The sequence below is a fragment of the Lycium barbarum genome, chromosome 10 (genome assembly GCF_019175385.1).
Source record: "Lycium barbarum isolate Lr01 chromosome 10, ASM1917538v2, whole genome shotgun sequence".
Lineage (NCBI taxonomy): Eukaryota > Viridiplantae > Streptophyta > Magnoliopsida > Solanales > Solanaceae > Lycium > Lycium barbarum.
In genome coordinates, this window is record NC_083346.1 from 37,371,947 (window position 1) to 37,444,035 (window position 72,089).

The 72,089-nt window shown below is 39.9% G+C and overlaps 1 protein-coding gene across 3 annotated transcripts; it reads right to left on the reverse strand.

Moving 5' to 3' along the window:
* Window positions 1-12,077: 12,077 nt before the first annotated feature.
* On the reverse strand, window positions 12,078-26,510 carry LOC132615650 (U11/U12 small nuclear ribonucleoprotein 48 kDa protein). Of its 3 annotated transcripts, XM_060330267.1 has the most exons (6): window positions 24,732-26,510; window positions 23,921-24,038; window positions 16,373-16,480; window positions 15,331-16,079; window positions 12,443-15,224; window positions 12,078-12,357 (listed from the first exon to the last, which is right to left on the reverse strand). In XM_060330267.1, exons 1-4 carry the CDS (start codon window positions 26,096-26,098, stop codon window positions 15,474-15,476), a joined length of 2,199 nt encoding a protein of 732 aa, XP_060186250.1. In that variant the 5' UTR covers window positions 26,099-26,510; the 3' UTR covers window positions 12,078-12,357; window positions 12,443-15,224; window positions 15,331-15,473. The 3 variants fall into 3 exon arrangements, with proteins under 3 accessions (XP_060186250.1, XP_060186251.1, XP_060186249.1); XM_060330268.1 differs by lacking the exon at window positions 12,443-15,224; XM_060330266.1 differs by having other exon boundaries at window positions 12,078-15,224.
* Between the last annotated feature and the right edge of the window lie 45,579 nt (window positions 26,511-72,089).

A 72,089-nucleotide genomic window follows, 5' to 3' on the forward strand; every position in this document is an offset into this window, starting at 1 on the left:
ACCTCACTCGAGGGTCCTTAAGCGATGCTTGCCCCCGAAGAACCACCTCATTCCTTATTTTGCCTAACTAAAACACCTCCATCAATCGTGCGATTATCCCTCTCATTTTGTTAACTCCGCAGAGTCACCTCACCAGTAAATGCAGAAACTTGACTAGTCTTAAATAATAGATACAATGCCCATCGCTAGAGTCATTTCCATTAATAAATCATTGTCCTCCAGTATCCTACGATGTATTCAATCATACCAACTAATTCATGTTCCATTACCTCCACTTCATGAATAGACTAGTCTTATTCCATGACCTCATAATGGATTCATCCCCAATTCAAACACCATGACCTTTGAGGACTCCTAGCTAGTGTCTCTCATCATCCCTCCGCATCAAACAACTGCATGCAATCCATCTCACACGATTAACAAGTTCTGGTCCAAAAATGGTCCCCTTTATCACTAACCCTGAAACATCAAACGACTCTACAAACACTCTCATTACTGAAGAATCACAGCCGCCTATTCCCTTAAGATTTCCTCACCAAGGGTAACCTTTCCCCACTTGACCTAAGGACAATAGCCATTCTCTCAAGGACACTAGTTCTTACTCCATCACTACGATTCTATCATGCCAAAGCTCAACTACCTTTCCATAACCTTATCCAACAACCACCTTCGCCCATTCTTGAAACCTTATCCTGACGAGCACATCAGATACTAATCTTTCTCTTCATATAATAAGGACTGATCCATTTTCAATTCTCTTCCTTACTTTCCCATTCCATAGAACAACTTAAAACTCCATATAATCTTCCCTAAGAAGCCTTACTTCCTCACACCGTATCGCAAAAGGTCGCCTTTCATGTCCTTATCCTCGACTTATCTCACTGTCTTAACATGGTCATTATTTTCTTGTCACATCAGACGATCCTTCCTAAGCTTACACTCTCACCTCCAGATATCGACACCTATACTCTGCCATGATGAATTGATGAATTGCCATTGGTACCCCATTCTACAAAACTATCATGATAAACTTGGATGATGCTGAAACTGTCCCACTCCAATCACACCTCGAGCCATCATTCTTGTTAAGCCATAAATGCACTTCCTTGACTTATGAGCAACTAATCGTTGAAGACATGGTGATCATGCAGTCCTCCATATTATCTCTTCCATCTCCCATGGATATCACCAAACTTAAGAGTCTTAATGACAACCCACTCAACTAAGTCTTCTAGTCACAGCTGAAAACTGAACTTGGTCACGCGTTTGTATCACGGTGACACATCTCGTACCATACCACACAACATCATATCAAGCCACTCGCGTGCGAATTCAAGAACGTGTTCCCACCATAAATGAGAGAATAATAACAACAAAGTTCAGATACCAATTTGAACAAACTCGCAAAATAAGAATGAAAGAATGGAAATTTCCTAAATGTCATATAGCTTCTGGAGGATGGGTAATGACGTCTACGTACCAATCCACAAAACTCTACTAGACATTGCTCTTGCACTCGTGAGATTGGTGAACCTAGGGATCTGATACTAATTTGTCACGACCCATTTCATGAATCATGATGACACCTATATTATCCTCCAGTAGGCGAACCATCCCCAATTTATCAATCATTTATAAGACAAGATAATAAGTAAATTAAGTACATTGATACTACTTAACAGGCTTGATAGTATACATAAGTGCGGAAAGGATAACTTAGTCTTTACAATCCCCAAAACATGGTCTAGCTCGTACAAGAGCTTCTAAATACATTGCAAGTCTTAAATACAGGATAGAAAACTATATGAAAATCTAAATAGACGGAAACATAAGATAGGAGGAGATCCAAGGCTGCTGGAGTGTCTTATGGCTCACCCTGAAACCTCAAAATAGACCACCTCAGGATAAGCCATGAGGCCTAGTGCTGGAACAAGGATCAGTATTTGCACCCAAAAGAAAGTGCAGCAAGTGTAGTATGAGTACAACCACTAGTACTCGTAGGTATCATAGGCTGATAACGAAGGGAAACACGTATACAGAATATAAAGGTTGAATTCCAACACTCAAAACGTCAATTCATCTTAGCTTTACCAACTATGCCCTTTAGATCATGTTCCACACCAAGACATGTAAGCATTGTCACATAAGGAAAATAAGAGACAAATGGATATATGAATGCGTGAATGCAATGCATTGTCCAATATTAAACTTGGTACACACACGCTAGTAGTCATTTTGTCTAGTCATGACCCATGAGGGACTGCGAGGTCCATATACCGTATTGCGGCAGGCAACCCGATCCCATGTTGTGGCATGCAATCCGATCCATAGATTATATGTTGCGTCATGTAACCCGATCACCATGTTGTGGCGTGCAACACGATCCAATATATCATCACAATTAGGAAACTTCATTGTAACTTCTACCACAACTTATCCATCAATATGTATGAATGAATGCATTTATGCAGAATATCAAATGTCATATGTCATATATGTAGGAATGGATAAGCATATGTATATCATGGACTCTCAATATTTCAACTCAAGCACCAACATAGATCATCCTTTCACAATTCATAGAGTGATGAGGTAAAAGACATCAAATAATTGCAAGTATTTATCAACATGGCTCTCATGGCCCACATAAACAACAATCATACCAACCTAGTGGATTTATCACTACAACCATGGGCGAAGGCCCCAATATATATTCCACATCTCAAATCACTATTCATAATAACGACCCATGCAGTTACACCGGTACCCACTCAAATGTTCATCACATTCACTATGGTGGGACCCCTTCTTCATGCCCAATACCCCTCAACATTTATAAACTATATGTGCCCTCCAATTGAAATCTAAAGAAATAAACTATCACCTACCTCGAGGCCGAACAGGAGCCACGAGCCCTCAAGCGAATGTTTTTCCTTCCGGAATACTTCTGAACAGTCAAAGTCTATCAAATGTGAAGTCTACGTTAAAATACGATTCTACGGATATCCAAATTGTAATTTTACTGTGAAATCAAGTTCAACATGGTCACAATAGTGTTCGACGAGACCACATGAATCCAACAGTACCCATAGTGCAATACTTTTGTACGGAACCTAAAAATGAACCCAAAATTATCAAACCAGAACCCAAGGGGAAAACTAGAATTTTTTTGCGAAAATAGATTACGCATAGTCCAAATAGTCATAATCCTGAAATTCATGAGAATCTAACCGCATTTAAGTCTTCAATTCCACTATTTACTCAAAATCCCAATTCATGGAAAACCCTTATTCTCATACCTAGAATCATGGATTGAATTCAAAATTAATGGGTGAAATCATGAATTAAAGCCTAGATGAAAGTTAGAAACTTACCCCAATGAAGAATCTTGAAACCAGAACTTGAAATCACTAAAAACTGAGCTCTAGAAATCCTAATATTTGAAAATGAAGTTTCACCATCGATTTTTGGAATTTAACACTGTTCAGTGAAATTTCCCTTCATCGCGATCGCGGAAGCACCTCGTGATCGCGACGACACGCGACCCCGCCCAAGAATTTGTCCTTCGCGAATGCGACCGGAGACTCGCAAATCCGGGGCTTTTCGCCTGGGCTGGCCTAAACCATTTCCTCTTCACGAACACGAACCTTGATATTATGGTACCTCCATCACGAACGTGAAGAAGAAAATCAAAACTGAACACCAGCCCCGAACTCGGAAGTGATACCCGAAACTCACCCGGAATCTCCCGGACATAAACCAAATATGCAAACTAAGTATAAATGATGCCACGAACTTGATCGTGCACTGAAAATTCTCAAAAGAGGTTTCCTTAACCCGATGTTGACCAAGGTCAACTCCACAATATCCAAAACCCATAATTCTAACCAATGACTCAAATTCCACCCGAGCACCTCGAAAGCCAAACCAAGAACTCCACTAAGTCAAAAATGATGTTCCAGACCTAGTGGAATTGATGAAACTTCATAAATGATGAAATACCCTCGTCATTGACTTTGGTCAACCCTTTTCATTCCTTTAAATTAGAACCTCTAAAAACCACCAAAACCAATCAAAACTCGCCCGACTGCCTCGGGAACTGTACCACCTATCCACGCAAATCTTAAACACTGATACAAGCTACAGTAAGGGTATTTTGGGGAAAAGAAGTCTATAAGCTCAAAACGTCAAACCAATCCTTACATTTTCCTTCAAGAGTACTTTTTTTTCTAGACAAATACTCATCATATCTTATATCTATACCCTTTTTACCTAAATCAACCCCTCCAGCTCTCTTACCCTTTTCTTTTCTCTTCATTATTTTTTTTTTTTGGTAGCCACTTTTTCTTGCCTAAGAATCCTATCCTCCTCATGTTCATCACTACCATATTCTTTTTCTTCACCTTCCTCTATCACTACATTGTCTGACTTTTCACTAGCTTCAGCTTCACTTTCTCAATCAGACCCCATTAATGGAACATCAGCTGCAGCAGTTGAAGTAGTAGTAGCAGCAGTAACAACAACAGTAGCTGAAGTCCCACCCAACTCCTCACCAACACCAGCCTCTTCAAATCCTAAACCTTCAGTACCCTTAAAAGTTTGGCTACACTCTTTATCAAACACCTTCCCAATACCAGCAATCCCTCCCAGAGCCTCCTTAACACAATTCTGAGTTTGTGTAGCCTCTTCAAACCCTAAACCTGCACTACCTCCAAAGGTTTGACTAGACTCTTTATCAAAAAAGCACTGGATTTTCCACCCACATAGTCTAGCTATGGAAAAGCAAGGGGGACCAATAGGTTCTTCAATTAAGTGGGTCACAGAGAGTTCAACAATATCCCCATTTTTTAATTGAGGTATAATATCAATAATGCCCCTATCACTTTTAACTTCGACTAAATGCCGACATTAGGTTACATACAATGCAAGATGAACAGTTGTAGCCAATTTCTTTAACATAGTCCACAAGCTCAAAATATGAAGATTTATCAATATCAACACAAAAACAATCAGTAACAATACCTCCAAGGTGCTTTATACGAGGGGTTTATTGTAATTTCCCTCCATGGTGAAACTTTAAAGTCACGTACACGTCTATCATCCTCAAACTGAAAACTACAAAAAAAGTACAAGCTTAGTAATTCACCATTTTCACAAACAAAAGGAAATAGAAGTTGAAGATCGAGTTTTTTTCTAACTAAAACACTAAACCCAATTTCTACACTAACCTTAACTGCAAAATTCTAACATGGCTCTGGTAATCCCTCCAAATTGCAAAGTAATCAAGTGAGATTTGTGTTAGTTTGGGATATTGGGTGTGCGATTAGGTTTGATCGGGTGCGATTTTGTGTTTGATTTGACGATTTGTTTAGGTTTAGGGTATTTGTTTGGGAATGGGTCAGGTTTTTTAGTTCGGGCTGGTTGAAATTTATTTAATTATTTGTTAGTTAGTTTCGACAAATTTATAAAAAAAAATCATTAAATGAGGTGGATCTATCACAAAGCAAGTGGTGAAACAACACCCAACTCTCAACTGGTATGGGCAAAGTAAGGTTGAACATAATTCACGTATAGTTGTTTAGGGGGGTAAAGTATTGCCAATAAAATTTAATTGCTAAAGTAACTTTTCAGTGCAAGTTTAGGGGTGATTTTATGTATTTTCTCTTTATAATTTATACCCATGATTTAGGTTAAGTTTCGAGGAGTCAGACAGATTTTGAACAAAATTTAAGTTCAAAGTCTGTGCTGGTGCACAATTACTGGTGCCACCGCATTTGCGGAGAAGATCCAGCAATCGTGAACAGTGATAGACCCTTTGACATTTTTTGGACAATGACTCAAAATTGAAGGGTGATTGTCCTAAACAGGCTAAACTGATGAGGTGATGATCTTAAACTAATTTTTGGATTATTTAAATTATGCTATGTGAATTTAGACTTCTAGATTATGAGGATTAATTAATGGGAAAAGATGTGATTTTAAGGTTTTGAACACTTAAATGGACTTCATTAGAAAGCTAATCATAGTTTTTGACTACTCCGATTTTGAGTAATCTTTAATGGTATCGGATCTCGAATTTTGAATAATCACTTGAATAAATAATTCGTAATAGAATAGTTTGGTCAATTAATAACAAATTCTCGTGAAAATATACTTTACTTTTCACTATATTGACCGCATATACGTGTGTGTATGTTTTGGACCCAACACATATGAAATGAAACAAAGTACAACTTTGGACAAATTCACCATTCATCAAGATTTTCAAACCACTAAACAATCTCAAATAGGAGTCACAATTATTTGATTCGCAGAATACATCAATAATCTCTTAAACTGGTCAGTATTTCATTCAGAAACTCAAATTACAATCTGTTCCAATGAGCACCTGAACACGCGCATAAGCTTTTCTAAAATTTGGACCAAAAGTATATAATATGAAATATTTTATATCATATGTTCATGTGCTTAACGAAATAGGTCATAGTTTTGTCTATATAAAATTTACTGATTTTCGATATATTTTAAGTGTGCACGATCAAGGTGCTATTGCGTTATATATAATTACTTTGATTAGAGTAAATTTCAAAGTAGATTCGCAAATCAAAGTTGACTTGAGCAGTTTGAAAAACTATCAGTAAAGAAAGCAAAATTGTTAACGGCATGAACCATATAAAATTTGCATAATGAAATCAAGAAGCTAGATGCCCGGCCCCCAAAGAATTAACTACTCATGACAAAGCAAGTTTTGACACCTAAAAGAGATACAAGACACTTTCCATTCCCTTTTACTTTCTTGGAAAAACTTTTTAGGATGTGTATTCCATTATGCTGGAGTATTTGTCGTTATGTAGATTAAATAACTTTTATTTCTAAATAATACTGGCAAAATAAAATACAAAAAGATAATTTATTAAAGCCGCAACGCCATGGAACAAAACCAATAGACGTGTCACTCGTTAAATTCCTTATCAAAAATATATTTTGATGACAGTCTTGTGGGTTCTATATAGCTAGAACGAGAACACCGACTGTCAGCCAACTAACCAACCTGTATGATATAAACCAATTAATATCTTTATCAAAACTTATAGCAATGAATTTTCAATTTTGTTTTTTTTGGATATGTAAAATTCTAATATGTTGGAATGCTTGTTGTTAGGTAGATCAGATAAGTTGATTTTCTGCATATTCAAATTTCAAACTGCTATATATGCACAAAAAGAGGTGATCATTGACTCGAATAGTTTCAAAGAGTAGCAAATAAATTAGAAAAATTTACTTATCATAGCTACCTCTAAGACCTATTTATGAATAATAATTAGCTTTTATTTTATTTATTTTTCCTAGCTAAAATATTTTCTTAAATTACACATCATAACTATGAGCCCGTTTGGATTGGCTTATAAGTTGCTTATAAACCGTTTTGAGCTTTTTTGAGTGTTTGATTGGCCAGCTTAAAGTCATTTAGTACTTAAAATAAGCTCAAAAAAATAATTGGGCCCGTTTGACTTAACTTATCTAAAGCAGCTTATAAGCTGAAAACAGCTTATAAGCCAAAAACAAATAAGTTGGGCTACCCCAACTTATTTTTCATTTTTTTGCGCGGATTGCCCTTCTTTTGGGGTGGTCTTTAAATTGCCCTTCAAATTTGTGGTCTTTAAATTTTGCCCCTCATATTTGTGGTCTTTAAGTTTTGCCCTTTGCTTGGAAAGGTGGGCGAATACATGAAGTTCTGGGTTCGAATTCCCGCTCAGGCATAAAATAAAAAAATAATTTCGCAAGGCAGGACTGGGTGAGTGTATGCCGGATCCAGCATACAATCTTTAAGGAAAAGCTAAAGTTATGCCGGATCCGGCATAACTAAAAGTCTGCCCCATAAGGCAGAATTTTTCCTAAGACATAATTTAGTTATGCCTTATGGGGCAGAATTTTAGTTAAGGCATAACAAAATTATGCCCCATAAGGCAAGAACTTTTCTTAAGGCATAGACTTTGCCTTATAAGGCAAAGTTTAAGTTATGCCTTAAGGAAAAGTTCCGCCTTATGGGCATACTTTTAGTTGTCTTTGGGGCACACTTTTTAGTTAAGGCATAACTAAAAGTTTACCTTGAAAAGTAAAACAATATATATATGCTTCAAGGCAAAGTCCGCCGGAGGGGGCAGACTTTTAGTTAAACACAACTAAAAGTCTGCCCCCTCCGGCAGACTTCTAGTTAAACACAACTAAAAGTCTGCCGGAGGGGACATAGCAAAATTTAAACTTTGCCTTATAAGACAAACTTTTAGTTATGCTTTAATGAAAACTTACGCCTTATGGGGCATACTTTTAGTTATGTTTTATGGGGCACACTTTTAGTTAAGGCATTATTAAAAGTTTACCTTGAAAAGTTAAAAAAAAAATACATATATATACTTCAAGGCAAAGTCTGCCCCCTCCGGCACACTTTTAGTACAACATGACTAAAAGTCTGCCGGAGGGGGCATAACGAAATTTAAACTCTGCTTTGCAAATATTTTTAAAAATTTTGACTGAGCGGGGGTTCGAACCCGGAACCTATGGGTTTTAGCCGAAGGACAAAATTTAAAGACCACAAATATGAGGGACAAAATTTAAATACCACCCCAAAAAAAGGGCAATTCTACGAATTGCCCTTTATTTTTTTAAGCTTAGCCCAAATTATTTTTTTTCCAAACAAGCTTTATGTCTTGTATTTCACAAGTTCCTCTTTTAAATTGATTTTCTCTCACCTACCAAATCTATATTCTCCCTCACTCCTCTCTTTCTCTCTCTCTGTTCCCTCTCCTCACCCCCATATCTGTGAGATCTCACCCCTCTCTTTCTCTCTCTCTGATCTCACCCCTCATAGGATGAGATTTGTAGACCTCTGATCTCGAGAAAACTGAAGCTTTTCCGTCGACGTTCACTTTCCATATAAAATCCCCATCGGAATTGGTGATATAAGCGTTGCCGGAGAAATCAACGGCGACATCATTCGCCACGGCTGGGCGAGTTGTTTTTGTCACGGTGGCATCAGATTTTGATCCTCGTTGTCGAGTAGCGGCGTGAGGAAAATGCAGCAGCGCATGTGGAGGTCATAGGCGGTGAGTGCGTTGAAAGGGGAAGGGAAAGCAGTGGTAGGGACACGGTGAATGCAAGCAAGGAGAAAATATATTTTAATGTACATAGAGTGTATGTTTTGTATTTTCACTCGGAGATCCGACCGACATGACTGTATTCTCCATTTTTTAGTATACTTAAGAGTGTATTTTTTTTTGTATTAAATTGTTTTCTGTATTTCAAAGGAGAAAATGTGTATTTGAATAATCAAATACACCCGAATACAGTGTATTTCATAAAAGGATTTGAATGTATTAATCTTTTTTTTTTGTCTAAATACAATGGTATTTTATATTTCGCTTGTATTTCTGTATTTCTAAGGAGAAATTGTGTATTTGACACAGTGTATTTTTTTAAAGGATTTGAATGTATTCATCTTTCTTTGGTGTAAATACAGTGGATGTTCCAAATATAGAGCCTATTTTTACTCCATTTTGTTAGCACGAGTTTTGTATTTCGTTGTATTTCAAAACAATGAAATACAACCGAAACCACATAAAAGGTAGCCCCAAATATAGAGCTTATTTTTACTCCACTTTGTTTTCACGTTTTTTGTATTTCACTGTATTTCAAAACAATGAAATACAACCAAAACCACATAAAAGGTAGCTACGGTTTGTAATTTCCAAACTTGTAGCTATATATTGTTAGGAGCTTATAAAAGGTAGTTGTTTATGTAAGTTTCCCAATAAATTACAAAAGCAAAAAGCATGAAAGCTGCTACTCTATGGAATAAGCCAAATATCTATGTTAGTTTATGACCATGTCACCTATCAATTTAATTCCCTAGATGATCACCCAAGTTTGTGGAATTGCCTCCAAATATCATTTTTGTTTCTATTAGGACAATAAAGTCACTCAACTATCACAATTCTTCACAAAATATACTAAACATCTCGAAAGTCTTCTTTTCTCCTAGTTGGCATAACATGTCATTAATTTTTTTTTAATAATAGACCTATTTAACTCATCAAACCCATTTAACCAAACTCATATTTTATACCTAATCGAATATGATCCAGTATTTTTTTTTTTCAATTTTAAAAAGTCATGTGGCTTATTATGATTGGCCACATGTATTATTTAATTTAAAAGTTAAACCCACTCATTTTGTAAATCCAAATTCGCTGACCCGTTTCTTTTTAAGCTAAATTTTAATTATATATAATCTTTTCCTTTGTACTAGATAGTTACTTTGTTTCTTCTTCTTTCGTTTCCAAGCGTACAATAATTATTAGTATAAGATTTTTTGTTCCAATGCGATAGAAGATGTATATACTTATTTATGTGTTTACCCAAATAGTAGTTACTACTTTGTTTCTTCTTTTTTCTTTTTTTCTCTAAATCTATAGGCTACCGTAATAATAGTAAAAGATTTTTTTTTTTCAATGCAATAGAAGATGTACGAAAAAACTGCCAAATTTTGTGTGTAATTTCAACAATCTTTTTAACAAAGATCTATCAGATTAAACGGGTAAGAGAGTTTTGGAAAAAATATGATATTTAAAAATATTTGAATTTAAATAGAAAGATAAAAATATTTACATTCAAATATAAATTTGAAGGTAATATATTTGATTTGAGATACAAGAATCTTAATTTGATGGTGTATTTAAAAGTGGCTTAATAGAAAGTATGGTTTAATTCAAGTGCTTCTTAATCGGGTTATATTTGATTGAGTATTAAATATGAATTAGGTTAAATGAGTTTAATAGGTATGTTTTATTCAAACAATTGGCTTCAATGTCATGTCATGCCAACTAGGAAAGAATGAGACTTTTGAAGTGTTTAGTATATTTATAATAATAATTGAGTGACTTTATTGTTCTAAAAAAAATAAAAGTGATATTTGAAGTCAATTCTCTAAACTTGAGTGATCATTTAGGGAATTATCTCGTCATTTATCAATATATGTTGATGACCAACCACTGTCTTAAACTAGAACTTCAACGCCGACAATCAGCAAGCTAACTTATTTGACACGAACTAGTTAAATATCTGAAGTAGAAATTTATGTACTGGATATTTGGACCAAGCCAAGCATTTTAATTTTAAGACTCGTCTGAGAATATAGCTCCCAATGCATAATTAAGTGATAAATATATGTACAGAAAACACACATTCTCTCTGTCCTAATTTATGTGATACATTTTCCTTTTTAGTCAGTCTCAAAAAGAATGATGCATTTATATATTTAAAAATAATTTAACTTAAACTTTCACTTTTGCTCTTAATGAAATGATTTACAGTCACACAAATACATGTAATTTGTTTTACACCACAAGTTTTAAAAGCCTTCCTTTTTTTCTTAAATTTCATGCCTAATCAAACTATATCACATAATTAAGACAGAGGTAGTAGTATTCATTGATCTGATACCCCAATCGCTCCTTTTATCGCTCGCTAATTCGTTAAAGAAAACAAACTGTCATTTAAGGATTATACTTCCATGGTAAATCTGTTCCTATTCATCTTTACATTTATATACTTATATTTTATTTTGCAGCAAGATGTATATTTAATACACATAACAAGCTACTAAATTATTCTTTTGGCACAGCATATTCCCCGACCTGTCCATTTAGAGTCTGCTGTTCCCATTACTCAATGAAGATTAGGAATGCACCTAGAAAAAGCATTATAGATAAACTCTAGGCATTTTCGAAAGATGCATGACATTGCTTAAAGAATTTTTGGCATCTGGTAATAAGAAATTTAGAATGACTCAATGCGATATACAAAGTAACAAATACAAACATTGTAGATAGATGTCAAAATTGATTGATGCTAACTGGTAGACAAACGTACAAACACGGTGATTAACATTTGTTCATACGTATATCAGAAATGAAATTAAATGGGTACTGTATGACATTTAGTTTTGCAAGGCCAACCCCATAGATGAGGTGAACATAAAATATTGTCCTGCCTGGCAGAGTATCGAGAGACATTAATAATTCCAGAGGGTATTGATAAGGCTCGTCATTCAATAATTCGTAAAAGTCAGTCTCGAGGTGCTTACTATCCAACACTATTCACACGGAGCAGATTCTTTTGAGCAAAAAAAAAAAAATCCTCATATGACAAATAATTCAGGTTATACCTAGGCATTAGAAACAACAAATCTTAGAATTCTCTAAACCCTGTTTTAACTAATTAGCAGATGCTTCAAGCTCCCAAGGCTTCAGTTGGGTATTAGTGTGGCCATCTTTATTGTGACTGCCTCACTTTGTAAGTCTGCAATATAAAGCACAAAAACAGTTAGACTGCAACCTGAAAAATTTACACCCGAAGAAGGAAGCATCAAGCGTACATCTCCTACCTGGAATGTCTTTTGCAATATACCTACTGTAGATGACACTTGCCCGTGTACATTCAGCAAAATATTGCAACCATAAAACTGATGTATCATTCCCGTATTATATCGGATGTCATCCTTAATATACATACGCTTATCCAGATGTGAATCTAGCATGTATACTACGACTAACTTTCTAAAACATAATTGGGTTTATACTTGTATATTGACTCATAATTTTTTCCTTTGATAAGTACATTGATGAACAATTAAACAAAGCAACAAAACATAAAACAAGAGAACATCTATCCACATCTTCATGTCATTCTTGAAATGCTTAGTTTTAGATGCTTTCTCGTCCACAAGGATGCCGGGGCAGTCAACTACAGAAGCTATTGATCTTGTCAAGAGATTATTGGAGCAGTATAAGGACAAAAAGCGAGACTTACACATGGAGTTCATTAACCTGGAGAAGGCATATGATAAAGTCCCTTGGGAGCTCCTTTGGAGATGCTTGGAGTCTAGAGGTGTGCTTGTGGCCTACATCAGGGCAATTAAGGACATGTACGAGGGTGCCAACACCCGAGTTAGGACAGTAGGAGGTGATTCAAAACACTTTTCAATCGTGATAGGGTTGCACCAGGGATCAGCCCTTAACCCGTTTCTATCTGCCTTAGTGATGGAACAATTGACGCAACATATTTAAAAGGAGGTGTTGTGGTGTATGTTATTTGCAGACGACATAATTTTCTTTGAAGAGACGCATAGTGGAGTTAACGATAGGCTGGAAGTTTAGAAATGACCTGAGAATCTAAAGATTTCAAGTTAAGCAGAACTAAGACAGAGTACATGGATATGCAAGTTCAGTGACGCGACGCAAGAGACAGATGTGGAAGTGAAGATCGAGGCTCAAGCTATACCCAAAAAAGGAAGCTTCAAGTATCTTGGGTCCATAATACAAGGGGACAGAGAGATTGACGATGATGTCTCACATAGTATTGGAGCAGGATGGATGAAATGGAGGCTCGCCTCCAGAGTGCTTTGTGATAAGGAGGTGTTGCCTAGGGTGAAAGGTAAGTTCTACAGAGAGGTGATTAGACCAACATTGTTGTATGAGGCAGAATGATGGCAAGTCAAGAACGCTCAGGTAGCGGAGATGAGGACGCTCAGATGGATGTGTGGTCATACTAGGAGAGATGATTGGATATGAAGTTATATGGGACAAGGTCAGAGTGACCTCCATGGCGGACAAGATGAGAGAAGCGAGACTGACATGGTTCGGGCATGTGAAGAGGAGGTGTGAGGATGCGCCAATTAAGAGGTGTGAGAGAGTAGCGATCGCAGGAGTTAGGAGAGGTAGAGGTAGGCCGAAGCAGAACTGAGGAGAGCTGACAGAGGGCATGACCTTATATAGGGAGATTTGGAGATAGAGGATTAGGATTAAGATAGAAAGTTAGTAGGTGGTTGAGTTTTGTCACGCTGTGTGTGAGAGGGGCTAGCCTTTCCATCTCCTCTTCTCTTTTCTTAGTAGTATTATTTAGGTATCATGTAGATTATTATCCTTATGTGTGTGTTACTATGTGTTGCTCCATTTGTTTTATATCTTGATATATTGTTGTCTTCTTTTCTTGCAATCCTGCATTGACTACGTTTCTTTTGAGCCAAGAGTATCGGAAACAGCCTCTCTACCCACAAAGGTAGAGGTAAGGTCTACGTACATCCTACCTCCCCCCCCCCCCCCCACCCCCAACCCCCCCAGATCCCACTTGTGGGATTACACTGGGTATGTTGTTGTTGTTCTCGTCCACAGGAAGCAATTCCTATTATAGTAAAAGACAAGTTTATTCTAACTCACAGAATCTCTTTTTTTTTTTTTGGGTAAAGCTAACTCACAGAATTCAGGTACCACAACTCCACAAGGCATCAAGGTTGTATTATAGCTGCTAACTTAAGAATCCTATTGACTAATTCTACAACGATCTATATTTTGTGTGGCTCTCACCACCTGATTTCTGTTAGTAAAAGTACAAGAACAATCAGATTTTGCAGATGTGGCTGCCCCACTTTCTAAGTCTGCCATTGGAAGTACATAAATAATAAGATTGCACCTTTAAAGGTCTACACCTGAAGCTGCATCAAACATAGCCTTCTACTTGTTATGTCCTCTGTAATATTACTAACATACATGACAGTTACCCATATGTAAAGTGACAAATATTGCCGCCATAATACTACTGCATTATTCCTGTATAGTCATGTATAGTTATGCAACAACAGCAACAACCCAGTGAAATCCCACCATGCGGGGTCTGAGGAGGGTTCATAACTGGAATGTCATCTTCAACATGCCTAAAGCTAAGTTTTGAAGCCTTTAGAACCAGATACTTCACCCAGTTGTGAACCAAGTATGTAGCAGGCAAATCATACTTTAATAACTTGTGTTTACACTTGCACATAGAAGCACAACCAAGCAAACCAAAAGATTTAGCATTAGATCTGTGCAACAATGTTTGCTCCAGAAATAAAAAAGGAACTCAGCAACAAATGTTTATGATTCAGGTCAACCTACACCCAGCACAATGGAAAAGAACAACTTACTATATGATGTGCACATGAAGAACATTATCACTGGTGTTCTAGCCGTATACTATGTGCAATTGAAAATCCAAGAGAGAATTATTTCTTTGGATAGGGGAAAAAGGAAGAAGAATAGTAAATCTAAGAAGACAATGCCAAGAAAAATCAATATAAAGGATACATGGAAGGATACAGGAGGATAAACTGCAGACACCTGCATGACTTCCTACTGCAAGGTTCAATGGGAAAAAAACAACCAGGAAAAAGATTTCAGTCTTACCTGAAAAAGCAAAATAAATTAAGTATCCAGGTTAGTCAAAACCATAACTGCTTACCTAGCCAATTTGACCAGTAGAACAAAAGGCACCAGTCGCAAGAAATTCTTTTCTGATAAGATCAGTCACAGCAAATTCTGATGTTGATGCATCTCCAGATAACCTGACAAATAGAGAACTAGCTGCAATAGTTGGACATTTTCTCAATGTTTCTGAGGTTCTGATGGATCATATCGGTCTTCAAAATCATCACCATCCCTTGCCTTCCGTTTCTTGAGGTCAAGATTACGACCACTTCTCTCCCTATGTGAACTACTTTTCTCAATTGATTTGTGGTACCTTCTGCTGGATCTTCTGGAAAAATTATCTCTAAAATCGTTTGAATAGTCTCTCTTCTCTTGGCTGATTGATTTTTCACGCAAAGAGGCACCACCGTCTCGCTTATTTGGGCTTCTAGAGTAATCGTTTCTCTCCTGTCTGGATCTCCCATTACTTCTCTCGGCCACTAAATGTCGATGATGCCACTGAGATGCTTTTTCCATATTTTCAGAATAATCATCTTTGAAGCCTGCTGAATGGACTTCTTCATCAGTATGAAACTCTTTCCTATAACCACCCTCCATTCCTTTTCTTAAAGCAGATGAATCCAGCTGCATCTTTCCAGACTCAGCTTTATCCATATAATAATTATCCGGCCTGTAGGTTGCAGAAGGCGGAAATTTGGCCTCTTCGGCTCCTTTTGTTGGACAATTGATGGTATCTGCTTGTTTGATTTCCTCCATGTATTCCCCAATTATGTCCCTCATAACCTAAAGGTAGAAGAGGATAACAATGAAATGTAAAAGAAAAAGGTGATTAAAGAACAGAAAGAAGTCATTGCTGAATACACAAAATGAGTAGACATGACGATCCAGATTTGTAACAAGTTCAAATGATTGAAATCCACAAAGCTTTCTGCATTACAATATGGGCATGTATAGAATTCTTCTTGGTAAATTGGTTTATTAAGGAACAAAGACAGACTGAGGTGGGATATATGCATGACCTGATAGGAAAATAACAGAGGAAAACATATGGCCAAATATTAAGAAGATAAATGTACCTGTGTTGTTGACCGCTTCATCTTCTTTCCACGATATGACATTCTTCTACGTTTGTAGTCCCTTTCCTCAGCTAATAATTCCTCTCTCGTCTTTGTTCTGTTTGAGTCCTGAAATGTCACACGAAAGATTAAGAAAAGAGTAAGAGTCTAATTGATAAAACCAAAAGAACTGAAGCTTGAAAGTTTAATTACATATCACTAAATAATATTTAATTCACCAATTTTAAGTGAATTTCGCATCACTGAAGCATTTAAGTCACTGAATTTTAAGGAATCAAGGTATTACGTTATCATCTGAATGTCTAATGCTAAGAAGGTGTTTGGCTATACTTACAAGCTTGTCGAACTAGCTGCTTATAAGTCAAAATCAGCCAAAAGCCATAAGTTTGGTCACCCCTAACTTATGATTTACAGCTTATATGCACATTTGGTTTGACCAAACCTTTTATGATTTTATCCAAAATATCTTTTATCCGCTCCGAAATACTCTTCACAAAATATAACTTTTAATTATCTCTCTATTTTATTTCCGCCATTCGTCCTTTTTCATGTAGAAAGACTTTTAAATTTACACTCCCTCCGTCCCAAAAAGATTGTCCTCTTTTGACTTGGCACAAAATTTAAGAAATAAAGAAAGACTTTTGAAATGTGTGGTCCAAAACAAGCCTTAGATATTTGTGTGGCTGTAAATCATCTCATAAAGTTAAATTGTTTCTAAATATATAGAAAGGGGACAATCTTTTTGGGATAGACTAAACAAGAAAAGAGGACAATCTTTTTGGGACAGAGGGAGTATTATTTTGTAAATAGCTCTAAGGTCTTCTGAGCCGAGGGTCAATCGGACACAGCCTCTCTAACCCACAAAGGTAGAGATAAGGTCTCCGTACATTCTAACCTCCCCAAACCCCACTTGTGGGATTACACTGGGTATGTTATTGTTGTTGTTGTAGCTTTAAGGATATTTTTCAGTCATTTACCGGAAAAAGTGCTTATCAACACCTTTTTACCAAACAAATTAACTGCTATCATCAGATTTAGCACTTCTATCCAAACACGTTGCTTGTTTATAAAATCCATTTCAGCACCTAGAAGTAATTTTCAACACTCGATGCGATGCTTATCAGCTTACCCAAATGGGTTCTAAGTATAAAATGTCTCATTCATTATGTAGATGGAAGCCAAAAAAATATTACTCCCTCTATCCCAATTTATGTGATACACTTTCCTTTTTAGTCTTTCTCAAAAAGAATGATACATTTCTATATTCAGAAATAACTTAAACTTAAAACTTCCTCTTCTACCCTTAATGAAATAATTTGCAACCACGCAAATATCTATGCCTTGTTTTAGACCACCAGTTTCAAAAGTCTTCTTTATTTCTTAAACTCCGTGCCTAGTCAAACTATATCACCTAAATTGGGAAGGAGTATTAGAGCCCGTTTGGATTGGCTTATAAGTTGCTTATAAGCTGTTTTCAGCTTTTTTGAGTGTTTGGCTGGCCAGCTTAAAGTCATTTTGTGCTTAAAATAAACCCAAAAAAATAATTGGGCCCATTTGACTTAGCTTATCTATAGTCTAACTTATTTTTTTTGGCTTATAAGCTGTTTTCAGCTTATAGGCATAAGCCCATCCAAACAGGCTCTTAGTTCCAACATCCAGGAAGTTTCTAATCTATCTATATATTATTAAAAAGAGGATAGTTTGTAATAGAATTTGGACAAGTGGCAGCGCAGGAGAATGCCATGTGTTAGTTTTAGGACAACAATTAGTTAATAATTAGTTAATTTTTAATTTTGATATAAATATACTGATTTACAATTAAAAAATATTAGATAAAAAAGGATGTGCTCCAGAATATTAGAGCCAAGCAAACCCACAATCATCCTATAATGGGGTGAGCACGTTCTATATTGTTGTTCTTCTTTGTTTTTTGTTTTTTTTATTTTCAAATACTTATTGCTAATGTGTATTTACTTTCTTATTTGATTACTTGAAAAAAAATGTTTTATAGTATGTGTTTTTCCTTTCTTTTTAAGTTACGTTAGATATTATCCACATTTTTTATAATTTGAATGTATAATTAAAAAAATGAATTTAAATATTCATTAAAATCCCAACCGTGTCCTAAATTTAAGCTCATTATACATTTTTTAAAAGGAGAGTCAAATTTTTTCCCTGTAATTTCTTTTACGTGTTTCCTTCAAAATTTTAAAATGGAAATTTTATATATTAGATTTTCAATTCTGTAATTTTTCTTACTATCTATCGTTCAAAATTTTAAAATAGGAATTTTACAAATTAGATTTTCAATTTTTACATTTATCTACGCGTAGTAAGAATGACTACATTTTGTAGGAGAAACCACAATGAGCAGTTGTAAGTACTGGAATTGTATTAATGATTTGTCAAAAGAAAAATAGATAAATAATAGATTTGAAACTAATTTAAACTTCTCCACATGTTTAACAAATGGATAAATATTATTGCTATAAGTTAGGAGATATTATCTCGAGCAAAACATGAAATTTAACTTTTTGAACAATTTCCGTCACATAAGGAATAACCAATTTAAAAATTTGAACATTTTTTACCATTCAGTTTTTTTAAATTAATATAACTTCTTATACCTAAACCAACCTCAAGCACTCACCCACGTTCCCCATTTCCCTACCCATTTTCCATTACCACCTCTAACTCAACTGTTTTATGTTTTAATGCACTAATGCTATAACATCAATTTATTATACGATATCTTACATAACTGAGTTGATGAAGATGCTGGAACTAAGGGAGAAGGGTTACGTTTAGGCAGAATCTTGAACGAAATGGTTATTTTGAATGGTTGTTGCAGGCATCAACGGAAACTAAGAAGGTTGATGCAGAATGCTGAGAGCATTACGAAAATAGCCACTGCAAGCTAAAGATAAGTATTTATCATTTGTCAATTTTTTTGAGACTTGTATATTTATATATATATATTAAACCTGCACCATAACAGTGCAACCATACTTACAAAAACCCCACCATGCTGAGGACTACTGCTTCACAAGGAACCTATCATATCAACTAGTGATTCAGCCTCCTCTACATAGTTTTCTTTACACCAAAAGTGAAACAAAATGACACAATTCATCTTGATTTTCTGCACAGAATTGCATTTGTCTTCAAAAACTCTATTGTTCCTCTCCTTCCAAATTATCCACCAAATAACTGCTGGGACAAGTTTCCACCAACTCTTTTGTCTTACTACTCCCCCATTATAGTTCCAGCACTTCAATAGCTCACAGCTGTTTGCCGGCATAGTCCAACTTAGCCCTACCATGTTCAAGAAAAATTGCCACAATTGTATAGTGAAAGGACAATGTATAAATAAATGGGAGTTACTTTCTCTGGCTGCATCACACAGAACACATCTAGTACATAGATGAAAACCCCTACTCCTTAAGTTTTCCTGGGTGAGACATGCTTCTCTTGCTACCAGCCAAGAGAAACATGAAACCTTATACGGGGCCTTAGTCTTCCAAATGGATTTCCATGGCCACTGATCGGATTGTGTATATTGCCTAAGCTAATAATTGTATGCTGATTTGACAGTAAAAACACCATTATTGCCATGGTTCCAGTACAAAGAATCCTCAGATTCTTTAAAACCTTGAAATTGTTCCAAGGTCTTGAATAATTCCACACCATTATCATTTGTCAATTTGTATAAAAGTTTAAGTTTTTGACTAGATTAAAAAATATGTACGTTGAAAAGAGAATTTGTTTCCTAAGCTTTATGTATGTTTAATTACCTTCCTTGCAGGGAGAGAAGGTGAGAACTGATTTAAATTCATGTACATCCAAATGACTAGGAGTTTTCGTCTCAAATAGACATGTAAGTCAAGGCCTCCCGGTTGCGTTATTATTCATTTATTTTATAATTTATTATTTATTTTGTGTATTCTTGCTTAATTCTCTTTTGTAATTTGGTCTCTTTAATTTGTATCCTCTCTAATTGTTCACATACATATGTAAATGTTAATCTAATGAAGAAACCGTGTAAGTGTTTGAATCACCTTTAGTGTAATAATTATCTATAATTTTTCGTATTTGCGATCAAAGCTGCCAAAAATCGGGACTTTGATCCGATAACATATATTAGTACACAACACATATCATAACATTTTAGGATATGTTGTTTCAAAACAGATAAGAAGAGAAAGGCTGAACATGTACAACCGGATGTTGGAAGTACTTATGCTACAACCAACTCTCTCTCACTTATCACGACTCCTGAACAATCTCATACAACAGTAATGTAATTTTCTTATAATGTTTCAAGGTTCTACAATTCTATAATTGTCATTTAAGCAATGTTGAATGAGTTACCGAATATGAAACTAATTATCCTAAATTTTACACTTAAATCATTCAAGTTTAACGAGGCCACAATTTCATATAATTAATTTCATCAAACATTATCTGCACCGTGTGCGGGTTCTAGGTAATTATGGTGCCAAGTTTATATGGATATGAACATGAATCTGTGTTATATATATACATGAATTTGTGATTATCAGTGTGCAACCTATTTTATGAATCTTTCGTTCTGAAAAAGTTCTATATGGATTATAAAGACATGTGGTAGTATTTTGGAATCATCATTGAGGTAAAAAATTAAAGTTACTACTTCTCCTAAGTATTTATTTCTTGCATCTATCTAATAGATTTGCAATTAACAAAAAATGCAGCAAGCAAATGCACATTTTGAAATGGTATATTTTTCAAACTGTACAGGGCATATCTTAAGGTGATGATAATGGTTTATTTATGTTTTATATTTCTTTTAAGCATATCGCAATTATGGCTTTGTGCAACTGGAGAAAATCACTTGATTTTAACTATATATATATGAGTGCCTTTTGAGGATTATTTATTGGAATTTTGTATGGCTTTGTTGCGGGAATTAGCCAAAGATAATTATGGAGGGAATAAAAAATATTACACATCGGATCAAGTTTTCTTATTAATCTTAAAAAACTAGAATTTTTAGACGCTAGGTACTCCTCCATGAAGAGTACGATGATCACGAAAGATTTAAAGCTGAACGTTATTATTTAGTACTCCTATAACAATAGTGTTCCCTTCTTAGTGGAAGAGGAAAACGAAACATTTTTATCAATCTGTCACTAAGGATACTGTTTATGAATACTTATTTATCTTATAAGCTATTTTTGTTATGTCTCTAGACGAAATAGATGTTTGATTGGTCGATGAGATACCATGTAGTGATGACACAGTTTTATTGTGAGAACAGCTAATGCAATAAGAAATCGAAAGTGAATTTACATGCAACTCAAGCCATTTTAGTCAAATTAATAGAAAGTAAGTTGTTGAGTATCTTCGTTGGCTTGATGTTACGATCACTTGAATAAGGCAAAGATGTTCATCTTTACGTGCCATCTGGTAAGTATACAGATGTGAAGAGACATCAGCTCCGTTAAAGACCCTCTTTCCAAACTTCTTCTACAATGAAGCTATTGTCATCAAGGGCGGAATCACTTTTTCTTCTAGAATGGCCGCTCTTGACTTCATATTTTGGTGATGAAAGTGATACAATTTTCATGAATAACAACGGAAACAAGGCAAAAAAAGTTTGCATGAAAAAGGTCTGGTGCTTCTGTTTTTGGCATTGCAATATGTTTTGCGATTTGTATATAGATTTTGGGTATATTACTTTTACTGCTGGGTTGCATGAGATAGTTGGTCATAAACCTATCATTTGGTCAAATATTAAGATATTAACATCCTCTCTTCAAAACAGAAATAAGTCATATGTGGGAATTTACATCTAAGTTTGTACATTTCAAATAGGGAATGATGGGGCCAAGGGGGTGATGCCATGGAGAGGTGAGTTTCATGAAAATTTATCATCTTGCGTATGTGAGGATTCTTAGGTTGAACTATGAATCAAAATGGACCGGGATCGAAAAAAAAGTGGTAAAAGTAATGTCGATAAGAGGAAATATGTTGAGGCAGTTGTTCATGATGGACAATTGGTGAAGGCAATGTAATAAGAAATAACAGGCAGGTTTGGGTATTTATTTTCTAAAATGTGTAATTTTTTCTATAATTGTTTTTAAAAAAAATGTATATTTATCCATTTCTTATTCCACCGTTAAATGTACATTATTTGGCATTTCAAACCGAAGTTGCAGCTAATATAAAAGAGTCTAAAATATTTGTTCAACAAAATGATACTATTTTATTTCTATTTTTTATCTTTGTAATTTTTTTTATAAATAAAGAGATAAGATAAGTATTTTCATGACATTTTGAGAGTTTGTTAAGCTTAACTGGCAATAACAGAGTATCTATATCATAGAAAATCTTAATCTATAATAAGACTGATCCCAAAAAAAAAAAAAAAAAAAAAGAATATAAAATCTGCAATATGTCACACATGGTTCATATTACATTTATATCTATAAATCTCTTTGTTTCTTTAAAATAATCCGCGCATTGCGCGGGTACTTATACTAGTTTTTTTTTTAAAACTGGTACTATTCCAGTAAATTTCCAATTTTGTTATATATTAACATTCTTCGTATGAATTTTTTTTTAATTACTTAATCTATATAAACCCAGATAATTATCAAAATTAGCTTTTAATATGAGTTTTTAGATTTGTAAGAGATGCATTTATATGATATTTAGTGATTGCTCATCATCCATTCACTGATAACCCAAATTTGTAACACTTAAAATTTTGAAGAAATTGTAAATGCCACTTGAGGTCACTTGGTTCACAGAATAGTTGAGATCCTCATGCCGGTATAGTTATGCGGAGATTAATAATATGAGTACATCTTCTAACGATATATGTTCTTCCGTGTTGCACCCAATATAAGATAATAGCTATACTGGAAACAAAAATGTCAACCAAACACAGGATAAATAATACTACCATGACTATTTTTTCCTAATCTCTCCAACCAAACGAACCCTTATATGTAATAAGTTGATCTTTAATTTTCACATCAAATTTGTATTTGTTCAGCAAGCATAAATTGGTCCTTTGCAACCTTTCGTACTAGCAGAAGTGCTCTCACACAGTAACTTCCATAAACAGTTTGGCCAACAAGAGCAATAAATTCGAAACTTCTAGACAGACATCAACAGCTTGAAACACATTCCAGTTTTGTATTTCTCAAAAAACACATTAAACTTTAAAAAATAACAGTCTTTTTGGCAGCATGTCTCTACTCAGTGCTAGAAGAGACGATGAGGAAAGGAAAAAACAGAGAGCATCAATTTTTATTTTCCTTTATTGTACTCTATTAGGTGGAATTTTCCCAGGAAGATCTATCAGCCCGGAAAACAGAAATATAAGCAAGAAAAAAATCCTCTTTTATGTTTTACCTCCCAAAACCAGAAAACAATTTCAGAAGCTACTTCTATCCTGAATGTTGATTCTACACTGGTCATTATCACTATAGGGTTATATATAGTTGTTGCTTCACGATAAGTAATGATTCAAAGTACCATTTTGACAAGCAAACATACCTGATTATTTCGCGAGCGCTGCCACAGAAATCCATCATGCTCAAGCAGAGCCCTGTAATTAGGGCGTTTTTGCCGTTCCTCATCTGCTTTATTCAAAATGTAAGTGTGCTCCATCGATCTGCCAAGAAAACAGCTTAGCAATATACTCCAGGACTAATATATCTTTTATTTCATGCTTGATGAAAAATGTGAGATCAGAAAAACCAGCAATAAAAGACTCCTATTCTTGACAACTTTGCACAAATTGTAGACGTTGTATCTTTGAATCACTATTTTAAGTATTTTATCACAGACCACAGCAATAAAAGACTCCTATTCTTGACACCCATCACAAATTCTATTCATCTGCATATAAATCAACTGTAAGCCAGATACAACTTTTTACATAGTTCAAGATAGGCTTTTCCACCCTCCAACTGTATCTTATTGCCATATGCATCTACATAGATAGTCATTACAAAACCAGCTGAAACTCTGGGCTTAGTTGCAATGTCATTCATGAATCATAACTTACAATTTGAACTAAGTTAACCCCCAACTTTTGACATCTATGCATACACAATTCTTTTCAACAGAAAGCATGCACTTGCCCAAAAAAAGCTTAAATGTCGCAAAAAATGACAGTAAAATGAAAACAAAACTAATAGAACACTTAAGTAAGAGTTACTGAACTTTTGTGTTTTTTCTTAAATAGGCAGAGGCTAACATGTATAGAATTGCCAAAGTACTCGTAGACCAAATGCTGGGATGCACATCTAGACATCTGGGCATCTTCAGAAGTACCATTCTAAGAAGAGCAAAATTAATATACCGTTGGTAAGCTGGAAGTGATGGTAAACTCCTTAATGCTTTGAGCTTTTCTTCAAGCATAGATCGTTCATGCAATGCTGCAACAGCTGCTGCTACTTGGGAAACAAAAATCGGGCTTTTAGAGAGTGCTTCATCCGATGATACATTCGTTCCCTCATTCTCCATTCTACTTTTAAGCGGTTCACCGCTTAAACTTTTGTCATCCCCTTTTTGCCTATCAGTCGATTCATTGAACATGCAAGAACTAAACGCACAAGCACATATACATTGCTTTACCATATTAATAGCAAACAATTTCCCGTTCATTTCACCATATAACACAGAAAGTTGGGTTGCCAACCACATCAACACCTGAACTAAGACGGGACACTTAAAACTTCGGTTACTCAAAACTGACCCCTCAGCCTTACTAGCTAAATCGATAGATTCCCTAACAATAGCCTTCAAACAAAGCTTAAACAATACAATTATATGATCCCTCATTGCTAAATCAAGCACAATATTATAACACCTAACCGAACTAACAACTACGCACGTCGACAAACACTCCACACTACTCATCCCTAATCCCAAAATCGTGCGAAGCACGCGATACGAATACGTAAAAGGAAAATCACTCCAACGATCCGTCTCGTTCCTAATCGCATACACCTCCGAAGGAAAAAGAACCTTAATAAACTCAAATTCATTCGGAAAAAACAACGAATTCCGACCAAAATTAGAACATTCTGAGGATAAAATAGCAGGCAAAGTAAGCATTGGTGGAGTTGCATTTTCATTAATTGGGAAAGAAACAACACCAGGACAATTAGAATAAAAGAAATCAGGATTTTCTATGTCAAGATAATTTTCAAGACAGAAACAAAGGTCTGATTGTGAATTTGACGTGAAGGTGAAGGGGTTTGGGTAGGTAGTTGTTGTTGGTTGTTTAACGTTTGGATCGATTGTATCGTTTTCCGCAGGGGTAAGGTCTGTGTGCACTGTACCCTCCCCAGACTCGACTTTGCGGGATTCAACTGGGTTTGTGGAGGAGCGGACTGTGTGGGTGTGGGGGTATTTTAGTAAACTGTGTAGGGTTTGGATGTTGTGATTGGAGGGGATGGTGTGTGAGGGGCAATGAAGGGAGTGGGAAAAGAGGGAAGAAATGGGAAGGTGATGGTTCGGATTGAAAGGGCATTGAATTAATGGGTGGGACGGAGAGGGGTTAGGGAGGGGTATTAGGGAGGAGAGAGTAGTGGAAGAGAGGTTGAGGAGAGATGTAAGAGATGAGAGAGCATTAGGAAGATCATTGGTGGGCTGGTGCTGAAAGTAAGGTGGTGGAGGAAAGGTGGTGGACGGTGGCGGTGGAGGAAATGGATTCATTTCCATTTGAGTTTGGAGTTTAGAAGAGTGTGGTTTTGGCTGCCGGTGGAGCCGTGGGAGGAGTGGCACGAGGGTGAGACGGGGATTCCGAGTTTATTTCTTTTTCATTTTTTCAATACATATATTAATGAGAAATTAATTTAGAGCCTGTTTGGAAAGCCACATGAACTTGGGCGCAATTGGAGGGGGGGCTCGAGAATTGCTCTAATTACATGTTATTTTTCCAATGCCTTTCTTTTCTTTTTAATTTACTTTTTATTTTTATTCTATTTTTCTTTTTAATTTATTTTTTATTTTAACTTCTTAAATTCTTTTTTATACCTTTATCTCTCATTTCCCAATCGTTACTTCACGTGCTTCGGTTTTTTTCTTAATTCTTATTTTTTATTTTCCACTTACCTATGTTATTATTCTAATTTTTCTAAAAGAATTATACCTCGTAATATTAAAAAGAATAAGTCATCCACAAACTTGACTTATAATGGGTGATATCATTAAAGTTGAATTTCGTTGTTAAATGAGGTTATATGCAAACTTAACTATATTAGAATTACTAAATTACCTTTTAAACTTTAAATAATATTCTCATTTTGATACGATCTCGAGGAACACACATGAGCCAAATCAAGCATATGACGTATGGATGATTGTTTGGTCGTGTGGAGCGAAGATAAGATGGTGGGACACGATGGTGGCTAGCTATGCAAGAGGTTATTTTCGCAATTCAAGTCATTATCCCTTATGAAGACTGCCAAACAAAGTCCTTACTTCATTAAGGGTATTTTTGTAATAGTTAGTATAGTTTTCTTTAGCCTAGTAGTATAAACATTGTACTTAGTTTATTTCATTACTTAGTTTATGAATTATGATGAATAGAAAGTTGATAGGATTATCATAGTTTGTTTGGCTTACTAGCCTTTAGGTTTAGACTTAGTTGATGGAGTGTAATTCCATTGTTGGCTTATGAACCAATTATTCATTAATTTCATGAAGAGTTGTTCATTTGTGGTTTCCAATTGAATTCCTCTTGCCTTGATTTTGAAATAGTATAGTATCTATTAGGTTGGATTGAATGGGAGGATTTGAATTTCATATATCCAAGTTTGCCCATAAATCCAATCCTAGTTGGGTCTTGCTTTTATTCCTTTATTCCCATCCCCTTTCTTCAATTCTCATCCATTATTTCTATCTATCTTAATTTTTCGCGTTTCGTTGTTGATTCGGTGTTTATCCCAACCCGAATCGTATTATTTGGTATCGGAGCTTAGGCTAAAGGATTGTTCTTACAATTCTTAATCCTAGGTTCATCTTATTTTGAAAAACAAAAACAAAAAAAAAATTTGAAAAATTCAAAAATCCCAAAAAAATTGTTCTTGTGGTTTGATTTGAGTTTTTTTTCTAGATTTGCGTTCATTGAGGTGAAAAACATCTGAATCCGAAGTTTGAAGTTGTTTGGGTGGGTTTTGAAGTTTTCACCATTGGAGCTTCATCCAAGCTTGAAGAACTCAAAATTTGGGTTTGGTGATTGAGGACAAATTGGAGTTAAATTAATAGTGGTCTTTGTTCTCTAAGTCAAGAGGAGCTTAGATCTGAAAATTGGAGCAAAAACAAGTTGATTTGGCCCTAGATTGTATTTGGGTGTTCTTGGTGTTCATAAGAACCTTCATAGATACATATTGGAGAAGAGGACCAAAAAAGAAGGTTTGATTCAAAAACATTTCCAAGTACAAGTGAAAAGTTGTTTGTTGGGCTGAAAAGGGTAAGTACTAGGTTGTGTGGGCCCAAAAACGCCACCAGATCCAAGAAATTCGGCCCAAGTTTTGAGAAAAACGAGTTCAACACGAAATCACTAAAGCCATTATACGGACCGTATAAATTTTACGGCCCGTAAAAATTGGTTCGTAAATTTGAGTCACAAATCCTGAGCTACTGTTCTTGATTTTTAGTGAGAAAAAACAGACTGTAAAAATTTTACGGCCTGTAAAAGTGGTCTGTAAATTTAAGTCAAAAAATTCCGAGCTACTGCTCCTATTTTACAGTACTGTCACGACCCAATTTCACAAGTCACGCTGGTACCTATCTATACCACCTCGGTAGGCGAACCCTTAACCCAACATTCGCAAACACAGCATAAATAGCGGAAGAAGATAAAGTGATGTAAGTCTAACATATGAATATATAATAAGTGCAAAAGTAAATCAAAAACCACACCAGTATCTGGTCTGGTCATACAAGAGCATCTAACTAAAATCTTAAGTATGGAAGTAATAATAATACATCAATAGTCTCAAATAATGTCTCAAAATAGCAAAGTAAGACATAATATGTAATGACCCTCCCGGTCGTTATGGAAAATCTAGGATCACCTTCCCAAATAGAACCTCTCCAATGGTAGAACGAGCTAATAGAAACTCAAATGTATAAGTCTAAAAACTGAAAATTTGACTTGTTTGTGATTATTGTTTGATTTTGTTGAGTCATTGGGGGTGACGTAGGAAATTAGACCTCCGTTGGGAATTCTGAGGCCACAGGTGAGTCTGCATGATGTTTTTACATTAATGTGCATGTTTGATTTTTGTTTGTAAGGTATCGGATGAAGTGTTGCATGATAGAGTGAAAAACTGTGAAAATTAGCAAGCCTACTAGCTCAATGGTACCGCTGCGGTGGGGTATGTACCGCTGCTGCAGGGCCGCTGTAGCGGCAGCCCTCTCGCCATCGCGGTTATCTGGGAAATGGGGTGTCCATTATGGTGGGCACTGGACCGCTATAGCGGACAGCTGCAACTGGACCAGGCTCGCCACAGCGGAGGGACAGTGTTGGAGTAGTCCACTACGGCGGGCACTTGCCCGCTATAGCGGGACCGCTGCAGCGACGGTTGGACCGTCGCAGCGGTCAACGGGGACGGAATCTCGATTTTTAAACACTTAGTTCCGAATTCTTTATTCATAAAACTCTAAAACAGTTCCCCACAAGCACCTAGGGCAAAATTCTAAGCTAGGGCAACAATATCCTTGATAGGTAAGGCTCAACCATTCCTTCCATCATAATGCTTTTATCTCTATGATTATCATCCCTTTTATGGGTCTACAATGGTGAATTGAGAATAGTAACCCTAGAACTTAATAGACTTTCAATAGTTGGTGGGTTATGATTGTTATTGTGTGGTTATCATCTAATGGCTTGGGTTATCACTTTCTAATCAAGAATTGAACCATTAGAGACATGAACTAAGTGAATTGAAACTTAGGGTTTCATAAAGATGGTAGCTTAACCATATAAACTGCTTATAGAAGATAATTTGATTAAATAGTCTTGTAAATTGATAGTTCGTGGTTGTAAAAGCCAATGTTAGATTGATTTACACCTAGCAATCATTCACCCATTAGAATGGAGAAAAAAGGGAAGGGTGTTCATTGAATTGATTTTGTGACTAGAGTGATTGTGACTTATTTAGCATCTTAATTCCTAGACTTTGAGCGTTTTGAGGCGTTACGCAAAGGAAAGGCTATATCGGAGTAATCTGCATTGTTCTAGCTCTACAGGTGAGGTAGGTTACAGTCTACTTGAGTTAGACTTTGATTAGTTAATTGTATGCGTTGTGAAATTGATAGGAGAAAGCATGTCTAGTCTTCACGCATAATGTGTGTGGTTGAAATTCATATATGCTATTGATTGAGTGATTATTTGGGCTTAGTGCGACTATTTGATATGTTGGGACCTACAGGTTGATAATGTTGTGGTGAGAAGTTAGTATAATCTTCTTGGTGAAATGAGGTACAAAATGATAAATCGATTATGAAAGCGATGTGACAATATATATATATATATATATATATATATATATATATGAAAAGGCTCATTTGACCGGGGTGAGGATGAGACCTAGATATGAACAAGCACATTTGACCGGGGTAAGGATGTGGCCTAGTTGTGAGCTCGGGTCCGAGAGTAGTACATCGACACCATGGGTCCCCTGCAGGTCATGACTACTGGGCAATGACACCAATTAGCATGTGTGTACACGAGTGGTCAGTGATTGAGTATTGAGATTGTTGTCGGTAGACTTATTTCAGTTGTTTGCTTCAATTGACTTGATTCTTGATATCATTGGATGACTTGATTGTTAATATCCTTGGTTGACTTGTTGTTAGGTTATTTGATTATGTGTTGTTGACTGGCTTGTCTCTTTTATTGATTTTATGATTCATGCATAATACTAATCTTAATCAGCTTATGATATCTACCGGTACATAGTATTTGTACTGATATGACCTTGCTGCATTCTTTTGAGTGCAGATTTTGATCCAGAGACTGCTACCCGACCTCATATTTAGTGTTGAAGCTATTTGCTGACGGATTGAGGGTGAGCTTTTATTCATGCCAGGCCGCCTGAAGATCTTCTTTTTTTCTCATGTCTATTTCCGTTCCCGACATTGATGGTTATTATTTCAGACAGTATATATTCCTTAGATATGATTTGGATTAGAGTCCTTATAAGGTGACTTTCAGATTTTGGGGTTGTAATAGCTAGGACTTCCGCATTTACGTTATTATTTTATGGCATGACTTTTTATTGATTTTATCTTGTGTTCAACTGTTATGAATTAGTTAACTAAAAATGGATTGAATGAGTAGATGGTTAGGCGTATTGGTTCGCCCACTAGGAGTTAGTGTGGGTGCCAATCATGGCTGGTTGGGTCTTGATAGTGTTGGTATCAGAGCTTTAGGTTCATAGATCTCGTCGTATAAGGACATGTCTAGTAGATTCTTGCGGATCGGTACGGAGGCGTCTGTACTTATCTTCGAGAGGCTACTGGACACTAGGAAAATTCCCTTTTCTTTCTTTCGTGCTACTTGATTCCAATTGGTATCTAGATGATTCAAATCGGTATCTAACTATCCTTCATGTTCTCACAGATGGCGAGAACACGTGCGACATCAACCAGAGGTAGAGGGGCAGCACCGGTTGGGGGCGGAGTCCCAGCAGTTGATCCCGTGTCTCAGTGGCTCCTAATGAGGCCGCGGGAGATGCAGCCGCACCAGCTCAGCCAGAGGCAGTGCCAGTTCCTCTAGGGGTTGCAGCTACTCCAGGTGTACCGGATGTGATGGCTCAGGTGCTGAACTGGTTGCATGGATCGGCACAGACCGGAGCAATACCGGCCGTTCTAGCAGGTAGGGGTGCAGGGATAGCAGCCCCAGGTCCGGACAGGGTTCAGGCTCCGGGAGTTAAGCATGCCGCAGCAGTGGCACCTCGCTTGAATGAAGTTTCGGGTTTCAAGGCTTTTCTGAGACAAGTTGCAGGGCCGGTGATGACCAGTGAGGAGCACGATTTATTTTGGAGGTTCACTAAAATGAAGCCTCCGGTTTTCTATAGTATTGAGTTAGAGGATACGTACGAATTCATTATAGATTGTCATGAGAGGCTCCATAAGATGGGAGCTGTGGACAAGTATGGTGTTGAGTTTATGACCTTCCAGTTCTTGGGTGATGCCAAATTATGGTGGAGGGCATATCTGGAGTGCAGGCCAGCGGGGCCACCTCCATTAACTTGGGTTCAGTTCTATTCAGTGTTTCTAGATAAATATGTTCCGCGTACTCTGAGGGACAGGAGGAAGGATGAGTTTGCTAATATTGATCAAGAGAACTCGTCTGTTGCTGTTTATGAGTCTCGTTTCCATTCCTTGTCCCGATATGCTCTTCAGTTGCTGCCTACTGAGGATGAGAGGATCAGGCGTTTCGTGAAGGGAATGAACACTGGACTTCAGCTATCAGCTCTTTAGCTTGTAGCCATTGGGGCTTCATTCCAGGAGGTAGTGGAGCATGTCCGTGTTGTTGAGGGGATTAGACATGAGAGTCATACAAAGCAAGTAGAGAAGAAAGCCCGAATGGGTGGGAATTTCGGCAACTCCTTCTTAAGGGGGTCAGAGTTCATAGGTGTATTCAGGGCGTCCGGTTCATTCCTCTATGCAAGTGTCTGTTAGGGGCCCATCAGGGACCAATTATCATTCTTTGGGTTAGCATGGGGGTTATACTGCTTCATCAGCTTCTGTTCAGCGACCTACGCTGGACCATTCTTGTTATGAGTGCGGTGAGCCAAGGCATATTAAGAGGTTTTGTCCCAGACTTAGACAGGGTGGTCAGGGGACTTAGTATCAGGCTCTCCGAGCTTCATTTGCACCAGATAGAGGAGGCAATGACTATGTACCAGCAGGGCGGGGTGGCCACGCCGCAAGTAGGGATGGCGCCCAGCCTAACTGAGGCGGTCCTTAGGCAGGCAGAGGTAGATAGCAGCCCGGCAGGGGCGGGGCTCAGAATGGACAGGATAATCACAATGGTTCACAGGTTACAGGAGGGCTCGGTCACTTGTACGCTTTCCTAGGTAGACCCGAGGTTGAGGCCTCTGATGCTGTCATCACAGGTACTATCTCAGTTTATGACCGGATGGCTTCTGTTTTATTTGATCCGGGTTCTACTTTTTTATATGTGTTTTCATATTTTGCTGTGGGTTTGGATATGATTTGTGATACTCTTGATGCCCCTATCCATGTATCTACTCCGATCGGGGATTCTGTGGTGGTGGATAGAGTCTACCTTGCTTGCGCGATTACATTTATGGGATATAATACTTGTGCGGATTTAATGATCCTAGAAATGGTAGATTTTAATGTCATCTTAGGCATGAGTTGGTTGTCCCCGCATTATGCAATTCTAGATTGTCACTCTAAAACCGTTACCTTAGTTATGCCCGGAGCACCTAGACTTGAGTGGAAAGGTAACCTTTGTCCCTTCCCTAAGAAAATCATATCCTTCGTTCGTGCTAAGAAGCTAGTGGAGAAGGGTTGTTTATCTTATTTGGCACATATCCGTGATACCAGCACAGATACTCCATCTATTGATTCATTTCCAGTGATACGCGAGTTTGCGGATGTGTACCCCGCGGACTTGCCAGGTATGCCACCTGATCGTGACATTGACTTTCGGATTGATTTAGACCCAGGGACTCGTCCTATCTCTATTCTACCTTATAGGATGTCGCTAGCAGAATTAAGGGAATTAAAAGAGTAGTTGCAAGATCTCTTGAGTGAGGGGTTTATTCGCCCTAATGCTTCTCCTTGGGGTGCTCCTGTGTTGTTTGTTAAAAAGAAGGACGATTCTATGCGTATGTGTATTGATTACCGTCGGCTGAATAAGGTCACTATCTGAAACAAGGTATCCCATCCCCCGTATTGATGACTTGTTTGATCAGTTACAGGGAGCTTCTGTGTACTCTAAAATTGACTTAAGGTCAGGGTATCACCAGTTAAAGATTCGGGCAGAAGATATTCCTAAGATAGCCTTCAGGACCAGGTATAGACATTATGAGTTCTTGGTTATGTCTTTCGGGCTTACTAATGCTCCAGCTGCGTTCATGGATTTGATGAACATTGTTTTTAAGCCCTATTTAGATTCCTTTGTGATAGTGTTCATTGATGATATGCTGGTGTATTCTAGAAGTAAGGAGGAGCATGAGAAACACTTGAGGATTGCTCTTGGGGTATTGCAGGAGAAGAAGTTGTATGTTAAGTTCTCCAAGTGTGAATTTTGGTTGCCTTCTGTGTCCTTCTTGGGGCATGTAATTTCGAAGGAGGGTATTATAGTGGATCCGCAGAAAATTTAGGCAGTCAGGGAATGGGCTAGACCCACATCAATTATCGAAATCCATAGTTTCATGGGTCTGGCTAGCTATTATCGTCGGTTTGTGAAAGGGTTTGCCTCTATTGCTTCTTATTTGACCCGTTTGACTCAGAAAGAGGTATCGTTTCAGTGGTTCGACGAGTGTGAGAAGAGATTTCAAAAGCTCAAGACATTGTTGACAACAACTCCTATTCTAGCATTGCCCGTGGAGGGCAAGGATTTTGTTGTTTATTGTGATGCTTCACGCTCTAGTTTGGGTGCTGTTTTGATGCAGGAAAAGAAGGTGATTGCTTACGCTTCTAGGCAGTTGAAGGTCCATGAGAAGAACTATCCTACTCATGACTTAAAATTGGCAGCAGTGGTGTTTGTGCTTAAAATTTGGAGACACTACTTGTATGGGGTCCATTTTGAGGTGTACACTCATCACAGCTTGCAACATGTGTTCACTCAGAGGGATCTGAACTATAGGCAGCGGAGATGGATGGAGCTACTGAAGGATCATGACGTCACCATTTTGTATCATCTTGGTAAGGAAACTATAGTGGCCGACGCGTTGAGCAGGTAGTCAGCTAGTATGGGAAGTCTGGCTCGTTTGATCTCTTCGGAGCGTCCGTTAGCTAGAAAGGTTCAAACTCTGGCTACCAGTTTCATGAGGCTGGATATTTCTAACACAGGCAGGGTGTTGTCTTGTGTTGAGGCTCGGTCATCGTTTCTGGAGCAGATTAAGGCTAGGCAGTTTGAGGATACTAAGTTGTGCAAAATTCATGACAAGGTGTTACCGAGTGAGGCCAAGGAGGCTGTGATCGACGAGAGGGGGTGTTACGGATTAAGGGGTGAGTTTGCATGCCACGTGTGGGTGATCTGATCAAGACTATTCTGGCAGAGGCTCGCAATAGAAGGTATTCTATTCATAATGGCGCTACTAAGATGTATCGCGACTGAGATAACATTACTGGTGGACTAGGATAAAGCATGATATAGTGGAGTTTGTTGCTCAGTGTTTGAACTGCCAATAGGTGAAAGTATGAACATCCGAAATCTGGGGGTACACTTCACATCCGAAATCTAGGGGTACACTTCACATCCGAAATCTGGGGGTACACTTCAGAGGATGCCCATTCCCGAGTGGAAGTGGGAAAGAATAGCTATGGATTTCGTAGTTGGTCTTCCGAAGATGTTGGGAAAGTTTGATTCTATCTGGGTTATTGTTAACAGATTGACTAGTTTAATTCTATTTGGGTTATTGTTGACAGATTGACTAAGTCTGCTCACTTTATTCCGGTGCGGATAATTTATGATGCGGAGAAATTATCCAAGATCTACATTCGTGAGGTTGTTAGGCTACATGGGGTCCCTATTTCCATCGTGTCCGATAGGGGCACAATATTTACATCTCGGTTTTGGAAGCATCTGCATGAGGAATTGGGTACTAGGTTGGATCTTAGTACAACTTTCCACCCTCAGACTGACGGACAGTCTGAACGGACTATTCAGGCTCTTAAGGATATGCTTCGGACTTGTGTGATAGACTTCGGTGGTCATTGGGATCAGTTCTTACCATTGGTAGAGTTCACATGTAACAATAGTTACCACTCGATCATTGACATGGCCCCATTTGAGGCGTTGTATGGGAGGAGGTGTAGGTCTACTATTGGGTGGTTCAATGCGTTTGAGGTAAGACCTTGGAGTACGGACCTTTTGAGAGAGTCATTGGAGAAGGTGATCCAAGCTAAGCTTTGGCAGCACAAAGTAGCCAAAAGGAGTATGTGGACCGTAAGGTCCGAGATCTTGAGTTTGGAGAGGGAGAGCAAGTGTTGTTGAAAGTCTCACCCATGAAGGGTGTGATGAGGTTTGGGAAGAAAGGCAAGATTAGCCCAAGATAGGGCAAGCTGTCACGACCCGTCTAGGGGGCCGCGAAGAGCGCCCGGTGCTAGCCCACCCGGGCACCCCTTGGCTTACACTTATACTTACATCTAGGTGAGCCACATAATTAAACATACATTTCTATTCATCATCCATGCTAGCCCTATTGGACGACAATGCTTTTATATCACCATTGGCATTTATGCCACATCCATGTACATGAGCCAACAAGGCTACCAAAATGATATACATAATATAGGCTGACAAGGCCAGACATATCTAACCATATACACATGTCTACGAGCCTCTAAGGAGAGTATGTCGTATCACATAAGCGGGACACGACCCCGCTATGCCCATAATTATATACACAAAAGAATAAGTACCCAAAAGCTATAGCTCCGAATGAAGTGGAGCTTTGCTATGTAGTCTCTGAGAATGTAGCTACGGATCAAGTCTGTCTCCATGTGCACCTGCGGGCATGACGCAGCGTCCACGAACTAAAGGACATCAGTACGAAGAATGTACTGAGTATGTAAAGCATGATCAATATCAATATAGAAGCATAATGAATCAACATGAGAAAATAGCACAAGATGGGGGACGGTAATATCATCGTCATAGGCACTTACTTGCCTCACATAGGACTTTCCATTTCCAATGCGTATTTGTGTGCTTACCTCCAAATCGTATTCGTTCCATATTTGTACTCATTTTCGTATACATACCCTTATTCACATTGATATCATATCATATTCATATCATATACATAATCATATCATATACATAGCATTTACATAGCATACCCGACCATGCAGGATCGGTGTTTCATACATACTTGGCCAACCAAGGCTCAAGGTTACTCATACCTGGCCCTACCAAGGCTTCAGGGTTGCATCTACCTGGCCCTACCAAGGCGTCAGGGTTATCCATACCATCTGCAGAGGTGTGCGCGCGTTACGTAATCATATACATACTTATTTATATATCTTACCCGGCCTCATAAGCTCGGGGTTCCATAATAGTCATACATAGGTACATATACATAATAGCTCATAAGCATCTTTACTATTTACATCATTATCACAATCGTCATCAACATCATTGTTACTATTATCGTCATTCATCACATTTATCTTTATAGGCTTACTCGTCATACGATGGATTTAGTGCAATCGTGGCGTATCAAGAATCGTGAGCTTACTAGCTCGAAAGATCAAATCATTTGAAGGATATCATAGTCTCATAGAAGATTTAGATATTTGGCCAAAGAACCATGCCTTATGAAAGAAGGGTTAGCCTTACATACCTTTTTCGTTCACTATTATTACACTTGCACGTTCTCCTCCAATGCTAGCGTTTCTACCTTCATTAAAGTCATACTATCATTAGAATCGATAGCTAGCATATATGACTAAAACTAGAGAAAATCGGACAGCATCTCCTTTATTTATATGACATTCCTCCCTAGCGTATATCAACTCCCAAACGTCAATAATACATTCACAATACCATAGCAATAGTCATTATTCATCCGCATTATCCACATTTCTTAATTTGTTTTCAATTACTCATATCCATGGCTATAACACACGACTAAGTACATTCACGTACATTGCTCATCTCATGTTATCAACATCATTTATAACATATTTACATCACAATACACCAAGACTCGTAACTCAATTCAAACTATTTCTCAAAATGACACTATTCCACATTCATGACCCATTTTGCCATACCTTTCTACAATCCAAGTATTTCAACTCTTAAATACCTTAAACACATAGAAATATCATAAATCTTACCTTAGATGTTGTAGGAACAAGCCTTGGTTGATAATACTCCACTTGAGCAAAACCCTAGTTTTATCTCCAATGAGATTTCTTGACTTGAATGATCTTTGATGGTTTTTCTTACACTTGATTCACTTGGTTTATGTTGTTGATCACTAATAACTCTTGAATCCTTATGGAATAAATGTAGAGAGATGTTTTACAGAGAAGGGGTGTCATGTGGAAATGAAATAATAAACTTGGTCCCCTTTTTAATAACCCAAAATTTGATCTGAAATGAACAGTCGTCGAAAGTGCACAGTGGTCGTAAACCCAGTTTACGGTCCGTATTCTAGTTTACGGGCCGTATTTAAGCATAACAGAACCAGAAAGGTATGTTGGAGTCATGGTGATTTACGATCACGGTTTACGGGCCATATTTCGATTTACGGTCTGTATTCCAAGTCGTATTTAACCATTTGATCATTTGGCAGAAAGTTGAAGTTTTGGAAGTTGAAATACGACATGGCAGTTTACGGGCCGTATACCACTTTACGGTCCGTATTTCATTTTACGTTCAACTGGCCAAAGTGCAAATCTGCAACTTTCCACATTTTCAGAATCTATAGTTAGTCATCATGGAGCATAAGCTATCTCTTATTGCGATTGCCTTTGGAATCTTACTCAGAGTCATGAATGTCATCTCATACTCATGGAAATATCGTATACTCGTACTCCTCACTAGTTCATTCACTTGCGTACCAACGGAAAATTTTCCGAGGTGTAACACAAGCTTAGCCCAAGATTCATCGGGCCATTTGAGATTCTCAAGCGTGTAGGGGAGGTAGCTTATGAGTTGGCTTTACCTCCGAGCTTATCAGGCGTTCATCTGATATTTCACGTTTAGATGTTGATGTTACACCTCGGAAAAATCCTCCATTGTTGTCCAAATGAATGGACCCGCGAGGAGTACGAGTATCCGATGTTTTCATGAGTAAGAAATAACATTTGACGACCCTAAGTAAGATTCCGAAGGCAATTGCAATAAGAGATAGGTTATGCTCTATAATGAATGATTATAGGTTCTAAAAATGTGGAAAGTTGCAGATCTTCATTTTGGCCAGTTGCACGTGAAATGTAATACGGACCGTAAAGTGGTATACGGCCCGTAAACTGCCATGTCGTATTTTGGCTTCCAAAACTTCAACTTATCTTCCAAATGATCAAATGGTTAAATACGACCTGAAATACGGACCGTAAAGTGCTTTACGACCCGTAAATTGTGTCCGTAAATCACCACATCTCAGCCTGAGTTTCTGGTTCTGTTATGATTAAACACGACCACGAAGGACAGTCCGTAAACTGGAATACGGACCGTAAACCAAGTTTACGACCACTGTACTGTTCACTCCAGACCAGATTTTAAGTCATTAAATAAGGGATCCAAGTTTATTATTTCATTTCCACGTTTCATCCCTTCTCTCTAAAACATCTCTCTACATTTATTCCACAAGATTTCAAGGATTATTAGTCATCAACAACACCAATCAAGTGAATCAAGTGTAAGGAAACCCATTAAGATTATTCAAGTCAAGAAAATCTTATTGAAGGAAAACTAGGGTTTTTGCTCAAGTGAAGTATTTCGACCAAGGCTCGTTCCTACAACCTCTAAGGTAAGATTTATGGTATTTATATGTGGTTCAAGGTAGTTGAGAGTTAAAATGCTTGGACATTAGATGAGTATAGAAAAATGGGTCATGAATGATGAATAGTAACATTTTGAGAGATAGTTTGAATTGAACCATGATTCTTGTTGTGTTGTGATATGAATGTGTTATAAATGATGTTAATATCATGAAAATGGGAATTGTATATGAATGGACGAAGTCGGGTGATATGACCATAAATATGGGTGAATTGGGAGCGAATTGAGAAATCTAGATATTGTTGACGTTTGGGAGTTGAATTACGATATGGAGGAATGTTGTATAACTAAAGGAGATGCTATCCGATTTTCTCTAGCTTTAGCCATGTGTGCTAGTTGTCGATTCTAACGATAGTATGACTTTAATGAAGGTATAAACCCAACCATTGAAAGAGAACGTGCAAGTGGTAAATAGTCGAACGAAAAGGTATGTAAGGCTAACCCTTCTTTCATAAGGCATGGTTCTTTGGCCAAACGTCTAAACTTTCTATAAGACTATGATTTCTTCAAATGATTTGATCTTCCGAGCTAGTAAGCTCACTATGCTTGATACGTTACGGCTGTACCAAGCTCCTCATATGACGAATAGGCCTATAAAATAGATGTAATGATAACAACGAAGATAGTGATAATGATAGTAATGATGATGAGAATAGTATGATGTTAAAGATGCCCACGGGCTATTGTATGTATGTGTGCCTATGAAGGGCTATAATAAGACCTCGAGCTTATGATGCCGGGTAGGATGTATGTATATGAATATGTATAGAGTATGTTTATGATTACGTAACGCGCGCACACTTCTACAGAAGGTACGGATAACCCTGAAGCCTTGGTAGGGCCAGGTATGTATGACCTTGAGCCTTGGTTGGCCAAGTATGTATGAAACACCGATCCCTTATGGTCGGGTACGCTATACAAAAGCTATATAAAAGCTGTATATATATATATATATATATATATATATATATATATATATATATATATATATATATACATATGACATCAATATGAGTACGAATATGCTAAGGATATGTAAATGTTGTGCAAAGGCTATGTATAAGCCATGTATATGAGGTGTAGACGCTAGGAATATGAATATGAATATGAATGGGAACATGAACACGAATACGAAAATGAATGTGAAGGTAAATAAGTACAAATATGGATGTATGTACACGGATACGCAATAGAATTGGGCTACCCTTGTGGAAAAGCAAGTAAGTGCCATGACGACGATATTATTATCTCCCATCCTATGTTGTCTCATATGTTTTATATTATGCTTATATATTGTTGTTGATTATGCTTTACATACTCAGAACATTCTTCGTGCTGACGCCCTTTTGTTTGTGGACGCTGCGTCATGCCCGCAGGTGCACAGGGAGACAGGCTCGATCCATAGCTACATTCTCAGAGACTACATAGCAAAGCTCCATTTCCTTCAGAGCCATAGCTTTTGGGTACTTATTATTTTGTGTACATAATTATGGGCATAGCGGGGTCCTGTCCCTGTTATGTGATATGTTATACTCTTCTTAGAGGCTCGTAGACATGTTTATATGTTTAGATGTGTTTGGCCTTGTCGGCCTATATTTTGTATACCATTTTGTTGGCCTCGTTGGCCCATGTATATTGATGTGGCATAGATTCCTATGATGATATAAAGAGGTTGTTGTCCAAAGGGGACTAGTATGATTGATGGATAGAGATGTATGTTTTTACTATGTGGCTCACCTAGATGTTGTGTGAAAGTATGTCAAGGGGTGCTCGGGTGGGATAACACCGGGTGCTCGTCGCGGCCCCCCTAGTCGGGTCGTGACAAAAGTGGTATCAGAGCAGTTCAGTCCTAGGGTGTGTCTACGAGCCGTGTCTAGTAGAGTATTGGTTATGGGTGTGTTGCGCGCCACACTTATAAACAAGAAGCTGCGGACATTTTAGGAATAAATGACCTTCCTTCTTCATAAGAATCGTGCGATAGAGCTATGATATAAGAAATTCTTGTTCATTAATCGTGTGTTGTGTATTTCAGAAATGCCTAGAAAGAGAAAAGCTACAGCAGCCTAAAAGGGAAAGGCGGTGGCAGAAAAGCGGGCTGAAAGAGCACCGCCACCGGTAGTAGAGGAAAGTGAGTCCCAGAATGCGGCTCAATCTCAGCCCTCCCTGATAGAGCCTATTACTGAGGAGCGTGAGGGAGCCTCAGCCCCAGCACCTCCAGCTCCTCCACCGGACGCTTCAGGCCAAGATGTGAAAGAGGTCATACATTTGCTTACTAAGTTGGTTGCGGCCCGGACTCAGAGGCAAAGTACAGGGCAAGGTGATAGGGTTGTTAGTGCAAGGGCCCGTGATTTCATTACCTTAAACCCTCCGGAATTTTTTGGGTTAAAGCCGGAGGAGGACCCTCAGGATTTCATCGATGGTATGTTGAGGACGTTTCGATTGATACATGCTTCGGACACCAAATCGGTGGAGTTAGCGTCGTATAGATTGAGAGATGTCTCGATCCAATGGTATTCAATTTGGATGGCTTCACGGGGAACCAATGCACCTCCCCCGGTATGGCAAGAGTTTGTTGATGCTTTTCTCCGACACTATATGCCTCCGGAAGTTCGGCGAGCTAGAGCCGATAAGTTCTTAAATTTGAGGCAAGGTAGTATGAGTGCTCTAGAGTATAGTCTCAGCTTCAATTCCTTGGCTAGGTATGCTTCGGCCATGGTAGCGGACATGGGTGACCGAGTGCACCAATTTGTGAAAGGCCTAGGGCCACACTTGATGGATAGATGCCTGACTGCGTCCCTTCAGGACGGTATGGATATTGCGCGCATTCAGGCCCATGCTCAGAACTTAGAAAAAAGCTTGCAACAGCAAAGAAGTGAACGCGAGCAAGATATGGGCCATAGCAAGAGGGCCAGATCTTCGGGTCCGATGAGTGAGTTTAGAGGTGGGCACAGCCAGCATTTTCCCAGGCATTCAGGCTATTCTATGACCAGTGCACCTCCACAGTTTTCAGGCCAGAGATTTGATAGATCTGCTCATGCAAGGCCGAGTCCGAGTTCTTCAGGGTCCCAGTTTAGAGGTGATTCGGGTCAGGCGAGGCCGCCCGTGCCACGATGTCCCCAGTGTGGGAAGTTGCATTGGGGTCAATGCCGATCAGGTTCATATGGTTGCTATTCATGTGGTCGGCCAGGCCATATTATGCGTGATTGCCCCTCGGTTCATGGTAGAGGTAGGACCCAGCCTTTAGGGTTAGTAGCCGGATCTTCATCTTCCATGCGCCTTATAGGGCCAGGTTCACCTGGGCCAGTCGGCCATGGTAGAAGCAGAGGGAGAGTTCCCAGTTCTAGCGGTCCTCAGCACCGTGTTTATGCTTTGGCTGGACGCCAAGATCTCGAGTCTTCTCCTGATGTGGTCACATGTATATTATCGGTATTCTCTCATGATGTATATGCTTTGATTGATCCGGGCTCCACATTGCCATATGTTACTCCATATATTGCGGGTTGATTTAGGGTCGAACCAGAGTCGATCAAACCTTTTGAGGTGTCTACACCCGTGGGTGAATCGGTAATAGCTAGCCGGGTATATAGAAATTGTGTAATTGTGATTTGTGATCGTCGTACCATGATTGACTTGCATGAGTTAGAAATGGTGGATTTTGATGTTGTTATGGGCATGGATTGGTTGGCTTCTTGTTATGCCAATGTGGATTGTAGGATGAAAATGGTTCGTTTCCAATTTCCGAGAGAACCAGTTTTAGAATGGAAAGGGAATACGGCATCACCAAAAGGTAGGTTTATTTCCTATCTAAAGGCAAGGAAAATGATCACGAAAGGGTGCATTTATCATCTAGCGCGAGTTCAAGATGTAGAAGCTGAGTCACCGACTCTACAGTCAGTTCCAGTGGTGAATGAATTTCCGGATGTGTTCCCGGAAGAACTTTCAGGCCTTCCTCCCGAGCGGGAAATTGATTTTACTATTGATGAGCTGCGAGGCACTAAGCCTATATCTATTCCACCTTATAGAATGGCTCCCGCAGAATTGAAGGAGTTGAAAGAGCAATTGAAAGACTTGCTTGGGAAAGGCTTCAGTAGGCCCAGTTCGTCCCCGTGGGGAGAACCCGTATTGTTTGTCCAGAAGAAAGATGGCTCTTTGAGAATGTGCATTGATTATCGGCAGTTGAATAAAGTTACGATTAAGAACAAATATCCTCTTCCAAGGATTGATTATTTATTTGATCAATTGCAAGGTGCCAAATGATTTTCAAAGATAGATTTGAGGTCTAGGTATCAGCAAGTGAGAGTTAGGGAGAAAGATATCCCTAAGACGGGCCTCAGGACAAGATATGGTCATTTTGAGTTCCGGGTAATGTCGTTTGGGCTAACAAATGCGCCGACAATATTTATGGATTTGATGAACAATGTGTTCAGGCCCATTCTGGATTTGTTCGTGATTGTATTCATTGACGATATCTTGGTGTATTATAGATCTGAGGCAAAACATGCGGATCATTTGCGTATTGTCCTTGGAGTTCTTCGAACTCGAGAGTTGTTCGCAAAATTTTCTAAATGTGAGTTTTGGTTAAACTCAGTAACATTTCTAGGGCACATTGTTGCAGCCGATGGTATTCGAGTAGATAGCCAAAAGATTGAGGCTGTGAAGACTTGGCCACGGCCCACGACTCCTACGGAGGTTCGTAGCTTTCTTGGCTTAGCAGGATATTATCGGAGATTTATTGAAGGTTTCTCTTCTATTTCAGCAGCACTCACAAAGTTGACCCAGAAATCGGCAAAGTTTCAATGGACAGATGCTTGTGAACGTAGCTTGCAAGAGTTGAAAGATAGGTTGACTTCTGCCTCAGTCTTGACAATTCCAGAGTGATTGGAAGGATATGTTGTATATTGCGATGCTTCAGGTGTTGGGCTAGGCTGTGTATTGATGCAACACGGTAAGGTGATCGCATATGCTTCAAGGCAATTATGGAAACATGAACAGAACTATCTGACCCACGATCTAGAATTGGCTGCAGTGGTTCATGCATTAAAGATATGGAGATATTATTTATATGGTGTCCATGTGGATATTTATACAGATCATAAGAGTCTTCAGTACATCTTTAAGCAGAAAGAGTTGAATTTGCGGCAACGACGATGGTTGGAATGGCTAAAAGATTATGATGTTGATATCTTGTATCGCCCTGGAAAGGCAAATGTTGTGGCTCAGCCGTAGATCTATGGGAAGTTTGTGTGATGTTCAACCAGAAAAGAGGGAAATGGCCTGTGAGCTCCAGCAGTTAGCTAGCCTAGGAGTTCGAGTAGTGTACTCAGGTAGCAGGGGAACTACTATTCAGCAGTCTCGTCGCTAGTAGCAGAAGTGAAAGAGTGACAATACGAAGATTCCATGCTAAGGCATTACAGAGATACACTTCCTCAGAAAGAGGATTCATCATTCGATATTTCAGGAGACGGAGTTCTCCGATGTCGAGGTAGATTATGTGTTCCCGATGTGGCAGACTTACGCCACCAAATAATGAGGGAAGCCCATTGTTCCCGCTATTCTATCCACCCCGGAGTGACGAAGATGTATCATGATCTTAAGTCTATATATTGGTGGAATGGGATGAAGAAAGATATAGCGGAATTCGTAGCTCAATGTCCCAATTGTCAACATGTGAAAATCGAGCACCAAAAGCCGGGTGGATTGTTGCAAGCCATAGAAATCCCAACTTGGAAGTGGGAAGTGATTAACATGGACTTCATTTCAGGTTTACCCCGTTCTCGACGTAAGTATGACTCTATATGGGTGATTGTGGATAGACTCACCAAGTCAGCTCATTTCTTACCGGTCAGAACGACCTATGTGGCAGAAGATTATGCAGAGCTTTATCTTAGGGAGATAGTGAGGCTCCATGGTGTTCTAGTATCTATTATCTCTGATAGAGGGACTCAGTTTACAGCTAATTTCTGGAAGTCTTTCCAAGAGGGTTTAGGGACCCAAGTGAACCTTAGCAAAAAATTTCATCCGCAGACCAATGGGCAAGCTGAACGCACCATCCAGACTCTTGAAAATATGTTGCGAGCATGTATGATAGATTTTAGAGGTGATTGGGATGATCATTTGCCACTCATTGAATTTGCTTACAACAACAGTTATCATTCCAGCATCCAGATGGTACCGTATGACGTTTTATATGGGTGAAAGTGTAGATCCCCAATTGGTTGGTTTGAAATAGGAGAGACTAAATTGATAGGGCCAGACTTGATCCAGCAAGCCGTAGAGAATGTTAAGCTCATACAAGATCGGTTGTTAGCAGCCCAAAGTCGTCAAAAGTCCTATGCGAATAATCGTCGAAGAGACTTAGAGTTCCAAGTGAAAGATTGAGTATTCTTGAAAGTGTCACCGATGAAGGGTGTAATGAGATTTGGCAAAAAGGGGAAGCTTAGCCCCCGGTATATTGGGCCTTATGCGATTGTGCGCAAAGTGGGAAAAGTGGCCTATGAGTTAGATCTACCTCCGGATTTGGAGTCAATCCATCCAGTTTTTCATGTCTCAATGCTTCGAAAATGTGTTGGAGATCCTACTAGGATCGTCCCAGTAAATGATGTGCTAGTGACAGAGCAATTGACTTACGAAGAGGTACCCATTGCCATACTAGATAGGCAAGTACGGAGGCTTAGAAACAAAGAAGTGGCCTCAGTCAAGGTTTTATGGAGAAGCAGTAAACAAGAGGAAATGACATGGGAAGCGGAGGAAAGTATGCGATCCCAATACCCGCATTTGTTTCAGCCCTTGGAGGAGATCCAAGATGAGATATCAAGATCATGAGGTAGGTATGTTCCCTTTTATGCTTTTTAGTCATGTGTGGCCAAGTTCTATTGCTATTATGTTGTGGCCCTGAGAGGCATCAATATTATGGGTTGTTGTGACAGGATGGTAGTGCCATATTATATGGGAGACTTTGGCAAAATTTTTATAGAATCCCCGAAGACTTTAACATTCGAGGACGAATGTTCTTAAGAGGGGAAGAATGTTACACCTCGGAAAAATCCTCCATTGTTGTCCAAGTGAATGGACTCGCGAGGAGTACGAGTATCCGATGTTTTCATGAGTAAGAAATAACATTTGACGACCCTAAGTAAGATTCCGAAGGCAATTGCAATAAGAGATAGGTTATGCTCCATAATGAATGATTAATGGTTCAAAAAATGTGGAAAGTTGCAGATCTGCATTTTGGCCAGTTGCACGTGAAATGAAATACGGACCATAAAGTGGTATACGGCCCGTAAACTTCCATGTAGTATTTTGGCTTCCAAAACTTCAACTTTCTGCCAAATGATCAAATGGTTAAATACGACCTGAAATACGGACCGTAAAGTGCTTTACGGCCCGTAAACTGTGTCCGTAAATCACCACGTCTCAGCCTGAGTTTCTGGTTCTGTTATGATTAAACACGACCATGAAGGACGGTCCGTAAACTGGAATACGGACCGTAAAGCAAGTTTACGACCACTGTACTGTTCACTCCAGACCAGATTTTAAGTCATTAAATAAGGGATCCAAGTTTATTATTTCATTTCCACGTTTCATCCCTTCTCTCTAAAACATTTCTCTACATTTATTCCATAAGATTTCAAGGATTATTAGTCATCAACAACACAAATCAAGTGAATCAAGTGTAAGGAAACCCATTAAGATTATTCAAGTCAAGAAAATGTTATTGAAGGAAAACTAGGGTTTTTGCTCAAGTGAAGTATTTCGACCAAGGCTCGTTCCTACAACCTCTAAGGTAAGATTTATGGTATTTATATGTGGTTCAAGGTAGTTGAGAGTTAAAATGCTTGGACATTAGATGAGTATAGAAAAATGGGTCATGAATGATGAATAGTGACATTTTGAGAGATAGTTTGAATTGAACCATGATTCTTGTTGTGTTGTGATATGAATGTGGTATAAATGATGTTAAGATCATGAAAATGGGCATTGTATATGAATGGACGAAGTCGGGTGATATGACCATGAATATGGGTGAATTGGGAGCGAATTGAGAAATCTTGATAATGTGGTTAACGTAAATGATCAATGGCCATTGTTATGGTATTGTGAATGTATTGATGATGTTTGGGAGTTGAATTACGATATGGAGGAAAGTTGTATAAATAAAGGAGATGCTGTCCGATTTTCTCTAGCTTTAGCCATGTGTGCTAGTTGTCGATTCTAACGATAGTATGACTTTAATGAAGGTATAAACACAACCGTTGAAAGAGAACGTGCAAGTGGTAAATAGTCGAACGAAAAGGTATGTAAGGCTAACCTTTCTTTCATAAGGCATGGTTCTTTGGCCAAACGTCTAAACCTTGTATAAGACTATGATTTCTTCAAATAATTTGATCTTCCGAGCTAGTAAGCTCACGATGCTTAATACGTTACGGCTGTACCAAGTTCCTCATATGACGAGTAGGCCTATAAGATAGATGTAATGATAACAACGAAGATAGTGATAATGATAGTGATGATGATGAGAATAATATGATGTTAAAGATGCCTACGGGCTATTGTATGTATGTGTGCCTATGAAGGGCTATAATAAGACTCCGAGCATGTGATGTATGTATATAAATATGTATAGAGTATGTATATGATTACGTAACACGCGCACACTTCTGCAGAAGGTACGAATAACCCTGAAGCCTTGGTAGGGCCAGGTATGTATGACCTTGAGCCTTGGTTGGCCAAGTATGTATGAAACACCAATCCCTTATGGTCGGGTACGCTATACAAAAGCTATATAAATGCTGTATTATATATATATATATATATATATATATATATATATATATATATATATATATATATATATATATATATATATATACATATGACATCAATATGAGTACGAATATGCTAAGGATATGTAAATGTTGTGCAAAGGCTATGTATAAGCAATGTATATGAGATGTAGACGCTAGGAATATGAATATGAATGGGACATGAACACGAATACGAAAATGAATGTGAAGGTAAATAAGTACGGATATGGATGTATGTACACGGATATGCAATAGAATTGGGCTGCCCTTGTGGAAAAGCAAGTAAGTACCATGACGACGATATTATTATCTCCCATCCTATGTTGTCTCATATGTTGTATATTATGCTTCTATATTGTTGTTGATCATGCTTTACATACTCAGTACATTCTTCGTACTAACGTCCTTTTGTTTGTGGATGCTGCGTCATGCCCGCAGGTGCACAGGGAGACAGGCTCGATCCATAGCTACATTCTCAGAGACTACATAGCAAAGCTCCATTTCCTTCGGAGCCATAACTTTTGGGTACTTATTCTTTTGTGTACATAATTATGGGCATAGCGGGGTCCTGTCCCCGTTATGTGATATGTTATACTCTTCTTAGAGGCTTGTAGACATGTGTATGTGTTTAGATGTGTTTGGCCTTGTCGGCCTCTATTTTGTATACCATTTTGTTGGCCTCGTCGACCCATGTATATTGATGTGGCATAGATGCCTATGATGATATAAAGAGGTTGTTGTCCAAAGGGGACTAGTATGATTGATGGATAGAGATGTATATTTTTACTATATGACTCACCTAGATGTTGTGTGAAAGTATGTCAAGGGGTGCTCGGGTGGGATAACACCGGGTGCTCGTTGCGGCCCCCTAGTCGGGTCGTGACAGTTGAAGAGGTATCATGGCGATGGTTCATACATAATTCGTTGGGATTTTGTTTTGCTAGATAAGAACTTGACATATGAGGAAGAGCCTGTTGCTATCTTAGATAGAGATGTTCGTAAACTAAGATCGAAGGAAATAGCCTCTGTGAAAGTTCAGTGGAAGAATCGCAAAGTTGAGGAGGCTACTTGGAAACAGAATCGGATATGCGTAGCAAGTATCCTCAACTTTTCGCCGAGACAGTACGTTATATCCCGTGTTTTAACACGTTGGAAAAATTTGAAAACATTCTTGGCTTGTAAGAAATAATGTCATAATTAATTTTTATTTGACATAGGAGTTGTGCATGAGACAATATTGTTGTGAAACTGTGGGATGAGGCTAAGGGTAAATTTGGAATTTTGGAAATTAGTTCCGGGAATTTCAAAATAAGAATTTGACCAATTGGGCTTGAATTTTTTTTTTAAGTAAAGTGAGGCCCAAAGCCAAGGCTTGGCCGGCCACATGGGGGGGATCCAAGCCCATGGGAATTAATTAAATTCCCATGTGACTAATTGGCTATATAGTAGAAGATTCAAGAGAAAGAATAGAAGAAAGAAGCAAAGCAAAAACTAGAAGAGAAAAAAAAGGGGGTTCGGGTTTGGCACTAGGAAATTGCCTCCCAAAAATCTTGCTTCTAAAATTTTGTTCTTGTTAATTTCCTACTAAATTGAGTGCCCTTTTCAACTTGGTGTAGTTAGTTTGGAGGGAGAAGCACTTATTTCATCAAAGTGACCACACATTCAAGTGAAGAAGAGGGAGTAAAAAAGGTAAGAATCTATCCCTTATTCTTGTGTTATGAGGACTTGTTTGTGTTGTAGTATGTAGAAATGTGTTGATTGTATGAAGGAATAAAGGTTTGCAAAATGGGTGTGTGGTATACATGTATGGCCGTGTGTATGCTTGCATGATATGCCAATGATAAATGGAAATTATGTTGTATTCTAATTGCGAATGTGATGGAATTCATATTGAGAATGAAAGTTGAATAAAATTGGATGAATTGGCAAGGAGAGTAGTTGGTCGTGTGGTATGGAGTTGTATGGAATGAAATGGATTAAGTTGGTTGGTGTGTTAGTGTGTTATTGTGATGTTTGCAATGTAAATGAAGATAAAATGATATGAGTTTGTATTGAAATGGAATGTAGAAACGTATGTCGTTTAGTATGATTTTCCGACATTAGGAAAATGAAGTTATTGGGTAGTTAGTTGTGATGATCATTAATGAATTTGGAAGTTGGAAACATGTTATTAATATGTATGCCAAAGATTTGATGTTTTGAACAAGTTATGACTTTGGCGGAAAGTTGTATATTATGTATATCGTGTGTATAACTTGAGGAAACGATATGAGATATTTCAAAAACTATATTGTGATGATCTTGATTGATAATGAATGTGAAATCATCGATATTAGTTTGAATATTTAGGTTGGGGTGAAGGTTATACCATTTTGTTAAAAAGATGGCTAGTTAAAGGATATTGTGTTTCTAATGGTTGTTGTTTGATGTTGATGTCGTTGTTTGGGTTGTAGTTGATGGTTTTTAGCCGAGTTGAATTCTCGGGGGTGCTATATGTATAGGGGAAGTGCTGCCGAAATTTCGGTAGGCAAATGTGCACTAAGTTGAATTTATGGCATCTATAACTCACAGTTGGTAAACTTGACCAATTGCAGATTTTTGATGAAACGGGAAGTGAGTTTAGAAAGGTGTAAGGAGCTTGAAAGGTATGTAAAGCCACCCCAATTCTTCACTTGGCATGCCCTTTGTGTGTTAGGGTCGGATTTGGGCCTCGAAAGACTTCTTGGCCATCGGAATCCGCAAGAGAAAATCTCAGTTTTTCCTTCAGTAGAATTGAACCATTTTGATATGCTTTTCCCGAAATTATGCAAACTTTCTCTAAACTCCTTGAAAAGCTATAGAATGTCTGTAGAACCTTTATAGGTGGCCCCATAAGCTTAAAGGGCGTAATTTGAGCCCACCGCCTTGCTTGTTCCGAGGTGGGCCCACTATTCCCGGTTTTGCCCTTAATGTACTAAAGCTTTCTTTTTAAGCAATTTTTGAAAGAAACGTTTTGACTATCCTTTTAATTACTTAACGAATATTGTTTTAAACACTCTATTAAGTCTTACAAATTATTCTGACACCCGGAATGACTTCGGGAAGGTTATATTTCTGTAATTTATTATGATATCCGAAATGCATCTATTATGATCCCGTCCAACTCCATTGGATTTGTTTGGCTTTGATACGCTTCATCGAGTCTTTGAAAATATCTATGGTAATTTTAAATTGCATTAGTCTCTCACTACTCCATTCGTGGATGCCCCAATGTTTCCCACACTGAGCCCGGGCCAGGATATGTTGTCAAGCGTGATCCTTTGCATTGTTCGCCGTGCCTCGATGTGAGGGGGCAGGTATATGCGTACATGGGTTTGTGGAGTATGATGTGCCATGTACGCTTGTTTTGATATGATTTACTATGGCCATCTGATATGACATATTATGTTACGGGGTTATGCCCCTATTCTGATTCTTCTGTGTTGTGGCACCAGCGTCGGGAGGGTGGCCACGTTCTGTCTACCGAGTCCCTTGGCAGGGGCCGGATTTGATATGACATATGTTTCTGTACATACTCTGCATGTTTTGAAATTATGTATTTGATACTTTGGATTTTCTGTTTATTTTCTGTATGTCCTGCACCAGTTATGATTTTGTCTCCGTACTTCAGGCTTTACATATTCAGTACATATTTCGTACTGACCCCCTTTCTTCGGGGGCTGCGTTTTCATGCCGCGCAGGTACCGACGACAGGTTTGCTGATCCGTCTGCTTAGGATCTTATTCTGCCATTTGGAGTGCTCTCTTATTCAGAGCCATCTTTTGGTATAGTCTGTCACCTCTATATATGTATATTCTTGCTTATGGGTACGGCGGGGCCCTGTCCCGTCATATGATTCTGTCGGTCTGTTAGAGGTCTGTGGACATGGTTGTGGGTTGGGATCTTTCTGTACAGTTGTGTGCTTATGTTGTGTTTGGGCGATTCCATTCGCCGCGGCGGCCGGTCCGCACATATTTAAATGTTGCTTTGTTGGCACTGTGTGACCTTTGTTGGTATTTTCTGCGTGCAGGGTATATGGGATAGTCCGTAAAACAAAGGAAACTCTGCCGAAATTTTTCTGGAAATTATTTAAATTGGAAATAAAGCCTTGTCGGCTTCTGCTATATACTAGAATGTGTGTGAGTGCCCAGATCGGGCACTAGTCACGGCCTACGGGGTTGGGTCGTGACAAAAGTGGTATCAGAGCGGTTCGTCCTCGGAATGTCTACAGACCGTGTCTAGTAGAGTCTTGTTTATCGGTGTGTTGTGCACCACACCTATAAACAGGAGGCTACAGGGCATTTATGATACTACCTTTCTTTCTGTCTCAGATCGTGCGGTAGAGCTGTGTTATCAGGATGATTCCTCCCTAACGAATTGTTACATTTGCAGTTATGCCTCCAAAGAAGGCGACAGCGGCCCAAAAGGCCAAAGCAGCAGCTGTGGGAGAGACTAGTCGGGCCCAGAGGGTTACCAGGGCCCATGCACATATTGCTCCTGATATTTTGCCCCCGGGAGAGGGCTCTTCCACACCGCCACATGTAGAGGAGATTGGAGCAGCAGCAGCTGCAGGTCGGGGGGCGGCTCCACCGCCAGCTCCCGATATTCCAGTACCTGACCCCCCAGCTCCACGGCCAGGCACTGAGGATCAGTCCAAGAGAGAGGCAGTCCAGCTATTGACCAGACTCGTGGTAGGACAGGTTCAGGGGCACGGACTGGGAGGTGACCGGGCTTACAGGCGTGACAGTTCGAGAGCCCGTGAGTTTTTGACTTGTGGTCCTCCAGAGTTCTTCGGGACTAAGCCCGAGGAGGATCCTGAGGAGTTTATCAGGAAGATGCGGCGCACTTTACAGCTGATTAATGCTTCCGAGACAGAGTCAGTTGCGTTGGCCTCGTACCGGTTGTATGATGTGGCGGCTAATTGGTACGAGTCATGGGAGTTATCTAGGGGTGAGGGCGCTCCCCCAGCAGTTTGGGATGATTTTTCTCAGGCTTTTCTTAGCCATTTTCTGCCCTCGGAGCTACGGCGGGCCAAGGCTGACAGATTCTTATTGCTGAGACAGAGGGGTCGCAGTGTTCGAGAGAACAATATGGAGTTCGACTCATTGGCTCGATACGCACCTGCTGTGGTAGCTACTATGGCTGACAGGATGCACAGGTACATTATGGGCCTGGACCGTTATTTTGTCGACAGCTGTTTGGTATTGGCTGCTCAGCCCGGCATGGATATTGCCCGGATTCAGGCCCACGCCCAGGGCATGGAGGACCGGCATAGGGAGCGTCAGCCTGATAGGAGCCAGGATCGGAGACAGCCCAAGAGGGCCAGATCATCTGGGTATTCTGGAGATTTTCGGGGCAGACAGCCTCAGCAGCCGCAGCAGCCTAGCAGACATCTATCCCAGCCGGCACAGAGCGCACCTCCACAGCCTACAGGTCGCAGATTTGACAGCCCAGGGTATTCAGGAGCAGGTCAGAGCTCCAGGGCTTCAGGTTCGCGGACAGACAGGGGTTCTGGTCAGACGAGGCCACCTAGGCCTCAGTGTTCCTATTGTGGTAGATACCATCCGGGAGAGTGCTACAGAGCCACCGGTGCATGGTTTTCTTATGGCCGTCAGGGCCATTCTGTGAGAGATTGCCCGTATAAGGGTAGTTCGGGTGGTGTGGCGCAGCCTACCGGATCAGCCGCCGGGTCTTCATCTTCATCAGTGGCTATGCGCCCTACGGGGCCAGGTACTTCAGCACCAGCGGGTCGCGGCAGAGGCCGTGGTGGAGCTTGTGGTACTAGCGGTCCTTCGAACCGCATTTATGCTCTGTCCAGCCACCAGGATCAGGAGGCATCGCCTAATGTCGTTACTGGTACATTATTGGTTTTCTCTCGGTCTGTGTATGCATTGATTGATCCAGGTTCGACTTTGTCATATATTTCGCCTCTGGTTGCTTGCAAAATTGGTATGACGTCTGAACCTATAGAGCCGTTTGAGGTAGCCACACCGATTGGGGACTTTATTATAGCAAAACAGGTATATAAAAACTGTTCTGTAATTGTATGTGGCCGTGACACTAAGGCAGATCTGGTGGAGTTAGATATGGTCGAGTTCGATGTTATTATGGGAATGGACTGGCTAGCCTCCTGTTATGCTAATGTTGACTGCCAAAATAAGGTAGTTCGTTTCCAGTTTCCCGGGGAGCCAGTTATAGAATGGGCCGGTAATACAGCATCGCCGAAAGGTAAGTTTATTTCGTACCTTAAGGCGAAGAAAATGATCAGAAAAGGTTATATTTATCATCTGGTTCGGGTACAAGACTTGACAGTAGAAACGCCGACTCTTCAGTCAGTTCCCGTGGTTAATGAATTTCCGGATGTATTTCCAGATGAGCTTCCAGGCCTTCCTCCGGAGCGGGAGATATATTTTACTATTGATTTGCTTCCAGATACTCAGCCGATATCTATTCCCCCGTACAGAATGGCACCGGCAGAATTGAAAGAACTGAAAGAGCAGTTGAAGGATCTGTTAGAAAAAGGCTTTATCAGGCCCAATACTTCGCCTTGGGGAGCCCCGGTATTATTTGTGCGTAAGAAAGACGGGTCGCTGCGTATGTGTATTGATTATCGGCAGCTGAATAAGGTAACTATAAAGAATAAATACCCCCTCCCCAGAATTGATGACTTGTTTGATCAGTTGCAGGGCGCCAAATATTTTTCGAAAATAGATCTTCGGTCAGGCTATCATCAGGTACGGGTACGAGAGGCTGATATTCCTAAGACAGCATTCCGGACCAGATATGGGCATTATGAATTCAGGGTTATGTCTTTTGGGCTGACTAATGCCCCTGCGGTATTCATGGATTTAATGAACCGGGTATTCAGGCCATTCTTAGATATGTTCGTAATTGTGTTTATCGATGATATCCTAGTTTATTCTCGGTCCGAGGCAGAGCACGCAGATCATCTGAGAGCGGTACTTGGGGTACTTCGGCATCGAAAATTATATGCAAAATTTTCTAAATGTGAATTCTGGCTCGCTTCAGTGGCATTTCTGGGGCATATTATTGCAGCTGATGGTGTCCGGGTGGATACACAGAAGATTGAGGCCGTGAAAAATTGGCCCAGACTCACGACGCCCACAGAGGTACGTAGTTTCCTGGGGTTAGCAGGCTATTACAGAAGATTTGTGGAAACGTTTGCTTCGATTTCAGCGCCTTTGACAAGGCTAACTCAGAAGGGAGCCAAGTTCCAGTGGACTGATGCTTGTGAACGAAGCTTCCAGTTGCTGAAAGAGAAGCTGACTACAGCCCCAGTTCTGACTTTTCCAGAGGGACCCGATGGATATGTTATTTATTGTTCTGGCGTGGGATTAGGCTGTGTATTGATGTAGCACGGCAGAGTTATAGCTTATGCTTCTCGACAATTGAAAAAGCATGAAAAGAATTATCCTACTCACGATCTGGAGCTTGCAGCGGTGATCCATGCCCTGAAGATATGGAGACATTATTTATATGGCGTTCATGTTGATATCTATACAGATCATAAGAGTCTCCAGTATATTTTCAAGCAGAAAGAGCTTAATTTGCGGCAGCAGAGGTGGCTGGAGCTCCTGAAGGACTATGATGTGGATATTCTGTATCATCCGGGAAAGGCTAATGTTGTGGCAGATGCGCTTAGCCGGAAATCTATGGGCAGCTTGGCAGATTTACATCCAGACAGGAGAGAGATAGTGCGTGACCTTCATCAGTTGGCTAATCTTGGGGTTCGTCTGGCCGAATCTGGAGGTACACGGATTTCTGTCCGAGGGGTTTCTGAATCATCTATTAAGGAAGATATCAAGCGGCATCAATATGAAGATCCTGTTTTGGCACGATACAGAGACACAGCCTATGATAAGGAGAAGACTCCGTTCGAGTTCACTCCGGACGGGACTTTATTATTCAGGGGCAGGTTGTGTGTACCTGATATTGCAGGCCTTCGGCAGCAGGTTATGAGCGAGGCACATTATGCTCGCTATTCGGTCCATCCTGGGTCTACGAAGATGTACCATGATCTCCGATGCTTATACTGGTGGGATGGCATGAAACGGGATATCGCAGAGTTCGTCGCCCAGTGTCCCAATTGTCAATAGGTCAAAATTGAACATCAGAAACCGGGTGGACTGTTGCAGGAAATGGAAATTCTGACGTGGAAGTGGGAGATCATTAATATGGACTTCATTACAGGGTTGCCTCGCACTCCACGGAAGTATGATTCCATCTGGGTTATTGTTGATAGGCTGACAAAATCAGCCCATTTTCTCCCCGTCAGAACTACTTATTCCGCCGAGGATTATGCCAGGATTTATATTAAAGAAATAGTGAAGCTTCATGGAGTTCCTATATCTATTATCACTGACAGAGGTGCGCAGTTCACAGCGAACTTCTGGAGATCTTTTCAGGAAGGATTAGGGACTCAGCTGAGCCTGTGCACAGCTTTTCATCCTCAGAGTGACGGACAGGCCGAGCGCACCATCCAGACGCTTGAAGATATGTTGGGGGCCTGTGTTATTGATTTCAGAGGTAGCTGGGATGATCACTTGCCATTGATTGAATTTGCTTATAATAACAGTTACCATTCCAGCATACAGATGGCTCCGTACGAGGATTTGTATGGCAGGAAATGCAGGTCACCTATCGGCTGGTTTGATATTGGCGAGACAGAGTTAATTGGCCTAGATATGATCCAGCAGGCCGTTGATAAGGTGAAACTTATCCGAGAACGACTGTTAGCAGCCCAGAGTCGACAGAAGTCGTACGCAGATAAGCGACGTTGACCGTTGGAATTCCAGGTAGGAGATTGGGTATTCCTGAAGGTATCGCCTATGAAAGGCGTGATGCGGTTTGGCCGGAAGGGTAAGCTCAGTCTGCGTTATATTGGGCCTTATCTGATTGTGCGGAAAATTGGAAATGTCGCCTATGAGCTAGATCTGCCATCTGATTTGGAAGCGGTACATCCGGTATTCCATGTATCTATGCTCCGCAAATGCATCGGTGATCCCTCCAGAATATTTCCTGCAGATGATATTCAGGTGACGGAGCAATTATCTTACGAGGAGCAGCCCGTAGCCATTCTAGACCGCCAGGTAAGAAAGCTCCGGAACAAAGATGTTGCCTCTGTTAAGGTGCTGTGGCGGAACGATAATAGGGAGGAAATGACTTGGGTGGCCGAAGAGGAGATGAAGAAGAAATGTCCTCATTTGTTCCCTACGGTCACAGGTAATCCTGAATCCTTACTTAATTCTGTTTCAATAATGAATGTGCGTCATATGTGCAGTCTATAAACATAAACTCCCCCAAAGTATTATTAGACCCTATAAGATTAATTTAACATTCGAGGACGAATGTTCTAAAGGGGGGGGGGGGGGGGGGGGGGGAGGATGTTATATCCCGTGTTTTAACACGTTGGAAAAATTTGGAAACATTCTTGGCTTGTAAGAAATAAGGTCATAATTAATTTTTATTTGACATAGGAGTTGTGCATGAGACAATATTGTTGTGAAACTGTGGGATGAGGCTAAGGGTAAATTTGGAATTTTGGAAATTAGTTCCGGGAATTTCAAAATAAGAATTTGACCAATTGGGCTTGAAAATTTTTTTAAGTAAAGTGAGGCCCAAAGCCAAGGCTTGGCCGGCCACATGGGGGGGATCCAAGCCCATGGGAATTAATTAAATTCCCATGTGACTAATTGGCTATATAGTAGAAGATTCAAGAGAAAGAATAGAAGAAAGAAGCAAAGCAAAAACTAGAAGAGAAAAAAAAGGGGGTTCGGGTTTGGCACTAGGAAATTGCCTCCCAAAAATCTTGCTTCTAAAATTTTGTTCTTGTTAATTTCCTACTAAATTGAGTGCCCTTTTCAACTTGGTGTAGTTAGTTTGGAGGGAGAAACACTTATTTCATCAAAGTGACCACACATTCAAGTGAAGAAGAGGGAGTAAAAAAGGTAAGAATCTATCCCTTATTCTTGTGTTATGAGGACTTGTTTGTGTTGTAGTATGTAGAAATGTGTTGATTGTATGAAGGAATAAAGGTTTGCAAAATGGGTGTGTGGTATACATGTATGGCCGTGTGTATGCTTGCATGATATGCCAATGATAAATGGAAATTATGTTGTATTCTAATTGCGAATGTGATGGAATTCATATTGAGAATGAAAGTTGAATAAAATTGGATGAATTGGCAAGGAGAGTAGTTGGTCGTGTGGTATGGAGTTGTATGGAATGAAATGGATTAAGTTGGTTGGTGTGTTAGTGTGTTATTGTGATGTTTGCAATGTAAATGAAGATAAAATGATATGAGTTTGTATTGAAATGGAATGTAGAAACGTATGTCGTTTAGTATGATTTTCCGACATTAGGAAAATGAAGTTATTGGGTAGTTAGTTGTGATGATCATTAATGAATTTGGAAGTTGGAAACATGTTATTAATATGTATGCCAAAGATTTGATGTTTTGAACAAGTTATGACTTTGGCGGAAAGTTGTATATTATGTATATCGTGTGTATAACTTGAGGAAACGATATGAGATATTTCAAAAACTATATTGTGATGATCTTGATTGATAATGAATGTGAAATCATCGATATTAGTTTGAATATTTAGGTTGGGGTGAAGGTTATACCATTTTGTTAAAAAGATGGCTAGTTAAAGGATATTGTGTTTCTAATGGTTGTTGTTTGATGTTGATGTCGTTGTTTGGGTTGTAGTTGATGGTTTTTAGCCGAGTTGAATTCTCGGGGGTGCTATATGTATAGGGGAAGTGCTGCCGAAATTTCGGTAGGCAAATGTGCACTAAGTTGAATTTATGGCATCTATAACTCACAGTTGGTAAACTTGACCAATTGCAGATTTTTGACGAAACGGGAAGTGAGTTTAGAAAGGCGTAAGGAGCTTGAAAGGTATGTAAAGCCACCCCAATTCTTCACTTGGCATGCCCTTTGTGTGTTAGGGTCGGATTTGGGCCTCGAAAGACTTCTTGGCCATCGGAATCCGCAAGAGAAAATCTCAGTTTTTCCTTCAGTAGAATTGAACCATTTTGATATGCTTTTCCCGAAATTATGCAAACTTTCTCTAAACTCCTTGAAAAGCTATAGAATGTCTGTAGAACCTTTATAGGTGGCCCCATAAGCTTAAAGGGCGTAATTTGAGCCCACCGCCTTGCTTGTTCCGAGGTGGGCCCACTATTCCCGGTTTTGCCCTTAATGTACTAAAGCTTTCTTTTTAAGCAATTTTTGAAAGAAACGTTTTGACTATCCTTTTAATTACTTAACGAATATTGTTTTAAACACTCTATTAAGTCTTACAAATTATTCTGACACCCGGAATGACTTCGGGAAGGTTATATTTCTGTAATTTATTATGATATCCGAAATGCATCTATTATGATCCCGTCCAACTCCATTGGATTTGTTTGGCTTTGATACGCTTCATCGAGTCTTTGAAAATATCTATGGTAATTTTAAATTGCATTAGTCTCTCACTACTCCATTCGTGGATGCCCCAATGTTTCCCACACTGAGCCCGGGCCAGGATATGTTGTCAAGCGTGATCCTTTGCATTGTTCGCCGTGCCTCGATGTGAGGGGGCAGGTATATGCGTACATGGGTTTGTGGAGTATGCTGTGCCATGTACGCTTGTTTTGATATGATTTACTATGGCCATCTGATATGACATATTATGTTACGGGGTTATGCCCCTATTCTGATTCTTCTGTGTTGTGGCACCAGCGTCGGGAGGGTGGCCACGTTCTGTCTGCCGAGTCCCTTGGCAGGGGCCGAATTTGATATGACATATGTTTCTGTACACACTCTGCATGTTTTGAAATTATGTATCTGATACTTTGGATTTTCTGTTTATTTTCTGTATGTCCTGCACCAGTTATGATTTTGTCTCCGTACTTCAGGCTTTACATGTTCAGTACATATTTCGTACTGACCCCCTTTCTTCGGGGGCTGCGTTTTCATGCCGCGCAGGTACCGACGACAGGTTTGCTGATCCGTCCGCTTAGGATCTTATTCTGCCATTTGGAGTGCTCTCTTATTCAGAGTCATCTTTTGGTATAGTCTGTCACCTCTATATATGTATATTCTTGCTTATGGGTACGGCGGGGCCCTGTCCCGTCATATGATTCTGTCGGTCTGTTAGAGGTCTGTGGACATGGTTGTGGGTTGGGATCTTTCTGTACAGTTGTGTGCTTATGTTGTGTTTGGGCGATTCCATTCGCCGCGGCGGCCGGTCCGCACATATTTAAATGTTGCTTTGTTGGCACTGTGTGACCTTTGTTGGTATTTTCTGCGTGCAGGGTATATGGGATAGTCCGTAAAACAAAGGAAACTCTGCCGAAATTTTTCTGGAAATTATTTAAATTGGAAATAAAGCCTTGTCGGCTTCTGCTATATACTAGAATGTGTGTGAGTGCCCAGATCGGGCACTAGTCACGGCCTACGGGGTTGGGTCGTGACAAAAGTGGTATCAGAGCGGTTCGTCCTCGGAATGTCTACAGACCGTGTCTAGTAGAGTCTTGTTTATCGGTGTGTTGTGCACCACACCTATAAACAGGAGGCTACAGGGCATTTATGATACTACCTTTCTTTCTGTCTTAGATCGTGCGGTAGAGCTGTGTTATCAGGATGATTCCTCCCTAACGAATTGTTACATTTGCAGTTATGCCTCCAAAGAAGGCGACAGCGGCCCAAAAGGCCAAAGCAGCAGCTGTGGGAGAGACTAGTCGGGCCCAGAGGGTTACCAGGGCCCATGCACATATTGCTCCTGATATTTTGCCGCCGGCAGAGGGCTCTTCCACACCGCCACATGTAGAGGAGATTGGAGCAGCAGCAGCTGCAGGTCGGGGGGCGGCTCCACCGCCAGCTCCCGATATTCCAGTACCTGACCCCCCAGCTCCACGGCCAGGCACTGAGGATCAGTCTAAGAGAGAGGCAGTCCAGCTATTGACCATACTCGTGGCAGGACAGGTTCAGGGGCACGGACTGGGAGGTGACCGGGCTTACAGGCGTGACAGTTCGAGAGCCCGTGAGTTTTTGACTTGTGGTCCTCCAGAGTTCTTCGGGACTAAGCCCGAGGAGGATCCTGAGGAGTTTATCAGGAAGATGCGGCGCACTTTACAACTGATTAATGCTTCCGAGACAGAGTCAGTTGCGTTGACCTCGTACCGGTTGTATGATGTGGCGGCTAATTGGTACGAGTCATGGGAGTTATCTAGGGGTGAGGGCGCTCCCCCAGTAGTTTGGGATGATTTTTCTCAGGCTTTTCTTAGCCATTTTCTGCCCCCGGAGCTACGGCGGGCCAAGGCTGACAGATTCTTATTGCTGAGACAGAGGGGTCGCAGTGTTCGAGAGTACAATATGGAGTTCGACTCATTGGCTCGATACGCACCTGCTGTGGTAGCTACTATGGCTGACAGGATGCACAGGTACATTATGGGCCTGGACCGTTATTTTGTCGACAGCTGTTTGGTATTGGCTGCTCAGCCCGGCATGGATATTGCCCGGATTCAGGCCCACGCCCAGGGCATGGAGGACCGGCATAGGGAGCGTCAGCCTGATAGGAGCCAGGATCGGAGACAGCCCAAGAGGGCCAGATCATCTGGGTATTCTGGAGATTTTCGGGGCAGACAGCCTCAGCAGCCGCATCAGCCTAGCAGACATCTATCCCAGCCGGCACAGAGCGCACCTCCACAGCCTACAGGTCGCAGATTTGACAGCCCAGGGTATTCAGGAGCAGGTCAGAGCTCCAGGGCTTCAGGTTCGCGGACAGACAGGGGTTCTGGTCAGACGAGGCCACCTAGGCCTCAGTGTTCCTATTGTGGTAGATACCATCCGGGAGAGTGCTACAGAGCCACCGGTGCATGTTTTTCTTGTGGCCGTCAGGGCCATTCTGTGAGAGATTGCCCGTATAAGGGTAGTTCGGGTGGTGTGGCGCAGCCTACCGGATCAGCCGCCGGGTCTTCATCTTCATCAGTGGCTATGCGCCCTACGGGGCCAGGTACTTCAGCACCAGCGGGTCGCGGCAGAGGCCGTGGTGGAGCTTGTGGTACTAGTGGTCCTTCGAACCGCATTTATGCTCTATCCAGCCGCCAGGATCAGGAGGCATCGCCTAATGTCGTTACTGGTACATTATTGGTTTTCTCTCGGTCTGTGTATGCATTGATTGATCCAAGTTCGACTTTGTCATATATTTCGCCTCTGGTTGCTTGCAAAATTGGTATAACGTCTGAACCTATAGAGCCGTTTGAGGTAGCCACACCGATTGGGGACTTTATTATAGCAAAACAGGTATATAAAAACTGTTCTGTAATTGTATGTGGCCGTGACACTAAGGCAGATCTGGTGGAGTTAGATATGGTCGAGTTCGATGTTATTATGGGAATGGACTGGCTAGCCTCCTGTTATGCTAATGTTGACTGCCAAAATAAGGTAGTTCGTTTCCAGTTTCCCGGGGAGCCAGTTATAGAATGGGCCGGTAATACAGCATCGCCGAAAGGTAAGTTTATTTCGTACCTTAAGGCGAAGAAAATGATCAGAAAAGGTTATATTTATCATCTGGTTCGGGTACAAGACTTGACAGCAGAAACGCCGACTCTTCAGTCAGTTCCCGTGGTTAATGAATTTCCGGATGTATTTCCAGATGAGCTTCCAGGCCTTCCTCCGGAGCGGGAGATAGATTTTACTATTGATTTGCTTCCAGATACTCAGCCGATATCTATTCCCCCGTACAGAATGGCACCGGCAGAATTGAAAGAACTAAAAGAGCAGTTGAAGGATCTGTTAGAAAAAGGCTTTATCAGGCCCAATACTTCGCCTTGGGGAGCCCCGGTATTATTTGTGCGTAAGAAAGACGGGTCGCTGCGTATGTGTATTGATTATCGGCAGCTGAATAAGGTAACTATAAAGAATAAATACCCCCTCCCCAGAATTGATGACTTGTTTGATCAGTTGCAGGGCGCCAAATATTTTTCGAAAATAGATCTTCGGTCAGGCTATCATCAGGTACGGGTACGAGAGGCTGATATTCCTAAGACAGCATTCCGGACCAGATATGGGCATTATGAATTCAGGGTTATGTCTTTTGGGCTGACTAATGCCCCTGCGGTATTCATGGATTTAATGAACCGGGTATTCAGGCCATTCTTAGATATGTTCGTAATTGTGTTTATCGATGATATCCTAGTTTATTCTCGGTCCGAGGCAGAGCACGCAGATCATCTGAGAGCGGTACTTGGGGTACTTCGGCATCGGAAATTATATGCAAAATTTTCTAAATGTGAATTCTGGCTCGCTTCAGTGGCATTTCTGGGGCATATTATTGCAGCTGATGGTGTCCGGGTGGATACACAGAAGATTGAGGCCGTGAAAAATTGGCCCAGACCCACGACGCCCACAGAGGTACGTAGTTTCCTGGGGTTAGCAGGCTATTACAGAAGATTTGTGGAAACGTTTGCTTCGATTTCAGCGCCTTTGACAAGGCTAACTCAGAAGGGAGCCAAGTTCCAGTGGACTGATGCTTGTGAACGAAGCTTCCAGTTGCTGAAAGAGAAGCTGACTACAGCCCCAGTTCTGACTCTTCCAGAGGGACTGGATGGATATGTTATTTATTGTTCTGGCGTGGGATTAGGCTGTGTATTGATGTAGCACGGCAGAGTTATAGCTTATGCTTCTCGGCAATTGAAAAAGCATGAAAAGAATTATCCTACTCACGATCTGGAGCTTGCAGCGGTGATCCATGCCCTGAAGATATGGAGACATTATTTATATGGCGTTCATGTTGATATCTATACAGATCATAAGAGTCTCCAGTATATTTTCAAGCAGAAAGAGCTTAATTTGCGGTAGCAGAGGTGGCTGGAGCTCCTGAAGGACTATGATGTGGATATTCTGTATCATCCGGGAAAGGCTAATGTTGTGGCAGATGCGCTTAGCCGGAAATCTATGGGCAGCTTGGCAGATTTACATCCAGACAGGAGAGAGATAGTGCGTGACCTTCATCAGTTGGCTAATCTTGGGGTTCGTCTGGCCGAATCTGGAGGTACACGGATTTCTGTCCGAGGGGTTTCTGAATCATCTATTAAGGAAGATATCAAGTGGCATCAATATGAAGATCCTGTTTTGGCACGATACAGAGACACAACCTATGATAAGGAGAAGACTCCGTTCGAGTTCACTCCGGACGGGACTTTATTATTCAGGGGCAGGTTGTGTGTACCTGATATTGCAGGCTTTCGGCAGCAGGTTATGAGCGAGGCACATTATGCTAGCTATTCGGTCCATCCTGGGTCTACGAAGATGTACCATGATCTCCGATGCTTATACTGGTGGGATGGCATGAAACGGGATATCGCAGAGTTCGTCGCCCAGTGTCCCAATTGTCAACAGGTCAAAATTGAACATCAGAAACCGGGTGGACTGTTGCAGGAAATGGAAATTCTGACGTGGAAGTGGGAGATCATTAATATGGACTTCATTACAGGGTTGCCTCGCACTCCACGGAAGTATGATTCCATCTGGGTTATTGTTGATAGGCTGACAAAATCAGCCCATTTTCTCCCCGTCAGAACTACTTATTCAGCCGAGGATTATGCCAGGATTTATATTAAAGAAATAGTGAAGCTTCATGGAGTTCCTATATCTATTATCACTGACAGAGGTGCGCAGTTCACAGCGAACTTCTGGAGATCTTTTCAGGAAGGATTAGGGACTCAGCTGAGCCTGTGCACAACTTTTCATCCTCAGAGTGACGGACAGGCCGAGCGCACCATCCAGACGCTTGAAGATATGTTGCGGGCCTGTGTTATTTATTTCAGAGGTAGCTGGGATGATCACTTGCCATTGATTGAATTTGCTTATAATAACAGTTACCATTCCAGCATACAGATGGCTCCGTACGAGGATTTGTATGGCAGGAAATGCAGGTCACCTATCGGCTGGTTTGATATTGGCGAGACAGAGTTAATTGGCCCAGATATGATCCAGCAGGCCGTTGATAAGGTGAAACTTATCCGAGAATGACTGTTAGCAGCCCAGAGTCGACAGAAGTCGTACGCAGATAAGCGACGTTGACCGTTGGAATTCCAGGTAGGAGATTGGGTATTCCTGAAGGTATCGCCTATGAAAGGCGTGATGCGGTTTGGCCGGAAGGGTAAGCTCAGTCTGCGTTATATTGGGCCTTATCTGATTGTGCGGAAAATTGGAAATGTCGCCTATGAGCTAGATCTGCCATCTGATTTGGAAGCGGTACATCCGGTATTCCATGTATCTATGCTCCGCAAATGCATCGGTGATCCCTCCAGAATATTTCCTGCAGATGATATTCAGGTGACGGAGCAATTATCTTACGAGGAGCAGCCCGTAGCCATTCTAGACCGCCAGGTAAGAAAGCTCTGGAACAAAGATGTTGCCTCTGTTAAGGTGCTGTGGCGGAACGATAATAGGGAGGAAATGACTTGGGTGGCCGAAGAGGAGATGAAGAAGAAATGTCCTCATTTGTTCCCTACGGTCACAGGTAATCCTGAATCCTTACTTAATTCTGTTTCAATAATGAATGTGCGTCATATGTGCAGTCTATAAACATAAACTCCCCCAAAGTATTATTAGACCCTATAAGATTAATTTAACATTCGAGGACGAATGTTCTAAAGGGGGGGGGGGGGGAGGATGTTATATCCCGTGTTTTAACACGTTGGAAAAATTTGGAAACATTCTTGGCTTGTAAGAAATAAGGTCATAATTAATTTTTATTTGACATAGGAGTTGTGCATGAGACAATATTGTTGTGAAACTGTGGGATGAGGCTAAGGGTAAATTTGGAATTTTGGAAATTAGTTCCGGGAATTTCAAAATAAGAATTTGACCAATTGGGCTTGAAAATTTTTTTAAGTAAAGTGAGGCCCAAAGCCAAGGCTTGGCCGGCCACATGGGGGGGATCCAAGCCCATGGGAATTAATTAAATTCCCATGTGACTAATTGGCTATATAGTAGAAGATTCAAGAGAAAGAATAGAAGAAAGAAGCAAAGCAAAAACTAGAAGAGAAAAAAAAGGGGGTTCGGGTTTGGCACTAGGAAATTGCCTCCCAAAAATCTTGCTTCTAAAATTTTGTTCTTGTTAATTTCCTACTAAATTGAGTGCCCTTTTCAACTTGGTGTAGTTAGTTTGGAGGGAGAAACACTTATTTCATCAAAGTGACCACACATTCAAGTGAAGAAGAGGGAGTAAAAAAGGTAAGAATCTATCCCTTATTCTTGTGTTATGAGGACTTGTTTGTGTTGTAGTATGTAGAAATGTGTTGATTGTATGAAGGAATAAAGGTTTGCAAAATGGGTGTGTGGTATACATGTATGGCCGTGTGTATGCTTGCATGATATGCCAATGATAAATGGAAATTATGTTGTATTCTAATTGCGAATGTGATGGAATTCATATTGAGAATGAAAGTTGAATAAAATTGGATGAATTGGCAAGGAGAGTAGTTGGTCGTGTGGTATGGAGTTGTATGGAATGAAATGGATTAAGTTGGTTGGTGTGTTAGTGTGTTATTGTGATGTTTGCAATGTAAATGAAGATAAAATGATATGAGTTTGTATTGAAATGGAATGTAGAAACGTATGTCGTTTAGTATGATTTTCCGACATTAGGAAAATGAAGTTATTGGGTAGTTAGTTGTGATGATCATTAATGAATTTGGAAGTTGGAAACATGTTATTAATATGTATGCCAAAGATTTGATGTTTTGAACAAGTTATGACTTTGGCGGAAAGTTGTATATTATGTATATCGTGTGTATAACTTGAGGAAACGATATGAGATATTTCAAAAACTATATTGTGATGATCTTGATTGATAATGAATGTGAAATCATCGATATTAGTTTGAATATTTAGGTTGGGGTGAAGGTTATACCATTTTGTTAAAAAGATGGCTAGTTAAAGGATATTGTGTTTCTAATGGTTGTTGTTTGATGTTGATGTCGTTGTTTGGGTTGTAGTTGATGGTTTTTAGCCGAGTTGAATTCTCGGGGGTGCTATATGTATAGGGGAAGTGCTGCCGAAATTTCGGTAGGCAAATGTGCACTAAGTTGAATTTATGGCATCTATAACTCACAGTTGGTAAACTTGACCAATTGCAGATTTTTGACGAAACGGGAAGTGAGTTTAGAAAGGCGTAAGGAGCTTGAAAGGTATGTAAAGCCACCCCAATTCTTCACTTGGCATGCCCTTTGTGTGTTAGGGTCGGATTTGGGCCTCGAAAGACTTCTTGGCCATCGGAATCCGCAAGAGAAAATCTCAGTTTTTCCTTCAGTAGAATTGAACCATTTTGATATGCTTTTCCCGAAATTATGCAAACTTTCTCTAAACTCCTTGAAAAGCTATAGAATGTCTGTAGAACCTTTATAGGTGGCCCCATAAGCTTAAAGGGCGTAATTTGAGCCCACCGCCTTGCTTGTTCCGAGGTGGGCCCACTATTCCCGGTTTTGCCCTTAATGTACTAAAGCTTTCTTTTTAAGCAATTTTTGAAAGAAACGTTTTGACTATCCTTTTAATTACTTAACGAATATTGTTTTAAACACTCTATTAAGTCTTACAAATTATTCTGACACCCGGAATGACTTCGGGAAGGTTATATTTCTGTAATTTATTATGATATCCGAAATGCATCTATTATGATCCCGTCCAACTCCATTGGATTTGTTTGGCTTTGATACGCTTCATCGAGTCTTTGAAAATATCTATGGTAATTTTAAATTGCATTAGTCTCTCACTACTCCATTCGTGGATGCCCCAATGTTTCCCACACTGAGCCCGGGCCAGGATATGTTGTCAAGCGTGATCCTTTGCATTGTTCGCCGTGCCTCGATGTGAGGGGGCAGGTATATGCGTACATGGGTTTGTGGAGTATGCTGTGCCATGTACGCTTGTTTTGATATGATTTACTATGGCCATCTGATATGACATATTATGTTACGGGGTTATGCCCCTATTCTGATTCTTCTGTGTTGTGGCACCAGCGTCGGGAGGGTGGCCACGTTCTGTCTGCCGAGTCCCTTGGCAGGGGCCGGATTTGATATGACATATGTTTCTGTACACACTCTGCATGTTTTGAAATTATGTATCTGATACTTTGGATTTTCTGTTTATTTTCTGTATGTCCTGCACCAGTTATGATTTTGTCTCCGTACTTCAGGCTTTACATATTCAGTACATATTTCGTACTGACCCCCTTTCTTCGGGGGCTGCATTTTCATGCCGCGCAGGTACCGACGACAGGTTTGCTGATCCGTCCGCTTAGGATCTTATTCTGCCATTTGGAGTGCTCTCTTATTCAGAGCCATCTTTTGGTATAGTCTGTCACCTCTATATATGTATATTCTTGCTTATGGGTACGGCGGGGCCCTGTCCCGTCATATGATTCTGTCGGTCTGTTAGAGGTCTGTGGACATGGTTGTGGGTTAGGATCTTTCTGTACAGTTGTGTGCTTATGTTGTGTTTGGGCGATTCCATTCGCCGCGGCGGCCGGTCCGCACATATTTAAATGTTGCTTTGTTGGCCCTGTGTGGCCTTTGTTGGTATTTTCTGCGTGCAGGGTATATGGGATAGTCCGTAAAACAAAGGAAACTCTGCCGAAATTTTTCTGGAAATTATTTAAATTGGAAATAAAGCCTTGTCGGCTTCTGCTATATACTAGAATGTGTGTGAGTGCCCAGATCGGGCACTAGTCACGGCCTACGGGGTTGGGTCGTGACACTTTTTCCTAGATTCCTCATCCTTGTTCGTTCGGGGACGAACGATGTTTTAATTGGTATTTCTTGTAATGATCCTCTCGATCGTTACGGAAAATCTAGGATCACCCTATCAAATAGAACCCCTCCAAGGGTAGAACGAGCTAATAGAAACTCGAATGTCTAAGTCTAAGAAATGAAAATTTGACTTGTTTGTGATTATTGTTTGATTTTGTTGAGTCCATTGGGGGGTGACGTAGGAAATTATACCTCTATTGGGAATTTCGAGGCCATAGGTCAGTCTGCATGATGTTTTTTCATTACTGTGCATGTTTGATTTTTGTTTGTAAGGCCTTGGATGAAGTGTCGCATGATAGAGTAAAAAACAGTAAAATTATCGAGCCTACTGGCTCAGTGGTACCATTGCGGTGGGGTATGTACCGCTGCGGCAGGGCCTGTAGTGGCGGCTCTCTAGCCGCCGCGGTCATCTGGGAAATGGGGTGTCCACTACGACGGGCACTGGACCGCTGTTGCAGGGCCGCTGCAGCGGGACCAGGCTCAGCACAGCGAAGGGACAGTGTTGGTGTGGTCTACTACGGGGGGCACTTGCCCGCTACAGAGGGACCGCCGCAGCAACTGTCGGGGACATAACTCGATTTTTAAACACTTAGTTCCGAATTCTTTATTCATAAAACTCCAAAACAGTTCCCAACAAGCACCTAGGGCGAAATTCTAAGCTAGGGCAAGAGTATCTTTGAGAGGTAAGTCTCAACCATTCCTTCTATCATAACGCTTTCATCTATATGATTATCATCCGTTTTATGGATCTACAATGGTGAATTGGGAATAGTAACCCTAGAACTTAATAGACTTTCAATAGTTGGTGGGTTATGATTGTTATTGTGTGGTTATCATCTAATGACTTGGGTTATCACTTTCTAATCAATAATTGAACCATTAGAGGCATGAACTAAGTGAATTGAGACTTAGGGTTTCATAAAGATGGTAGCTTGACCATATAAACTGTTTATAGAAGATAATTTGATTAAATAGTCTTGTAAATTGATAGTTCATGGTTGTTAAGGCCAATGTTAGATTGATTTACACCTAGCAATCATTCATCCATTAAAATGGAGAAAAAAAAGGAAGGGTGTTCATTGCATTGATTTTGTGACTAGAGTGATTGTGACTTATTTAGCATCTTAATTGCTAGACTTTGAGCGTTCCGAGGCGCTACGGAAGGGAAAGTCTATAACGAAGTAATCTGCATTGTTTCAGCTCTACAGTTGAGGTGGGTTACGGTCTACTTGAGTTAGACTTTGATTAGTTGATTGTATGCGTTGTGAAATTGATAGGAGAAAGCATGTCCAGTCTTCAAGCATAATATGTGTGGTTGAAATTCCTATATGTTATTGATTGAGTGATTATTTGGGCTTAGTGCCACTATTCGATATGTTGGGACCTACAGGTTGATGATGTTGTGGTGAGAAGTTATTATAATCTTCTTGGTAAAATTGAGGTACAAAATGATAAATCGATTATGAAAGCGATGTGACAATAAATATGTGTGTATATATATGAAAAGGCCCATTTGACCGGGGGTGAGGATGAGACCTAGATATGAACAAGCACATTTGATTGAGGGTGAGTATGTGGCCTAGTTGTAAGCTCGAGTCCGAGGAGTGAATCCGAAACGGGTGGTACATGGACACCATAGGTCCCTTGCATGTCATGACTATTGGGCAATGACACCAATTAGCATGTGTGTACACGAGTGGTCAGTGATTGAGTATCGAGATTGTTGTCGGTAGACTTATTTCCATTGTATGCTTCAGTTGACTTAATTCTTGATATCATTGGGTGACTTGATTGTTAATATCCTTGGTTGACTTGTTGTTGGGTTATTTGATTATGTGTTGTTTACTAGTCTGTATATTTTATTGATTTTATGATTCATGCATAATACTAATCTTAATCAGCTTATGATATCTACCGGTACATAGTATTTGTACTGATATGACCTTGCTGCATTCTTTTGAGTGCAGATTTTGATCCAGAGACTGCTACCCGACCTCATATTTAGTGTTGAAGCTATTTGTTGACGGATTGAGGGTGAGCTTTTATTCATGCCAGGCCGCCTGAAGATCTTCTTTTTTTCTCATGTCTATTTCCGTTCCCGACATTGATGGTTATTATTTCAGACAGTATATATTCCTTAGATATGATTTGGATTAGAGTCCTTATAAGGTGACTTTCAGATTTTGGGGTTGTAATAGCTAGGACTTCCGCATTTACGTTATTATTTTATGGCATGACTTTTTATTGATTTTATCTTGTGTTCAACTGTTATGAATTAGTTAACTAAAAATGGATTGAATGAGTAGATGGTTAGCCGTATTGGTTCGCCCACTAGGAGTTATGTGGGTGCCAGTCATGACGGGTTGGGTCGTGACATAATAGAAGAAGAGTCTTTGGGTAGCGAAGCATCCACATGCTCACCCCAACAGACTCGAATCAGCAGCCTCGAACTCTCAGCCACGAGGGGTAGACGTCGATCCCACCTGATACACTACATTCATAAAAAAATGCAGCAAGTACAGGTCAGTAAAAACAACACGTACTGGTAGGCATCATAGGCCGACTAAGATTAGCTAAAATATACCAAGACAATAAAGTAAGATAAACAAGTAAATCAATAAGGTATAAGTCAACATGAGCCAGTAAACAAGTACAACTCATCACCTATGTTATAGCATCTAAACCCAACTGTGCCAAGTCTCGGTACATCCAATCCGAATATGGATATCACAACTATATCACAAGAATATCACAATAGAAGCCAAAGGTACAATGTAATGCAATAATGTATGAAATATGGATGCAATGCATACACACCGATACACATGTATTCCGATGATGGAACATCACATCTCGGCAGCACAATCCATAGGGGAAAGACCTCGGCAATCGCTACTAGCACTCATACCTCGATTCTGGGATAAACATCGGACATCGGTCCTCACGTCACTCCCATCCAAATGAGCCTAGCTAATAACAGTGTTTTCTTGTGTATCATCAATGTATCAACAGTATATCACGAAGGATGAGAATGTGTGCAATGTATGAGTTCAATGTCAATAATGAAATCAATCTCAACAGTACCACACATGGGCACACCAACAATATAAATAAAAGGGCTGCACAATAAGCCACAATGGAATCACCAATCTTATCTCCGTATCAATCAAGTAAAATACCGCAATATCATAGCCATGATATATTGCTATTCACAATTATCAATGTCTCAACTTGTCAATGAACCAACAAGTAAATAGATTAAGATATGTCAACAACACAACGGGGTGTCTAGCTCCCGAATCATACAACAAGGCCCAACCTAAGACAA

What these genes read in the sequence shown, in the direction of transcription:
- LOC132615650 (XM_060330268.1), bottom strand. Translation starts at nt 26,098, where the DNA reads ATGGAAATGAATCCATTTCCTCCACCGCCACCGTCCACCACCTTTCCT. An exon ending in TCACTTCCAGCTTACCAACG is followed by an intron (nt 24,039 to 24,731) that starts GTATATTAATTT and finishes TTTTCTTGGCAG; the next exon opens with ATCGATGGAGCACACTTACA. An exon ending in TGAAGCGGTCAACAACACAG is followed by an intron (nt 16,080 to 16,372) that starts GTACATTTATCT and finishes TTCTACCTTTAG; the next exon opens with GTTATGAGGGACATAATTGG.